The following is a 72,089-nucleotide window of genomic DNA, read 5'->3' as shown; positions in this document are numbered from 1 at the left end:
GCTCCAAGGGAGCACAGGCCAGCTTGCCCAGGAATTGGCTCCTCCCTAACGTCCCTCCCAGGGTCTCCCATGACAGCTGAGACCTTTCCTCTACTGAGAGTGTTGCAGATGGCCTCCAGTGCTCTGCAAGTCCTTGGCCCAAGGCCTGCAGCTGTGGGGGCCTCAACCAGGTCTGGGGTTGGGTGACCTTTGGAAAGAACTTCAAGGCTATTCTTTAGAATAGACTTGTCTACAGAAGACATAATAACCAGTGACCTTTTCCTGAGGACACTCTCAGAGTTGTCACTGGGAGAAGGCCTGCAGCATTGTGGCTAAAAACCTACCTCCCCTGTGAGCTTAAAATACCTCTTGACAATCCCCTGACAGAAGGCTCCCAGGCAGGAGCAATTTGTAAGAGCAGTCATCTCTCAGCAGTGACCTCTGGATAAATTCACAATGAGAACACAACATCTCTTTATAAGATGGGTCATCAGCAGACCCCATCTAGAGAACAGGGTGTTGTTTTTGTGCAGCATTGTGTTCTTTGTGGGAGCTCCCAATACATTGTTGAAATGTTAATAATGCATTTTCATTTCTTTGTCTCTGCCTCGGGCAACATTGCTCTGATGCTTTCAGGACTGGGGCATGTGAGCTAGGGTTAGGACCTTAATTATGACATGATATTAGGCATATTTAGAAAAGCCAGAGTTGTAAGAGGAAGGAATGTAATAACAGGGATTTAGAGATTAAAGCAATTTAGGAGAGAGAATACAAACAATAGTAATGGAAATGAAACTTGACATGGATCTTGATAAAATACTGCAGTGCGAAAATACAAGAATATGCAGAAGGGCTCCTCCATGTTCTAATGGGACCTGGCTGGAATAACCCAGAGGTTAGAGCGGGGCTTTTGCAGTCTGAATCCCTGGGTTTGAACCCCACCTCTGGCTCTTACTAGTTGTGTGCCCTTGGGCAGGTTCCTTAACTTATCTGACTCTATTTTCCACATCTGCAAAGAAGGGCCTAATAGGAGTACCCACTTCAGAGGGTGGGTGAGGTTTCCATGAGATAATATGTGTACATTTTTAACATTTTTCTGGCCCTTAGCACTTAGCAAAGGGTAGCAATTATCACCAGGAAAGTACAGCACATTTAGAATTATGGGTCAAGTCTTTCCACTGAAAAGCAGTATGTTTTGTAGAGAAGGAATCTGAGCAGTCTGACTTCAATGCGTGTTCTAGGCAGAGGGAGAAATGGGAGTGCAAGGTGTTACAAGTGTTTTTCAGATACAGAAAACAAAACAAAGCAAAACAAAAAAACACTAGGTAACTGGTGATTCCAGAAGACAGCAAAGAAACCAGATGTGGGATGGTTAGAAAGAAGGAGAGAAGGAAGGAAAGAGGAAGAGAGGATAGAAAGGAGTAAACTTGGAAAATATCTGTTTATAACAGCATGATGAAGAAAGGGTCACCCACCAGCAAGGAGCATAATTTTCTTCTGGTTGGAAGAAAACTATGTGTGTGCAGGAAGAGCCTGGTAGAGGGAAGGCCCAACCCCCTAAGGTTCTGGGGACACTGGTTTGCCTGTCTGATCAGCTGGGAATACTTCTTCCCACTCAGAGACCTGCTGGGAGTCACACAAATCCATGCTCCCCAAAACTAGGTCTGCTGAACTTGGTTTGGCTGCAGATTTTGAAGCAGCCCAGGAACTCAGCTTCAGCCCTTCACAGCAAAGTTTTGAAAGTGGTCCTTTCTGAACATGGACCCAGAGGGAGATACACCTATTTGTGTTCTCAGAAGTGGGCCCGCTGACCTCAGTTAGACTGCTGATCCTGACACTACCCTGCACTGGCTCCAGTGCCTTACAGCCTTGGTCTGGCAGCAATCTTATCTCCCAAGGAATCTGGAGGGAGTCACCCCTGTCCATGCCCCTGAAGTCAGGCCTGCCAGTTTTGATTCATCTGAGGATCTGGAACAGTAATGTGGCTCCAGCCTCTCTTAGCCATGGTCCAGGAATGGTCTTATTTGTCAAGGAACACACCGTCTGTGTCTCTGGAGGCAGCCTGAAAGACCTCAGCTCCAGCTGTGAACCCTGAAGCATCCAGGAACCAAGTGATTTGGTTCCAGCCCCTTTCATCTGTGGTCCAGGACTGATTCTGCCTGCCCAGGGATCTGCTGAGAATGCTCCAGGGGAATCCTGCAGGAGCCACACTCATTTGTGGACCTGGTAACAGGCCTGCCATCTGCAGACACTGAAACTGACTTTTGTCTCAGTGCCAAGGTCCTAGAAGCCACCCCATCCACCCAGATGCCAGACAGAATCCACACCTGCCTGAGCCCCTGGTAACAGACCCACCTACGACATACCTCACTGCACACCTGCCATTGGTCATGGAACTCAGCTTCAACTTTGTTCAACTGCAAGCCCAAAGGCAATTTCTTCAGCCTGGGGATCCAACAAGAGAAGGTCTTTACCTGCAAAATAGTCTATAAAGACTAAAAGAGGTGTTTGCTCCTAAAAGAGGTGAGTCATTTTGCTGTACACCTAAAACTAATACAACATTGTAAATCAACTACACTTCAATTAAAAAAAAAAACGAAAACAGACCCCAAAAAACTCCTTAGCACCCTCCATTATACGAGGACACTATGAGAAGTCTGCAGTCCAGAAGAGGGCCTTCGTTCAACCATATGGGGACCCAATCTCAGACTTCCTGCCTCCAAAACTGTGAGGAATAAATTTCTGCTATTCAGAAGCCACCCCATCTGTGGTATTTTGTTCTAGCAGTCAAAAAAAGACTAAGAAAGGAACCAAAAAAAAAAAAAAAGAAGAAGAAGAAGAAGAATTAAAAAGAATGAAGAAAGCATACAGAACCTGTAGGATACCATCAAGCAACAAGCACACATTACATGGGTTGAGCAAGAGAAGAGACAGATAAAGGGGCAGAGAGCTTATTTAAGGCAACAACAGCTGAAAAATTCCAAAATCTTAGGAGGGAAACATCTAGCTGGAAAAAAGCTCAAATGATCCCAAGTAAGATCAACCCAAAGAACATTACCCTAATACAATATAATCAGATTGTCAACAGTCAAAGACAAAGAAGGAATTTTGAAAGTAGCAAAAGAAAGAGACAAATTACTTACAAAGGAACTCTCATGAAGCTATCAACAGTCAAAGACAAAGAAGGAATTTTGAAAGTAGCAAAAGAAAGAGACAAATTACTTACAAAGGAACTCTCATGAAGCTATCAGAATATTTCTCAGCAGAAATCTTGAAGACCAGGAGAGAGGGGTATGATATATTCAAAATGCTGGGGAAAAAAAATAAAAAAAACATGACAACCAAGAATACCATATGCAGCAAAGCTGTCCTTTGAAGATTGAAGCGTAGATAAAGACATTCCCTAATAAAAGCTGAGGAAGTTCATCACCACTAGACCTGCCTTAAAGAAATGCTAATGAGAATTCTTCAAGTTGAAATGAAAGAATGTTAAGTAACCACATGAATACCCTTGTCTTTTAACATTTATATTAGATTTAAAAAATGATTTATATAACACCACTTATTAGAGTATTTTAAATTTGACTTTATATTTATAAAGTCAAATTTAAAATACTCTAATAGTTAAGTGGTGTTATATAAATCATTTTAAAATCTAATATAAACATTAAAAGACAAGAGTATTGAAATAATTAGAGCTATAATAATCTGTTAATGGGTACACAATATAAAAAGATATAAAATGTGCCATCAGTAGCCTAAAATGTGGCAGAGGGAGAAGTAAAACTATACGGTTTTTGTATGAGATTGCAATTAAGCTGTTAGCAGTTAAAAACAACTATATAAATATAAGATGTTTTATGTAAATCTTATAATAACCATTAAGCAAAAACCTATAGAAGATGCAAAAAAGATATAGAGAAAGAATCAAAGCATACCACTACAAAAAAAAAAAAAATCAACAAATCACAAAAAGACAGTAAAAAGAAAGAAAGGAACAATGGGACCATAAAACAGAAAACAAATAACAAAATGGTTATAGTAAGTCATTACCAATCAATAATTTTTTTTTGGGGGGGGAGTCTTTTCTAGGGCCGCACCTGTGGCATATGGATCCCCATGCTAGGGGTCTAATCGGAGCTGTAGCTGCCAGCCTACACCACAGCCATGGCAACATGGGATCCGAGACATGTCTGCAACCTACACCACTGCTCACAGCAATGCCAGATCCTTAACCCACTGAGTGAAGACAGGGATCAAACAGAAAACCTCATGGTTCCTTGTGGTATTTGTTACCCACTGAGCCATTATGGGAACGCCACCAATCAATAATTATTTTATTTAATTAATTTATTTATTACTTTATTTATTTGTCTTTCTGTCTTTTCTAGGGCTGCACCCGAGGCATGTGGAGGTTCCCAGGCTAGGGGTCTAATTGGAGCTGTAGCAGCCAGCTTATACCACAGCCACAGCAACGCCAGGCCCTAGCTACCTCTGTGATCTACACCAGAGCTCATGGCAATGCAGGATCCTTAACCCAGTGAGCGAGGCCAGGGATTGAACCCACAACCTCATGGTTCCTAGTGGGATTTGTTAACCACTGAGCCATGATGGGAACTCCTCAATAATTATTTTAAGTGTAAATGGATCAAATTCCTAATCAGAATACTAAGCATGGCTAAATGGATTTTAAAAAAGACATTGATGAAAGAAATTGAAGACAAAAATGAATGGAAAGAGATCCTGTGTTCATGATTGAAAGAATTAATGGTATTGGAGTTCCTGTTATGGCTCAGTGGAAACAAATCTAACTAGCATCCATAAGGATGCAGGTTCAATCCCTGGCCTTGCTCAGTTGGTTAAGGATCCAGTGTTGCCATGAGCCATGGTGTAGGTTGCAGATATGCCTTGGATCCCAAGTTGCTGTGGCTGTGGTATAGGCCTGCAGCTGCAGCTTCCATTTGACCCCTAGCCCGGGAATCTCCACATTCTGCAAGTGTGGCCCTAAAAAGACCAAAAAAAAAAAAAAAGAATCAATATTATTAAAAGATTAATACTACTCAAAACAGTGTAGAGATTCAATGTAATACCTATATAACTTTCAGTGCCATTTTTTCATAGAAATAGAAAAGAAAACCCATGAAATTCCTAGGGATCCACAAAAAAACCCAAATAGCCCAGCAATCCGGAGAAAGAAGAACAAAGCCAGAGGCATCACATTTCCTAGTTTTAAGCTATATTACAAAGCCGTAGAAATCAAACAGTATAGAATGGAAATAAAAACAGAAATATAGTTTGGCAGAACAGAATGGTGAGCACAGAATAAAATGGCACATGTATAGTCAATTAATCTTTAACAAAGGGACCAAAAATATGCAATGGGAAAAGGATAATTTCTCTGATAAATGTGTTAGGAAAACTGGATAGCCACATGTAAAAGAATGAAATCAGACCCTTATCTTACATCACTTACAAAAGTTAACAGAAAATCGATGAAAAATTTGAATATAAGACCTGAAACCATAAAACTCTTGGAAGAAAACATAGGAGAAAACTCCTTGACACTGATTTAAAAAATCTCAGGATTTTTTAATACGATGCTTAAAGCAGAAGAAACAAAAGCAAAAATGAACAAGAGGGAAATAAAAAGCTTCTGTACAGCAAAGGAAACAGAGTGAAAAAACAACCTACCAAATGGGAGAAAATATTTGCAATTTATATATCTGATAAGTTAATATTCAAAATACAGCAGGAACTCATACAACTCATTAGCCAAAAAACAATTTGATTAAAAAATGGGCAAAGGATCTGAATATAAATTTTTCCAAAGAAGACATACAAATGGCCAACAGGTATATGAAAATCTGCTCAACATCACTAATCATCAGGGAAATGCAAATGAAAACCACAATAGATATCACCTCATACCTGTTAGGATAGCTATTATCAACAAGACAAGAGGTAAATATTTACAAAGGGTGTGGAGAAAAGGGAATTTTTGTATACTGTTGATGGTAATGTAAATTGGTATAGCTATTACAGAAAATAGTACGAAGTTTTCTCAAAAAATTAAAAATAGATCTATCACATCATCCAGCAAGTCTACTTCTGGGTATATATTCAAAAATTAAAGTAGTATATGGATAGACTGCACTCCCATGTTCATTGCGGCAATATTCACAATAGCCAAGATACAGAAAAAACATAAGCATCCATGAGTAGGTGAATGGATTTTAAAAAATGTTGTCTATACATACAATAGAATATTATTCAGCCATAAAAAAGAAGCACATCATGGCTTTTGCAACATGGATGAACTTTGAGGACATTACACTAAGTGAAAGAAGATAGGCACAGAAAGGCAAATACTGTACAGTCTCACCTATATATGAAATCTTAAAAACTTGTACTCAAAACCAGAGAGAACAATAGTTGCCAGGGGCTGGTGGATAGAGAAATGGGAAGATATTAATTAAAGGGTACAAACTTCCAGTTATAAGATGAATAAGTTCTGGGGAATCTACACACAGCATAATGATTACAGTTAATCATACTGTAGTGTATACTTGAAGTTTGCCGAGAGAAGAGATCTTAAGTGCTATCAGAACAGGCACACAAGAGTTCCCATCGTGGCTCAGCAGTTAATGAATCTGACTATCATCCATGAGGACACAGGTTCAATTCCAAGCCTTGCTCAGTGGGTTAAGGATCTGGCATTGCCATGAGCTGTGGCATAGGTCACAGATGCGGCTCGGATCTGGCATTGTGTGGCTGTGGGTAGCATAGGTCACAGATATGGCTTGGATTTGATATTGCTGGCTGTGGGGTAGGCTGACAGCTACAGCACTGATTAGACCCCTAGCCTAGGAATCTCCATATGCAGTGGGTGCGTCCCTAAAAAGCAAAAACAAACAAACAAAAAATCCAGGCACACATACACACAAATGGAAGACATTCTTTTTCTTTACTAATATTCATTTAAAAAGAAAAAAAAATTGAAAAAATAATCCCCACTCCTTTTTTTTTTTTTTTTTCTGCATTGGTCTATTTGGTTTTATTTGTGGTGGTAATTGTGATTAACATCTGAAATGTCCTTGTTTCTTTGTGCACTCATTTCTGACATCCCCACCCCAACTATAATCTATATGAAAGCAGGGAACACGATTACTTGGGTCATTACTTTATCCTCATAGTTGATACAATGTCTTGCACATAGTAGGCTCTCAAAAAATATTTGCTAGATGAATGAATGTACACGTTAGCAGGAGTTAGCCATTTGAGTGTGCCATCTACACCAGAGGTAATGTATCTTTCTGATACACAATATCCCTCCCTGTTAGAATGGGGATAGGGTTTCACAAACTGCCATGTGAATTCGGTTGAGCAAAACAAAGGCAGACTGTGGATGGATGAGTTTCAAATCAACAGTTAAAGAAGCAATAATCAGGCTGGCATGTATTTCCAGGAACAGAGGCTTGAGATGAGTGTTTTGGGAAGAAATGACCAGCTATGAATTAGAGCCTCTGGGGATGGGTCATTAGACCCATATAGGAGGTGCCTGGTGTGGTTTGGGGTTCGTTTGGGTGAATAGGATGAAAAGACTGTTGAGTAGATCGTAGGTAGGTAAGATCCTCATAGAGTATCTATTCTCAGGGCGAATGCCAATAGGGAGGGAAGCTGCTCCCCAGCTGATCATAAAGAGGGGTGTCTGTGTATGGTATGAAATGTATCCTTTACTCACCGTGCATTATTCAGTGTTTCATCTGATCCAGATCAGCTTTCCTCCTGGGCTCCGATTTCATTATTCAAGAGTCGCTAAGCAGAGTCACAGCACTTGGCCTTTGCACTTACAACGGCAAGGTTCACTTTCTGAGCCTCTGCACAATCTGGAAACCACACAGAATCCTTGTAAACACAAATACCATATGGGCCATTTCCTTGGAAGGAAGAAGATGAATAACTGAGTGCAAGCGGGGATTCAAGTCTTTCGGAGAGCAAAGCAAAGGCTTCTCAATGGGAACCACCTGATCAGACAGAGCATAGCAGGGAGACAAAGCTGCAAAGCGACCAACTGCCCTGACTTCTATCTTCTACTCTGCCACCACCTCATTCTAGCCACAAGGCCAGAAACCTGGGGCCATGCCCCTTACTGTGTGGCCAGGGATTCCACCGAAGGCAGAAAATGCTGGCTATGGGTGCGGGGCCATTTAGTTCCAAGAGTCACTCATTTCCAAGAGAATACTTTTGATTTTCAAGCAAAATTACCTTCAACCTTTATATATATTTTTAAGCATCAGGAGGGCCGGAAGTTGTCTACTAGCTATCTTCTGAAAGTCCAAACTTTCTTTTTACAAGCCACTTTTCTTTCTTCTTTTTTTTCTTTTCCAGCTCACCTGTGGCACATAGAATTTCCCAGGCCAGGGATCTAATCCGAACAGCAGCTGTGACCTACAGTACAGCTGTGGCAATGCCGGATCCTTAATCCACCGTGCTATGCTGGGGATCGAACCTGCGCTGAGGCAGAGACAACACCAGATCCTGACCCCACTGTGCCACAGTGGGAACTCCACAAGTTCCTTTTCTAATAACAGTTGTTAACCTTGATTGGCTGTATATGTCATATTTTCTAAAAAGGACACAATGGGAAGAAATATATGCAGTAGTTGGGTTGAATATAAGACAAGATGACTTGGACTTATATTCAAGATCTATAATTACATGGCATTGAAACAAGAGAGACCTTTTCTTTGACGGATTGTGGTGATTTTAATATCACTAAGAAAAGGCAAATATATACTTGCCCATTCCTGCTTTTCTTTTGATTTTAGTGAAGTGAGATGAACATGAAGAATAAGATCAAAAGTGACCACAGCAAAGGTCAAAGTGAAGAGATAGTTTTAGGTTGAGGATAACACAGATCAACACTTTATAGTCATCCTTGTTCTCTTCATGGCTGTATGCAACAATTTCCCCATCTCAACTAAAAACAAGATTCGATTCACTTAAGATTAAATTGATGGAAAATAGTATAGCTATACTGATTCACTCAAGATTAAGCACCCTGGAAAGGAATCACTATAATCTGGAAATTGTAATAGTGCAAAGAAATAGAATGGAAATTGGGGTGCAATTTGGAAGGAAGATGCGGTCATCATGTAAACGGAGGACCGAGATGAATATTGAGGAAGAAAACACATCGTGCTTTTAAAGGGGTGCATGATCGCACGAGCCAAGCCAGTGAAATGCCCAGCTCCTTGCACTTACTACCCAAGCAATCTGCATCGCAAGAGAGGCGAAGTGTGAGCAGAGCAGCAGGACTATGCAGAATCTGTTCTCTGTTGGAGAGGCTTTGGCTGCTTTGGCAGGTGGATTGGCTTTGCATCACCGAGGAACACCAAGAACAGGAAGGAAAGTCTGCGATGAGCTGGGATTGATCCATCAGGTTACACATGGGACAGGACTCTTCCCCGAGTGTAAAACTGGGTCTGTTCTCCTTGCCAGGTGATGTTTAGATGCCACAAAGCAGTTTCCAGGAGAAGGGCTTCTTGAATTGTGGAGATGATTTGTTGGGGGGATAGAGTTGAGCCAGGATGGCTCAAGGGATCATGAGTAGAACAGAGCTTCAAGGGCGAAGGAAAGGATGTAAGACCAAGACAGCCCTTTGACCTGTTCACAAATGTCCAAAATATGGACTACGAAAGGAAAACGAGAGGGGAACATTGGCCCTGAATACCGGAACCTTGAAATATGGTCTCATCTGCTCCCAACAGCAATGCCATGGTATAATATGATTTTTGTCTCTTTCCTACAAAAAGGTGGTGAGATCCAGACAGATTGTGGTGGTGAATTTTATGTGTCACTTTCACTGGGCCAGGGTGGGGTCCCAGATATTTCATCAAACATTATACTGGGTTTATATGGGGGTTATTCTATGCAATTAACTTTTAAATCATTAGCTTAAATAAAGCAAGATGGCACTTCCTGTTGTGGGTGGGCTTCATCTAATCAGTTGAAGACCTGAATAGAGTAAAAGGGCAGATCCTTCCATGGCTAAAAGAGAATTCTTCCAACCTGATGGCTTTGGAGCTGTGACACAGGATTTTTCCTGCCTTCAGACTTGAACTGAAGATCCACACTTCCTGGGTCTTTTTTTTTTTTTTTTTTTTTTTAATGGTCACACCCATGGCATATGGAAGTTCCCAGGGCCGGGGATTGAATCTGAGCCACAGCTGTGACCTACACCACATCTGTGGCAACACAGGATCCTTAACACATTTCACTGGGCTGGGGATGGAACCCATGCCTCTGCAGTAACCTGAGCTGCTGCAATTGGATTCTTAACCCACTGCACCACAGTGGGAACTCTGGCTTCCTATGTCTTGAGCCTGCTGACCTTCACACTCAAACTACACCATCGACTCTCCTGGGTCTATAGCTTCTGACTCTCCCTGCAGATCTTGGGACTGGTCAGCCTACACACACACACACACACACACACACACACACACACACACACACACACACGCACACACACACGCACACACACACTATTGGTTCTGCTTTTCTGGAGAACCCTAACACACACAGGTTAAGGACACGCCCAAGTGATGCAGATAATGGGCAATAGAGCCAGAAAGCAAGCCTCTCTGACTCGCTTTAAGTTCATGTTAAAATGTAAAGAGTTGATAACAGATAAACATTAAGAGATGATAACAGATAAGCAGCTGAGAGCAGTTCTAGATGTATATGATGCTAGATTAGTATTAGGCAAAAGTGTAAGTTTCAGGACACTGAGATCAGAAATGGACAGACAAGAGCTTTGAAGGAGGCTGTAGCAATTCCTCAAATTTCTCCTGGGTTCACCCTCTCTTCTATGAGATGGGGAACGGTGCTGTTAACCACCACTTCTCAAGCGCCTCCTACAGTCAAATATTTTCTACGCTCCAATGTTTATTATAGCTTTGCAGGATAGATATGATTGCTCCAATCTTGCATGGAAGTTCACACAATTAGCAAGTGATGAAGGCAGGATTCAAACTCCAGAGCCCATGCTCTTCCTATGAGGTCCGACCTGTACGTCAGGGACCTGATCCTGAAGCGATCCCAGCACCGGTCACCATCCTTCACATCCAATTGATGCTGATACTCTTTGTAGGGTAACTTAGAGCCAGACATGTGTAATATGTGACAGAAATATCATATCATTTCCTAAACCAGATCCTGGATTAATTTCAGCTTATTATTTAAGTAATCAGTAGGTATGGAATCTGACTAGAGAAAGAAGAGAAAACCAAAAAAGGGAGGAAATTATATCAAGGCTGAGACAGTCATAGCAACTCATGCTAAACAGGTGTTTGCTAATAATAACTCTGTTCAGGTGAATTAGAAAAGTATAGGTTCTGAAAACATAATGTAAAACTTAGCCACTTATAAGTACTGAGCCCTAATAATCACGAAAGAACCATTGTCATGAAGCCAGCGAGTCAATAGTATGAAATCTTTCCTTTGTGTTGGGCTTTCTGATAAGAAATCAAAGGGTGACACTCTTGGGCATATATCCAGACAAAACTTTCCTTAAAAAAGACACATGCACCCACATTTTCATTGAAGCCCTATTCACAATGGCTAAGACATGGAAACAACCCAAATGTCCATCGATGGATGATTGGATCAGGAAGCTGTGGTATACACAAACACACACACACACACAAACACACACAGTGGAATACTACTCAGCCATAAAAAAGAATGAAATAATGCCATTTAAAGCAACATGGGTGGACCTAGAGACTCTCATAGTGAGTGAAGTAAGTCAGAAAGAGAAAGACAAATACCACATGATATCACTTATATCTGGAATCTAATATATGGCACTGTTGAACCTTTCCACAGAAAACAAAGTCATGGACTTGGAGAATAGACTTGTGGTTGCCAAGGAGGAGGGGGAGGGAGTGGGGTGGATTGGGAGCTTGGGGTTAATGGATGCAAACTATTGCCTTTGGAATGGACTGAGAACTATGTCTAGTCACTTATGATGGAGCATGATAATGTGAGAAAATAGAATGTGTACATGTATGTGTAACTGGGTCACTAATGCTGTACAGTACAAAAAAAAATTGCATTGGGGAAATTACTATTAAAAAAAAAAGAAATAAGGAGTGAGGGGCTGGAGTTGCAAGGGAGCAATGAGGTCCCTGGTGAGGAATACATCAAAAATAAAAATAAAAAGTAAGCTTCATGTATATCTAATTTCATGGACTCTTAGACAATATCAACTATGAGATTCAATATTATTTTATGTACCACAAAGAAAGAAAAATTGCTGATGAGTGTAATTGAGAGACACCATGCATTATAAGATATTCTGAATTCAGACACATTAAGATGCAAAAAAATATATGTTTTAGATTCAAGTAAATATCATACATAGCAAAGACAGGGAATGAGAGAGAGAGAGAGTCAGGGAGAGCGAGGGAACTCATTAATGTTCTCCCTCTCTCTCTCTCTCTCTCTCTCTTTTTTTTTTTTTTTTTTTTTTTTTTTTGCTTTTTAGGGCTGCACCTGTGGCATATGGAGGTTCCCAGGCTAGGGGTTGAATCAGATCTACAGCTGCTGGCCAACACCACAGCCACAGCAACACAGGATCCAAGCCACATCTGAGACTCCCAGCACAGCTCATGGCGATGCCGGATCCTTAACCTACTGAGCGAGGCCAGGGATCGAACCTGCAACCTCATGGTTCCTAGTCAGATTCTTTTCCACTGTACCACAATGGGAACTCCTCATTAATGTTCTCTTTCAAGCCCAAGAGTAAGAACAAGAATTTTTAAAATATTTTATTTTTATTTCCTTTTAAATTGAAGTATAGTTGATTTGCAATGTTGTATTACTGTGTACAGCAAGGTGATTCAGGTATATATGTATTTTTTCATATTATTGTCCACTATAGGTTATTTGGAAGTACTAAATAAAGTCCCCTGTGCTCTATAGTAGGTTCTTTTTTTTGCTTAGCTGTTTTTTATGTAGTAGTATGTATATGTTAATTCCGATTCCCAGTTTATCCCAACAAATATTTAGACAACAACCTTTGAATTCAAACTTGGTCCAGCTCTGATCTTTATGTGACAACACCAGAATCATTTGGACACAATTCTTTTTTCTTTTTCTGTAGAGCCACACCTGTGGCATATGGAAGTTCTCAGGGCAGGGGTCGAATCAGAGCTACAGCTGCCAGCCTACACCACAGCCACAGCAAAGCCGGGATCCTTAACCTACTGAGTGAGGCCAGGGATTGAACCCACATCCTCATGGATACTAGTAGGGTTCGTTACTGATGAGTCACTACGGGCATTCCCTGGACAAAATTCTTAAGTACTAGGAAAATATAGACACTATTTTTCACATGAAAATACTTTCTACTACGTGGCAAGAAAGGAATATGTTTCAAACACAAATTTGCTCAAAGTTTGTATTTGTTGAGATTCTCTGGTGGCCTAGTGGTTAAAGATCCAGCAGTTTTCACTGCAGTGGCATAGTTCATTCCCTGGCCCAGGAACTTTTGCATGCTATGGGCATGCCCCCCCCCCCAAAACAAAACAAAACAAAACAAAAAAGATGTTGTATTTGTTTGTTCCCACAAGATTTTGTAAAGAAAATTAAAACCAATTTTTATGTTGCTTTGATCTGTTTTCTTTCTTTTCTTTCCATTTTTTTTTTCCCTTCATGGTCAACTCACAGTTCAAAAGAAAAATTCTCCATCCATTAAAAAAAAAAAAACGTTTTTTTTACCGCTTCAGAAAATGTCTTTCTATAGGTCATTCTTGTTCACCACCATCATTCTAATCTTTCATCATACACTTGAGAGGCTGAAAATGTCAACATTATATGTCAAGAACTTCAAAGACATAGGTTTCTACGATTTGACACTGCAGCCCTGAGACAGCAGAATGGGCTTTATGAAGAAATATGCTGTATTACAGTTCTTGTGCTTTGGGCATCTGTAACTCAGAAGCCTTGACTTGCCTTCTGGGAATCAAGCACACTCTTCTTCCCTCAGACAACTTCTCCGGAACCTGGGAAATACCCTCCCACTAAAGAATCTGCCCTTTCTATTTACAAGCATTTCAACAAGAAAATATTCGAAAGGAGTTAAGTGAAGGAAAAGAAGACAAATGGCCATGACTTTTTCAATGGAAGGCATGGTTACTAAAAGTTCTCCATTTTGACAATTGCTCAAAACCTTGTAGGATGTATTTGCCAAAGGGAAGATCTTCCCCTTAGGGGTTCTCGGGGTCTGTGATACCCCACCCCCTGAGTGGGATCAGTCCTCTTTCCTGACTGGCTGGGCCCGCCAGCTGGTGTGAATGGTGTTTTCTCCCACCATCCTTGGGTGTCTCAGGACAATGGTTCTCGCTAATTTGGGGTCACTTCTATGGCAGTTGTTAGGTGATGTTCCCATGAAGGTGTCTTCTTTTGTAAAGCCCGGACTATTCATTCAGCAAATCACATATAAATATATCTACACTACAGCTCACGGCAATACTGGATCCTTCACCCACTGAGTGAGACCAGGGCTCACAACCACATCTTCATGGCTCCTCGTTGGAGCACACAGTGGGAACGCCTTGATTTTTTTAAGCCTACTACTCCAAAGTAATATGACATAGCAAACAAAATTGTACTATTGAAGAATATGTGAAAAATGGAGCTTGTTATTTCTAGTCTACACAGATCTCCAACATGTAACCATGAATGGAATATCGATGTTTCACCCGCATCCTACTTCTATGATACAGTTACGATAATTGTTGTATTTTTTACTAACATTTGTTTAGAGGAGTTGGCAAACTACAACCTGTGGATCAAATCTGGTCTATCATCTGTTTTTGGATAGCCTGCTAGCTAAGAGAGTGTCTCACATTTGTAAATTATTTGGGGGAAAAAGTCAGAGGAAGAATAATATTTCATGACTTATGAGAAAGATGAAATGTAAATTTCAGCGTTTAAAACTAAGTTTTATTGAAACACAGCCACACCTATTCATTCAACCTGTTGTCTATACCTGCTTTGATGTTACCAAGACAGAGTCCAGCAGTTGTGACAGGCTATAGACATACATTCAAAAGTAAAACATTCACCGTCAGGTCCTTTACAGAAAAATTTTGCTACTCTCTGGTTCACAGCATCCTTCTTACTTGCATACAATATGGATGTAGATGGCTTGAGTTTTGAAGGCAGCTTTGAGATGGAATCACATATGATAAAGGCATCTATTTTAGATGTACAATTTGATGAGTTTTGACAAATATGGCAGTCATGTAACTATCACCAAAATAGATACAGAACATTTCTATTACTTTAAATGTTGTCTCGTGGCTCTTTTGAGGTCAGTCTCTTTTTCAAGCCATGACCCTTGGAATCATACAGTATGTAGCCTTCTCAGATTGACTTCTTTCACTTAGTAATGCATATTTAAGGTTCTTCCACGTAATTTCATGGCTTGGTAGCTGATTTCTTTTTAGTATTAAATAATATTCAATTGCCTGGATGTAGCATAGTTGATCTGTCCATTCACTCACTGAAGGACATCTTGGTTTCTTGCAAGTTTTGGAAATGATGAGTAAAGTTATCATAAACATCTGTGTGCAGGTTTTATAGGACATAAGTTCTCACCTCCTTTGAGTAAATACCAAAGGTTGTGATTGCTGGATTGAACGGTAAGAGTATCTTTAGTTTAGTTTTGTAAGAAACTGGCAAACTGTCTTCCAAGATGACTGTAGTATTTTGAATTCCTATCAGAAATGTATATGATTTCCTATTACTCTACACTCTTGCCAGTATTTCATGTTATCAGTGTTCCAGATTTTGGTCATTCTAAGAGATGTGATAGCATCTCACTGATGTTTTCATTTGTATCTCCCTGTTGACATATGGTATGGAGCATCTTTTCATATGCATATTGCCATCTGTATATCTTTGGTGAGGTATCTGTTAGGGTCTCTGGCCCATTTTTTAATCGTGTTTATTTTCTTGTTATTGAATTTTAAGTGTTCTTTGTACATTTTGATGAGAGTCTTTTATCAGATATGTCTTTTGCAAATATTTTCTCCAAGTCTGTGGATTGTCTTCTCATGCTCATTATCTTTTACAGAGAAGCTTTTAATTTTAATTAGGTCCAGCTTATTAATTTTTCATGAATTTTGCCTTTGATGGTACATGTAAAAAGGCATTGCCATACCCAGGATCATCTAGATTTTCTCCTACCTGTGTTATCATCTAGGAATTTTATAATTTTGCATTCTACACTTAGGTCTGTGATCAGCTAGGGTTGATTTGTGTGAAGGTTGTAATGTCTGTTGTCTAGCTGTTTTTTTTTAACACATGAATGTCCAGTTGTTCCCACACCAGTTGTTGAAGAGACTATCTTTGCACCATTATGTTGCTTTTGCTCCTTTGTCAAAAATCAGTTGACTATATCTATGGAAAGCTATTTTTAGCTCTCTATTCTGTTCTATTTGTCTCTTCTTTTGTCAATACCATGCTATCTTGATTACTGTTGCTTTATAGTAAGTCTTAAAGTTGAGTAGCATAAGTCCTCCAAATTTGTTCTTCTCCTTCAATATCGTGTTGGCTATTCTAGGTCTCCTGCTTCTCCACATAAACATTAGAATCAGTTTGTCTATCAATATCTATTAAATAACCTTCTGAGGTTTTTATTGGAATTGCACTGAATCTTTAGATCAAGCTGGAAAGAACTGACATCTTGACAATATAGTCTTTTCCTATCCATGGACAAGAACTCTCTCTCCATGTATTTGGTTCTTAGATTTTGTTGATCACAGAGTTTTGTAATTTTTCTCATATAAGTCTCCAACTATTTTGTGAGATTTGTAAGTATTTGATTTTGGAGGGTGATAATGTAAATGACAAAAATTTTCAGGATAATTGGCACAACTTTCAAAAGAATCTTCTGAGATGGTCTTGATCATCCGATGGAAGCAAGATAGCAGCTGGTTCAGCCAATAGATTTGTGTTTGTGTAGGGTATCAGAAGTAGTGAGATTTTGTATAAACTTCCCAGCTATGTTGGCTCCATTAATGAAGTATCTTTCACCCTGATAAGCTCATCATTCTCTCATTATCTGTTATAAGAGACTGTATATGGGGGAGATTCAGTGAAGTTATGGAATGGAAGACTTGAGGCTACTTGGCCTTGAGATCTCATATTGCATAAGCAGCATCAAATGGCGCACAGGCCAGCATCCCCCCTTCAGATGAAGGTCATTATTTGCAGGAAAAAAGGAGATACCCATATCCCAAGGACCACAGGTATCCCATTTTACCAGAATGATTAAGTCAAACTTCTGGGGCCCTCTAAAAACCACCTGCCATATTTCAGGGATAGTTTTCTTCTACCTCCTTTTTTTTCTTTAAATAAAAGTTTTTCTAAAGGGCAGATGTTAGTTGGTTTGTACTTCCTTGTTTTCTAATCCAGGCTAAAGACAGGGATTGTGACTAAAATTCATTGGAGATTTTTTTTCAATAACTGACTTATGTGATAATTTTCTTTCTGTGTTTCTCTGAGTTATTTTGTATCAAAAACCAAATAGATGCCTTTTTTTACAGGGCAAAAAATGTGTTAATGTGCTTTTAATTTCAAATTTTGCTTGTTCATTGAGGACACTCAGCCTCCAGCAATTTGTCAATTATAATTCATGTTTTTCTACTGGAGCAGTGGTTCCCACAGAAGCTATTACTTGTGAATTTCTGCTCCAATAAGTTGTGACTCTCTGTATTCACCTGTTTCTTCATTTTGAGGGGCAATGATTTGCCTTTTGATCTCCTTCTCTGACAGAGAAGTCTAAGAAGAATTGTTGATTTTCCAGTTTGTCCAGTGTTTTACTTCTTTCTAGGACACATGGGTGACTTCTTAAAATTCCTTACATGCTGGACTGGAAACTGGGAGCCAATTACCTATTTTACTCATTATTTTTCCTTTCTAAATATCCATGTTCCCATCTGGTGTCACTTCTCTTTAGTCTGAATTTTTTTTCTTTAGAATGTATTGTGGTATAAATTTGCTTTCAGCAAGTTATCTCAGCGTTCTTTAATCTGAAAATGTTCTATTTTACCTTCATTTTTGAAGATTTTTTAAAGTTGGATATAGGCGTCTATGGTGACAGTTTTATTTTCTTTAAAGATTGTGTTCCTTTGTCTTCTGAGATGTTTTCTGTCTTGTATCATTTCTGATGAGAAATCAGCCATTGTTCATATCATTTTTCCTGGTATTTATGTCTTTATTGTTCTAGTTGCTTTAAAGATGTTCTCTTTATGTTTCATCAATTTTACCATCATGTATCTAGGAGGATTTTCCTCTGTATTTATCTTGCAAGGGGCTTGTTGAACATCTTGGATCCTTGGGTTGATATTTTCATCAAATTTGGAGAGTTTCAGTTGTTATTACTTTAAGTATTTTTTTTTTCTGCCTGCTGATCTCTTCCGGCCTTCATACTCCAATTACATATAGATTAGAAACTTGATATTATTCCATGGTTATTAATAATCTATTAATTTTTCTGTCTTTCTTTTTTTTCTTTTTTTTAATTTTCCCACTGTACAGCAAGGGGGTCAGGTTATCCTTACATGTATACATTACAATTACATTTTTCCCCCACCCTTTCTTCTGTTGCAACATGATTATCTAGACAAAGTCCTCAATGCTATTCAGCAGGATCTCCTTGTAAATCTATTCTAAGTTGTGTCTGATAAGCCCAAGCTCCCGATCCCTCCCACTCCCTCCCCCTCCCATCAGGCAGCCACAAGTCTCTTCTCCAAGTCCATGATTTTCTTTTCTGAGGAGATGTTCATTTGTGCTGGATATTAGATTCCAGTTATAAGTGATATCATATGGTATTTGTCTTTGTCTTTCTGGCTCATTTCACTCAGTATGAGATTCTCTAGTTCCATCCATGTTGCTGCAAATGGCATTATGTCGTTCTTCTTTATAGCTGAGTAGTATTCCATTGTGTATATATACCACCTCTTCCGAATCCAATCATCTGTCGATGGACATTTTGGTTGTTTCCATGTCTTGGCTATTGTGAATAGTGCTGCAATGAACATGCGGGTGCACGTGTCTCTTTTAAGTAGAGTTTTGTCCGGATAGATGCCCAAGAGTGGGATTGCTGGGTCATATGGAAGTTCTATGTATAGATTTCTAAGGTATCTCCAAACTGTTCTCCATAGTGGCTGTACCAGTTTACATTCCCACCAACAGTGCAGGAGGGTTCCCTTTTCTCCACAGCCCCTCCAGCACTTGTTATTTGTGGATTTATTAATGATGGCCATTCTGACTGGTGTAAGGTGGTATCTTGTGGTAGTTTTGATTTGCATTTCTCTTATAATCAGCGATGTTGAGCATTTTTTCATGTGTTTGCTGGCCATCTGTATATCTTCCTTGGAGAAATGTCTATTCAGGTCTTTTGCCCATTTTTCCATTGCGTTGTTGGCTTTTTTGCTGTTGGGTTGTATAAGTTGCTTATATATTCTAGAGATTAAGCCCTTGTCGGTTGCATCATTTTAAACTATTTTCTCCCATTCTGTAAGTTGTCTTTTTGTTTTCTTTTGGGTTTCCTTTGCTGTGCAAAAGCTTTTCAGTTTGATGAGGTCCCATGGGTTTATTTTTGCTCTAATTTCAATTGCTTTAGGAGACTGACCTGAGAAAATATTCATGATGTTGATGCCAGAGAGTGTTTTGCCTATGTTTTCTTCTAGGAGTTTGATGGTGTCCTGTCGTATCTTTAAGTCTTTCAGCCATTTGGAGTTTATTTTTGTGCATGGTGTGAGGGTGTGTTCTAGTTTCATTGCTTTGCATGCAGCTGTCCAGGTTTCCCAGCAATGCTTGCTGAATAGACTTTCTTTTTCCCATTTTATGTTCTTGCCTCCCTTGTCAAAGATTAATTGACCATAGGTGTCAGGGTTTATTTCTGGGTTCTCTATTCTGTTCCATTGGTCTGTCTGTCTGTTTTGATACCAGTACCACACTGTTTTGATGACTGTGGCTTTGTAGTATTTCTTGAAATCTGGGAGAGTTATGCCTCCTGATTGGTTTTTGTTTCTCAGGATTGCTTTGGTGATTCTGGGTCTTTTGTGGTTCCATATAAATGTTTGGATTGTTTGTTCTAGTTCTGTGAAAAATGTCATGGGTAATTTGATAGGGATTGCATTGAATCTGTAGATTGCTTTGGGTAGTATGGCCATTTTTACAATATTGATTTTCCCAATCCAGGAACATGGAATATCTTTCCATTTCTTTACATCTTCTTTGATTTCTTTGATTAAAGTTTTCTAGTTCTCGGCATATAGGTCCTTTACCTCCTTGGTCAGGTGTATTCTGAGGTATTTGATTTTGTGAGGTGCAATTTTAAAAGGTATCGTAGTTTTGTATTCCTTTTCTAATGTTTCATTGCTGGCATGCAGAAATGCAACTGACTTCTGAATGTTAGTCTTATATCCTGCTACTTTGCTGAATTTATGAATCAGTTCAAGTAGTTTTGGGGTTGAGTCCTTGGGGTTTTCTAGGTATAGTATCATGTCATCTGCATACAGTGACAGTTTGATCTCTTCTCTTCCTATATGGATGCCTTTTATTTCTTTTGTTTGTCTAATTGCTGTGGCTAGGACTTCCAAAACTATGTTGAAGAGCAGTGGTGAGAGTGGGCATCCCTGTCTTGTTCCAGATTTGCGTGAGAAGGCTTTCAGCTTTTCCCCATTGAGATTATATTTGCTGTGGGTTTATCATAAATGGCTTTGATTATATTCAGGAATGTTCCCTCTATACCCACTTTGGCGAGGGTCTTGATCATGAATGGATGTTGGACTTTGTCAAATGCTTTTTCTGCATCTATTGAGATGATCATATGATTTTTGACTTTTTTTTGTTAATGTGGTATATGATGCTGATTGATTTGCGTATGTTGAACCATCCTTGTGAACCTGGGATGAACCCAACCTGGTCATGGTGTATAATGTTTTTGGTATGTTGTTGGATTCGGTTGGCTAAGATTTTGTTGAGAATTTTTGCATCTATATTCATCAATGATATTGGCCGATAGTTTTCTTTTTTGGTGGTATCTCTGTCTGGTTTTGAAATTAGGGTGATGGTGGTATCATAGAATGTCTTTGGGAGTATTCCTTCTTCTTCAACCTTTTGAAAGAGTTTAAGGAGGATGGGCACCAATTCCTCTTTATATGTTTGATATAATTCACCTGTGAAGCCATCTGGTCCTGGACTTTTATTTGTAGGGAGTGATTTTATGACCTCTTCAATTTCATTTCTAGTGATTGGTCTGTTCAGTTGGTCTGTTTCTGCTTGATTCAGTTTTGACGGGCTGTAAGATTCTAGAAAATTGTCCATTTCTTCCAGATTGTCAAACTTGTTGCCATATAGTTGTTCATAGTATTCTTTTATGGTTTTTTGTATTACTGCTGTATCCGTTGTGATTTCTCCTTTTTCATTTATAATTTTGGTGATTTGGGTTCTTTCTCTCCTCTTTTTAGTGAGTTTGGCCAGGGGTTTGTCAATTTTGTTCACCTTTTCAAAGAACCAGCTCTTGGTTTTATTAATTTTCTCTATTGTTTTTTGAATCTCTATTTTATTGATTTCTTCTTTGATCTTTATAATTTCCTTCCTTCTGCTGACTTTAGGTCTTTTTTGTTCTTCTTTTTCTAATTCATTTAGGTGGAGGGTTAAGTTGTCCACTTGGGATCTTTCTTCTTTTTTGAGAAAGGCCTGTATCACTATAAATTTCCCTCTGAGCACTGCTTTTGCAGCATCCCATAGATTTTGAGAGGTTGTGTCTTCACTATCATTTGTTTCAAGGTAGTTTTTAATTTCCTTCTTGATTTCCTCATTGGCCCATTAGTTTTTTTAGTAGCATGTTGTTTAGTCTCCATGTAGTAGGTTTTTCCTCATTTCTTTTCCCATGGTTGATTTCTAATTTCATGGCATTGTGGTCATAGAAGATACTTGAGATAATTTCTATGCTCCTAAATTTGTTGAGGTTAGCTTTGTGTCCCAATATGCGGTCGATTCTTGAGAATGTTCCTTGTGCATTTGAGAAGAATGTGTATTCTGATTTTTTTTTGGATGTAGTGTCCTGAAGATATCAACTAAGTCTAACTTTTCTATTGTTTCCTTTAGGATCTCTGTTGCTTTATTGGTTTTCTAGAGGATCTGTCCATTGGTCTGAGTGGGGTATTAAAGTCTCCTACTATGATTGTATTCCCATCAATTTCTCCCTTTATGTCTGTTAATATTTGTTGTATGTATCTGGGTGCTCCTGTATTTGGGGCATATATGTTGATGATAGTAACATCCTCTCCTTGGATGGATCCCTTAATCATTAAAAAGTGTCCTTCTTTGTCTTTCTTTGTGTCTTTTGTTTTAAAGTCTATTTTGTCTGATATGAGTGTTGCGACTCCTGCTTTTCTGTCTTGTCTATTGGCACGAAATATTTTTTCCCCACCCTTTCACTTTCAATCTATATGTATCCTTTGTCCTAAGGTGAGTTTCTTGTAGGCAGCATATTGAAGGTTTTTGCCTTTTTATCCACTCAGCCATTCTGTGTCTTTTGATTGGGGCATTCAGTCCATTGACATTTAAGGTGATAATTGATAGATGATTATTTATTGCCATTTGAACCTCGTGTTCCAGTTGATTCTATGGTTCTCCATTCTTCCTTTCTTTTTTTTTTTTTTTTAGTTGGATGGTCTCCTGTTATTATCTGCTTGAGTGTATTATTTTTTTTTTCATTTTTTGCAAATGCAATATTTGCTTTTGGCTTGTGGTTTTCCTGTTTTTTAAGTATGCTAACCCCTTCCCATAATTGTGTGTTTTAGCCTGATGGTCCTGTAAGTTCAAACACTTCATTACTATATTAAAATTAAGAAGAGAAACATACAAACAAACAAAAAGGGTTATTTACTTCCTAACATCCCTTGCCCACATTTTATGGTTTTGATGACTCTTTTATTTTTTTCTTTTTAATTTTATTTTGTTTGAAGCATGTTCATGATTAAATCTGTATGCTGGCTTATTTGAGTGACTGCTCTCTGATTGCGGTTTCCTCAGTCCTAGTTCTTCCTCTTCTTCTTCTTCTTCTTTTTTTTTTCCCCTTTTCTTTTTTCTTCCCTTTCCTTCCTTTCTTTTTGGTTTAGAGAAGCCCTTTCAATATTTCCTTTAACCTGGGTTTTGTGTCGCTGTATTCTTTAAGTTTTTGTTTGTTGGAAAAAATTTTTATTTCCCCTTCTATTTTAAATGATATTCTTGCTGGATAGAGTATTCTAGGTTGCATATTTTTTCCTTTGAGCACTTTAAATATCTCTTGCCATTCCCTCCTGGCCTGTAGTGTTTCTGTAGAGCAATCAGCTGATATTCTTATGGGGGTTCCCTTGTAGGTAACATTCTGTTTTTCTCTTGCTGCCTTTAGGATCCTCTCTTTATCACTAACTTTTGCCATTTTTATTATGATGTGTCTTGGTGTGGGTCTGTTTGGGTTCAGTTTGTTTGGGGCCCTCTGTGCTTCTTGTATCTTGAACCCAGTATCCTTTAGATTTGGGAAGTTTCCATCGATAATTTCTTCAAATATATTTTCCATCCCCTTATCTTTTTTCTACTCCTTCTGGAATTCCTATTATGCGTAGATTAGCCCGCTTTATATTATCCCATAGGTCTCTTATATTGCTTTCCAGTTTTTTGATTCGGTTTTCTGTCTGTTGACCGGATTGAGTGATTTCCATTATTCTATCTTCCATAACACTGATTCGTTCTTCTGCATTATTCATTCTGGTTTTTACTGCCCTTAGTTCAGTTTGCATCTCTGCAAATGAATGTTCTAGTTTTCCTTGGCTCCTCATATTTTCTAGTTCCTTTCTGAGGGTATCTGCATTACTGTTCATATCTTCTCTTAATTCCTTCAGTATTTTCACTATTTCTCTTTTGAACTCCAGGTCTGTCTGACTGCAGAGATCTGTTTCATTGTTGACTGTTTTAGGTGAGTTCTCCTGTTGGTTTGACTGGGGGTGGTTTCTCAACTTCTTCATCTTGCTTGTTATTTTCTTTCTCCTGAGGGAGTTGTACTCTCTGTTATCGGGCAGTGTTTGCCTTGTCACTGCCGTGGAATATTTCCTGAGCGATGGTGTTGTTGGTCAATCTTTTTTGAGGTAGTATGGCTTTTCTGGAGTGTTGATGGGGCTAACAGTGTTTCTTTGAAGCAAAGGAGGACTTCCTGAGGGCAGACAGGACTGGGAGGTCCACACCACGATGGTAGCAGATTTCACTTGGTCATGCAGAGCTTGCTCTGGTGTTTTTAGGATGTGGGGTTCTTGCAGGGGCTTGGCGGTGTTGGGCAGCTGTTCCTCAGGAGTGCAGCACCCCCTGGGGGCTGGAGCAGCTATCTGGGTCACTGAGAACCTAAGAGGTTCTTTGCTAGGGCAGCCCAACTCAGAAGGACGGCCTGAGAATGTAAGCGGATCTTTTCACAGTCTGGCCAAGCTTGTTGCAGCTTTTCTGGGCTGAAGGGGGTCCTGCCTGGAGCTGGCAGTCCCATGCAGCAGATCCACTAGGGCACCCCCTGGGGGCTTGTGCGGGTAGCAGGGCCGTTGGAAACCCAAGAGGCTCCTCCCTGGGGCAGCCTGACTCAGAAAAACCGTCTGAGATCTTTTCCCGACTCGGCCAGGCCTGTTGCAGCTTTTCTGGGCTATAGGGGGTCCTGCCTGGAGCTGGCAGTCCTATGCAGCTGATCCTCTAGAGCTTGGCACCCCCTGGGGGCTTTGGAGGGTAGCAGTGCCGCTGGAAATCCAAGAGGCTCCTCCCCAGGGCAGCCTGACTCAGAAAAACCGTCCAAGAATTAGGCAGAACTATTCACGGCCTGGCTAGGCTTGTTCTAGCTTTTCTGGGCTGCAGGTCTTTTCTCGGGGGTTGGTGGTGTTTGGTGCTGCTCTGCGGAAGTGTAGCCCCTCCAAAGGGCAAGCAGGCCTGTGCAGGGACAGCCCCTGTGGTGGTAGGTTTCAGGCAATTGTTGAGGCCAGCCCTCCTGGATGGCAGGCAGCCCCAGGTTCGGTAGAGCGTAGGGGGTGGGGGGGGGAGGGAATGCACTGGGAAGCACAGCTTTCAGCTAGCTAGCGGGCCTGTAAGTTTGCTGTGGCATGGGGGGTATTCTATGGGGACCCACCCCTTCTTCTCTCCCCTCCCCAGCACGGGTGCAGACCAGGCTCTTCTCCCAGGTTCCCTCTGATGCGGCTTTCCACTTCCCCGCCCCTAGAGTATTGCTCCCTTCCTCTGCAACAGCTTTTTTTTTCTAGTCTCCCAGGCAGTCTCTGCCCCGTCAAATGGTTTCTAGACCTCCCAAGCAGTTTCCGCTCCGCCCTGCCCCCCCAGCCCGGGGACTAAGCTCTGGAGCCGAGGTCTCGGTGCCCAGCCCCCACCCAGGCGTCTCAATTTTTGGTGACTGCGCCCATAGTTCAGATGGTCCGTTCGGTTCTTGATCGGCTTTTCCGTACTCCAACTTACTGCTACACTCTTCTCTGCATCTGGAGATTCCTCCGGTTCGTTTGATCTTTCCCCCGTGTAGGTGACTTTCCAGGGTGCGGGATCCCTTTCTCCTCCGCAGTTCCCTTTCGGGAGCGCCTGTCCCGCTCGGATTCACCTTCTCTCACTCTCCTCTTTTCTCCCGTTCTGCCCAGTGATGTCATGAACTTCTTGCCATTACTGGAGTTTAGGTTCCTCTGCCAGCGATTGGTTGCTGTTCTGTGTGAGTCATTTATTCTGTAGATGTGCTTTTTTTTGTTGTGTTTGTGGGAGAGGGTGAGCGTGTCCCCCTACTCCTCCACCATCTTGTCCTCTCTGTCTTTCTTTTAATTTGAATCATTCTATTGCTCTTTCTTTCCATTCACTGATCCCTTTCCTCTGCAGTGTCTAAATGCTATTCATAAATCCTAAATGTCTTAGATATTATATTTTCCTTTTTTAATGTTTGAATTGTTATCCTGAAGTACTTCATCTCTTTACCTATTATATATAAATTTTTCAAAATTTCTTTAACATATTTAAAATAGTTGTTTAAGATCCTGGTCTGGTAATTTTGATAACTGGGTCATCTTTGGATCTGCTTTTGTTGACTCTTTCTACATCCTTGAAGCGTGAGTTCTCCCATGTCATTTTTTAAAATGTCAGTTCTCCCACGATGCAGTTTTACATTGGTGTGAAAAAAAAAATTCAACATGATCTGAAATGTTAATGAAGCATCTTTTTTTTTCTTTGTCTAAAAAACATAGGTGGCAATTTGAGGTTAAGTTAGAAGTAGTTAGCTACTTAGACTATAGAACAGAGGAGCGTGAAAAAACATTCTTAAAAGCCCTATCCATAATTTGTCTCTGATTCCTATCCTTTTCTCCTGTTTTACATATTTAATGAGCATGACATCAAAGACTTGGTGTTTGTCTCAAAATTGCCCCCCAGAAATCGTAAGTCCTGTACCCAAAAGTATGTTTGCTTTCTCTTATTAGACAATCCAGTGTGTATCCTTGGGGAAGGCCAGCCCCAAGGGACCACCCTCGGCCTGCACCCATGTCTCCAGAACTGGTTCCACAATTGGGTTTTGTTTTCCATGCATCAATAAAGTCGTAGAAAGGGTTGAAAGAGCACAAAATCTGAAGTCAGAGCCCTATATTCAAATCCCAGCTCCAAAACCCATTAGCTGGGTAACCTTAGGTAATTCTTATCCTTCCTTCTCTGAAAAAAAAAGGACATAATAGTACCTTCCTTGTATGGTGGCCATGGTAATTAGATAAGAGACCCTACCTAGTACCAGACAGCAAGTTTGCACACTTCCCCACCCTTTTCCCACTCAACTTCTATGCAAGTTATGGGAAAGAATGGTGAGGAGCATCAGCTACTGCCAGAAAGACATCAGTGAAAGAAAGGTCTTTGGGAGTGAATATTGTGTGTGTTTGCATTTTTATTCCCCTTGGCTCTTCATTGGTATGTAAAGAAAGAAGAAAATTATATTCTCCTACTCAGTCTGGACACTTTCAGCTGCATCCAATCTGTTTTGCAAAATTTCTCCAAGCAGAGAGCAGTTTCTTGCCCCTGCTTTTCTACAGAATCCTGCAAGCTCTGAGGTATACTCCCTGTGGAATTGCTTTCTGTGGTGATCTTCTGTACCCATGGAGGCTAGAGCCTGGGAAACACTCATGGAAAAAAACAATCAGGTTGACAATGCCAAGGATGTAACAGTGACTCAGGGTTTTCTCAGTTCAGTAGGAGCCACTTGCCACATTCAGCCTAAAGGAAAAGAGAGGCTATATGCGGAAGGTGACTTTGGAATCCGAAAGCAAAGGATTTCTGATATTTATACACACAAACTGCCCCCCCCACAAGTGGTTCACACGGAAATTCAAGGACAACACTGCTATTCTGAAAGTTATTTCAGGATTCCACACGTCTTGTTGACATTTGGATATAAACTTAAGCATCGGTGTGCTGGTAAGCTGGCTCTCTAGGTGGGGAGCAGGGGACCATGTTTGTGGCACCTGCTGGTTTCCATGGTGTATATACTGCCACTTGAGCTGATTACAAGCTAAGCTACCAACATGACATCACTGAGCATGGGGTTGGGAAGAGCCATGAATGACTGGATCTCTTGATTCAGTGCAAGCTGGCTTCAGCACCACCCGAAGCTTGGGGCTCCAATTTAGTGATAATAGCTACTGGCAGACTCAACCCCTGTTGAAAAGAGACATCATCGAGTTCTAGAATTCCCTGCCTCTTGCTCTATGGCCAGCATTTTGGTCATTGTTCCTCCCGCATTTTGAAACAGTTCAGTAAATCGCATTGCTGTGGACCCCAGACCCTTTGACTTCATGAAGATTGATGTCTTCATTAGATTTTGAAAAGGAATGCTTGGACATTTTATTACCTGGTGGCTAGTTCCTAGTACGTTCTGTTCCATGGCCCATCTCCCCCACCTCCTGTGACACATTCCTGAAAGGACTCCAGGAAAAAAATGTTACAGCCTTGGCAGATCAGAGTTTTCTGATTGTGCAATGTTCTTCCTGAGAAACCCTGTTCTTCAAAGCTAGTCATTCTGAAACCAGTGCAAGAAATGGGGGTACAGGCTGGCCACTGGGAGGGTAGCCCAGGAGACCAGAAGATGGAGAACTGAGACAGAATTAATCTATGGGAGATAGCATGCATTTCTATTTCAACAGTTTACTGGGTTTACAGAAGCCGTCAAAATTGCATCAGAGAGAAGGGACTGAAAAGGTGTTTACTTGTCCAAATGCTCCACTTTCATTTTACTTTCACCCCTTACAAAGGAACTTCACAAACATTATCTCATTTTCTCCTCATAGCAGGCTGATGAGATCATGATAATACTGTTAATATAATAAATAGAATAACATATTGCATGTATTAATATAATAGGTAATTTAATAAATATTATTAATAATCTTATGAATATGGTTATTTCCTGTTGACAGACAGAGACACTGAGATTCAGAAGGCAAATGACTTGTTTAGGGTCATGCAGATGTTAACAACAGTGGAGAAACTTGAACTCCGTGTGTCTGATGCCAGGCTAGAGCTTGCTCTATATCAGACTGAGTATAGGTGGCAATTGGAGATTTCTGTCAGCTCTGGTTATAGAATCACATGCTTGAGGTTGAATCACAACTGTCAGAACATTTAAACAAGTTTGAAGTTATGCTACTATCCGAGGAGTTATGCTCTTGGAGGTCAGAAGGTCTCTAAGGTGTAGTTTAGTAACAGCTCACTTATTCAAGGGCTGGCAGGGAAGGAGATAATCTGCAAAAATAAAATGTCTATATAATTGTTCATATAACTTAGACTTCCAAATTTTGCATGAAATCTTTTAAAAGTGTGTGGTATATCACCTTTTTTTTCCTTCTCTTTTTACAGTTGCATCAGTGGCACATGGAAGTTCCCAGGGTAGGGGTAGAGTTGGAGCTTCATCTGCTGGCCTACATCACAGCCATAGCAACGTGGATCCGAGCAGCTTCTGTGGCATGCACCACACCTCATGGCAATGCTGCATCCTTAACCTGCTGACTGAAGCCAGGGATTGAACCCTCATCCTCATGGATACTAATTGGGTTCATTACCACTGAGCCACAATGGGAACTCCCACCCTGTTTTCTTGAACAGACAATGCAAGACACAGCTTGTTAAACCTTTTCTTGCTGACTTAGGACATCATTGTAAATCTCAATTTTTTTTCAGATTTTAATTTGCAACCCTTTAGGGTGCCGCCCTACAAGTTTTTAGACTGCTATGTTTTTTGGAGTTCCTCTTTCTTATTTGCTTCTGATGGTTGCATTTACCTTTTGGTAAGGTGCACCCTCTTCTCTCTTGCCTTTTCTAATCTCTTAAGGAGGGAGCAACTGGTCCAGATAGACTCATTAGTGAATTAGGAAGATATAGATTTAAAATAAAGAATTGTATGATTCTTCTAGGAATAAGCACTTTCTATTATCTTTATTTTTTAGGAGTGTTGTAGGAGCTTTTGCTGTGCTGCTCAGATCCCTTTACCAGACCTGTTCACTTGTAGTCACCCACTAATTCAGGGGTATAAAATCCTAGCCCCTTTGCCTCAAAGTGGGATATTCTGTGAGGCCATCTTTTTCTCAGAACTTCCCAAAGGTTTGGGCTGGGGCTGGACCACTGCTGAATCTATCTCGCTCTACTTCTCCCAGGCTCTGTCCTGCTTCCTTCACTTGTCCAAACTGTCCTTGAGATGACTTTCACAAGACCCCCTTCTCAGACATCTCCCTATCCCTTTCCTCAACTCAACATTATGGGAGATGCACAGCCTAAAAATAAAAGAAAGAACATACACCGAGAATAAAAAGTATTTCTGCAGGAGACATATTAGAAATGTATTAATCTGTCAAACTTTGACTTAAAGCCTACCTTATGGGTCATTGTAGTAGGATCCTAAAATGCAGATATAGAGGACATGATTTCCCTTCACTTCATCCTTTTGAGAAACTCATGGCCTGATGAGGAAATTGATAAGTAAATAGGACAATTACCATGCAGTGTAATACATGATGTTACTGAAGTCAGAATTCATTTATTCATTCAAGAAATATTCCTTGGAGTTCCCATTGTGGCTCAGTGGTAATCAACCCGACTACCGACTAGTATTCATGAAGACGCAGGTTCAATCTGGCCTTGCTGAGTGGGTCAAGGATCCGGTGTTGCTGTGAGCTGTGGTGTAGGTTGCAGATGCAGCTCGGATCTGGCATTGCTGTGGCTGTGGCATAGGCCAGTAGATATAGCCTCAATTCAACCCCTAGCCTTGGAATCTCTATATGCCTCAGGTGCAGCTCTAAAAAGATTAAAAAAGAAGAAGAAATATTTCTCAAGCATTGACTATGTGCTGAACATTTGAAGTCTAAATAGCCCTGAACAAAAGACTGTAGAACCCATGGTCTAGAGACAATATGATAGTAGTTTTTACTTTGGAAATGATACCAGAGCTAGTTCTGGAAGAGTGATCATGGGTTTACCAGGTGAAGGTTAGGGAAGGTGTTCAAATCAAAGGGAAATGACGTGATAGGGTGTGGTGTTTGAGGACACTAGGGAGAAGGTTATTGTGGTAGGAGATGAGGAGAAGGCAAGGGTGGGCGTGAAGACTTTTATCTGCCAGGCTAAGACGTGCGGGTTTTATCCTGCAGGTAATGTGAAGCCAGGAGGACTTTATAAGCCTAGGAATGACACCAAGAACATTTCAGGAGGAACACAGCTGTCAACCACTGGGCAGGGAGAGGGGTGGGAGCTCACAGCTTCACAAGCAGATGCCTATATCAGGCTTTTGCCTGCAGCACCCAAGCTGCCAGTAGTACTGACATTCTCAACTATGACATCACAGCTCAGCTGTGGCACATGTGGCCTAACCTAGATCTTCATCTAGAAAATGAAGAATTCCTAAGTTTGCACTCTTGAAAATTTGCTCCATAGGAGTTCTCACTGTCACTCAGTGGTAACAAAGCTAACAGTATCCATGTGGATGAGGATTTGATCCTTGGCCTCGATCAGTAGGTTGAGGATCTGGCATTGCCATGAACTGTGGTGTAGGTCACAGATGTGGCTTGGAATCTGTATTTCTGTGGCTGTAGTGTAGGCTGGCAGTGGTAGCTCCGATTTGACCCACATATGCTGCGGGTGTGGCCCCAAAAAACCAAAAAAGTAGGAAGGAAGGGAAGGAAGGAAGGAAGGAACTTTGCCTTACATTCATCTCATGCAATCCTTCCCCAAACCAACGTGATTGGAAAGTATTACCTGCCACATCAGTAAACAGAGGGTGTTGTGGCCATGGAGCCACCACATTACAGCATCCCTGGCTGTGAGCCCTGAGGGAGCTCAGGATGAAAGCAGGAGAATTTACTCCATCTAGCAGTAAATTGCTGCAGCCACCCTGGACGGTGTACCCTGAGGAGACTCAGGATGAGAAAGACCAGGATACTGGCCCCAGAGAGCTGAGGTGCATATCAAAGGAATGATTTCAGTGAGCCCAGACTCTTGCATTTCCCCATACTTAGAAAAGTGCTAAATTCCTTAACTTGAGATATCTGGCTTTCTTTAATTAACAGTAACCTTTTGATGTTCCGACTACCTGGTCTTTGCTGCAAAACCTCCTATATATCCTGGCTCCCCCTTGCCTCTTGAGAGCAGTCTCTCAGGGTTATCTGAGGTGCTGTGTGCTGGGCTTAAGTCTTCAGTTTTGTCTTCCCCATAAAAATATAATTCTTAACATTTTAGGTTGTGTGTTCTTTAAGTTTTTGATGCAGATGCTGTGGGTACTAACTTATAACAGAAGAAGGAAGTAAAATTTAGGGAGCTTATTTGGCTTGCTCGGCATTCCACACTCGGTGAGTTGTACCCAGGATAATCTGCCCCACTTTGAAGTCCACCCTTATACCCTGTGCTACCTGACTTTCCCAGCCACAGCCCTTTGCTCCTTCTTCCACCATTTCTAATATTTTTTGGTCCTTAAAAGTCCATTTCCAGCTTCTTCCCATCACTTAACTGAGGGTATTGAGCATCTTCCATGTGTATTGCATCCTTGTCCTTCATGGAGCTGTCTCACACTGATTTCTATCTTTTTTATTTTTATTTATTAATTTTTAGGGATGCACCTGCAGCATGTGGACCTTCCCAGGCTAGGGGTTGAATCGGAGCTACACCCCAGCCACAGCAACACCAGATCCAAGCTGCATCCAAGACCTACACCACAAGGATCTCTGTCCTACTGAGTGAGGACAGGGATCAAACTTGCATCCTCACAGATACTAGTGGGATTCTTAACCTGCTGAGCTGCAAGGGGAACTCCTCTACCTTCTTTAAATACCTCTAGGTCTCTAAAATAGGGAGTGAATCTTATACGAATAGAATTGTACAGTTCTCTAAATATTGTTGGTGGATTTATTTTGTTTTTTTTCCAAAGATTTTAAACAATGGTCGGGTCAGGATCGGGTCTTCAAGTCTTCCCATTTTCCAATAGCACTCAGGGTTGGGTGGGTATGTCAGGAAGCCCCTCATTCTTAGCCCATCTAGTGGCTGTATTATAAGGAAGAAGAAATGCATGTGTGGATCTGATAAGATCTGAATGATATGTGGAGATGATGCCTCCTGAGTGATGATCGGCTGTGTTTACCATTTAAATCCACAGCAGCAAGCCAAGATAACTGCCACAGTCTGTGGACAGAAGTTCATGAAGAACCCTGCTTGACAGGTCAGGGTAAAGGTCTCTTTCTTTCAAAATATGTGAAGGGGCAGGAAACGTGTGCACCAGGTGTTTTGTGCTCATGGCTGCCTGGGAAAGATAATTCTGTCGGTCCGATAAGGACATTGTGCTCTACACATCAGGTTGTTTTTCCAGCAGTTATTTTCTGCCTATAAAAAAGAGCATCGCTGGCTCTCAACTTCTTTCTGCAAATCCCTTGGGTTACAAACAATAACAAAAGGTATCTAATATTTATACAAAACTGTCCTCAGAACAGCTCAAGGACCTGAACAAAGTTTGTTTTCATATATAAGAGTTTTTATATAATTCCCAAGGGGGAATGGAGCAGAGGTGACAATTGAGTTTGGAATGTTGTCATTCCCAACTAAAAAAACGGAAAAGCATGTACCCCCCTTCCCCCGCCCCTCTCCTCCCCTCCCTGCAGGACACACTGACGGTCATGACCAGGACAGGAAGTCCGTCTTCCCCACTTCCTGTCCAGGGCTCTGCACGCTGAGCCACACCACCTTGTCAGAAATCTGAAAGCCTGGAGGAGAAAACTGGCGGGGAATGCTTGGGAGAGAAAGCCCAGCCACACGACAAGACAGGGAGGCTGAAGTCTCATTGCCTTTAGGGACTGTTTTTATGGATCAGGATTCTGCAGCTCCTAGAGTGAGTGTCCCTCTTGTCCTTGGTAGAACTGGGGAGAATTTTCATCACCTTCATTAGTAGTTGTGGCTACATCAGAGTAGATTTCAGAGGTCTGGGTGGTTTGGGAAAGAGGAGCCTTCTGAGAACAGGGCATCCTGTCAATATTTATTGCACACTGGATACAAAGTGAGTAAGGTCACTTTGTATACAAACACTCTGCTCAATAGGTGCATGGTGTAGCAGGGAGGACAAATGTAGGATGAAAGGACCTGTAAATGCTGGATGAGTACAGCAAGGGAAGGCAGTTTTCTGTGATTTTGTGAATTGGAGTCAGGACTCCATGGAGGCTGGGAAGGGGGCATTTGGACTGAGGCTTGAAAAATAAAAAAAAAATCACTTGTGGAATCTTTTCAGCAGTCCCCCATCCCTAAATAATTGGGTTTGTTTTTTCTTTTCAAGGCCGTTCCTGCAGCATAAGGAAGTTCCCAGGTCAGGGGTTGAACTGGAGCTGCAGCTGCCAGCCTATACTGTAGCCACAGCAAAGCCAGATCCGAGCCCCATCTCTGACCTATGCTGCAGCTTGTGGCAACACCAGATTCTTAACCCACTGAGTTAAGAATGGAACTTGCATCCTCATGGACACTATGTTGGGTTCTAAACAACTGAGCCACAACGGGAACTCCTAAATAATTGGATTTAATGGATCTGAATGTCACCTGGGCATTAGCTCCCAAGGGATTTTACTGCACAAACAAGATAGGCAACCACAGAAGGAGCACAGGCTTTGGAATTAGACAGCCCCATTCTAATGCCCTATGACCTTGGACTAGGCCATTGTGGGGGCTGTGGGAGTGTCCCACAACCACACTATTTCTTCTCCCTTCTACTGGTGCCCGTGAAGAAACTGCTATGGGAAGGCCCCTCCCCTTTGACAAAAAGCCTGGACTAGGAGTCAGGAAATCTGGATTCTATCCCAGCTCTGCCCCTAAGGTACTGCATGAGTGCACTGGGTCACATAGGAGATAAAGCAAACTCTTGCGGTGAATATTTGCAAGACACCATGCTAAGTACTCAATGCATCTCCAGGCCTCAGTGTCCCTATCTGTTGAGGTTTCTAGATAAGTATTGTAGGTCATGACGTCTATTTAATAGGTCATGATGAGAACTGTTTTAAAAGAATGATGTAAAAACGTCATAGAAGAATGGAGTGGACTGCAGAGAATAGGGCAAGTATTGTGAAGTAAACTTTTGTTTCAATTGTATATATAGACATGTGCTTCCTGGGTCATAACGTAAAATACACATCATGTTTTGGGTTGTAAGTTTAAAATTTACAGTGAAAGCACTCACTGGCAGTACATATACTAAAACTGGAAAGAGGGAATTCCTGGGTGGCTCAGTGGGTTAAGGGTCTGGCATTGTCACTGTAGTGACTCCGGTCTGCAGTTTCAAAGCCTGGTTCTGCAACTTCCACAGGACATGGACATAGCCAAAAACTTTTTTAAAAAGAAAAAGAAAAACCTACTGGAAAGATATAGAGAAGATTAGTACTGTCCCCATGCAAGAATAACATGTGAACTCATGAAGCATTCTATATATTTTTTTAATGTTATATGCTTTTTTAAACCATAATTTAAAAATGAAAAAGAGTTTGAGAAACATGGGATTAGATGCTCTGTATACCTCTTCCTTCTGCTCTACAGCCCTCACTACTCTAGCCAATGGGAACTCATCTTTCTGTAACCTCCTTTTAGTTAGTACCATGTAATTCTAGTCTATCATTTACTTTCTGTAATAAGGAGGTAAGGCAGTGCAGTGGTTAAAAACACCCTATTGAGTTAGATAAATCTATGTTTGAATTTAATTTCTCCACTTCTTAGTTGAAGGACCTAGAAAATGTACCCAACCTCTCTCAGCCTGAGTTTCTTATGTGGGTGATCATACCCTAGACGCACCATGGTTAGAAGATTAAATATGATGCTGTAAGTAAGACTCTTAGCACGAATCACCTTGTTCACAGAAAGTGCTTGTTGTAGGATAGCAATTATCATCTGACTTCCTATGCCACCCAGATTGTACACAGACTGCAATTTAGCACTTGGCATATACAAGATCATAAATACCATATACATAGAAAAACAAGGATTCCAGCCTCAAACAGCCCCTAAAGCTGGAGAGCAGCCATGCTGTGGACATACCCCATTACCACCCGGATCACAGAGGCAGGGCACTCTGTCCTTGACCCACACGTCCCCTTGTCCCTTTCGCCCTTCTCCTCTGACATGATCAGCAGAATCTGGGAAGGCAAGACAGAAGGAGGCAGATCCTGGCTATAGTTTGCCTCAAGGAGCAAAACAATCATGACGTTTCAGTGCCATACAAGCCAAGACAGATGGAAACTCAAGATCAGCTCTTTCACAAGCATCTACCTGAGAAAAGTTTCTGATAGAAGCACCCAACAAAGCAAGGAGAAAGAGATGGTGGCCAGAAGGCTGAGAAAATGAGGGCAAGAGTCAGACATTACACCCGGAAAGAATGACCATCATCCAAAAGTCAACAAAGAAGCAATTCCCTAGGTCTTAATTGCCTCAGAAATCATCTGGGAACCAAAGCATTGTCTGGTAAATGACTCATTTCAGGAAATACCTACTAATCAATTACTGGGGCTTCTGTGTAATAGTTTCCCCAGATTTATAGGTGGTGATGGTGTGAATTGGGTCGTTGATTTTAGAATGAGATAAGCAGCCATAGTGGTAACCTAATCTACTTACTCCAACTAGGTACAAAGAAACAAGCTGCCTTTGGTGGAAGCCAGTCCATTATGCAGAGTGAAAAGAAACCCATTCATCATGAGAAAGCTTCACACCAAGCGAGTCTCCCTGGAGCATTCAGCTAAGCTGAGAAGATGTTGATGGAGAAGGGGATAATGACCCATAAATAGATGTATGGTGGGGTGGGGTGAGGGAGCCTGGTGAGATTGCACAGGGGAAATAATGGGCCTTAAAATGATAAAAATGATAGAAGTACAGTGTGACAAGGACTACACAAATACTATTACAAAGTAGACTACTTTGAAAGTAGCACTCGATGCTAACATGGTTTTACTCTTGGTTTGGAAGTGCCTGATGAAAAAGAAAAGAAAACGTATGTGAATAACGTAGCCCCACCTAAAAATATGTTGCTAACACAATGGTTTTTCAGGAAAGAAAAGGCAAGGATGCCTGGAAATAGCTGCATCTAATCAACCCCCATCCCAAGCGATCAACTGAAGTCCAGGAAATTCCATATGTAGCCAGAAGAATAGACATCCTGGAGCATTTTGCCACAGTTAAGATTAGCGGAAACAGACCCCCATCAGCACTAGTAACAAAGAAGAATTAAAGGTGAAGAAAGTGCCTTGGGTCCCTTCTGGGAAGGTGGTGGCCGTGGGGGCGAGAAGGATGGGAATTAGGACAGAGGCACTAGCCCTGGCTGTGCTGACAGCCTATTGTTCTGAAACCACCCCTTCAGCAGCAGCTCAGAGCAGTGTGTTTCTCCAGGGAAAATAATGAAGACAACAGTGGTGAGAGCTCAACACAGTCTTCTGACTTATCCTAGCAATCATTACGAATGTCTGTTAACATAGCAATGGGTTATGATTAGCACTCTGGGGGTCATGTTTAAGTACTCTTTCTCTATATTCCTTTGTATTTTCTTCTGAAAGATTTGAAGTTGAGCCTTTCACAATGAATTCCTCCTTCTCTCTGGAATTGAAAGACACAAAAAGTATAAACCAAAAAGGAAAAGATGAATACATTTCAGTTCATTAAAATTAATAACTTCCACTTGCCAAAAATATCATAAAAAGAGTAAAAAGATCAGCTACAAACTTAGAGAAAATCTTGATACCACATCTGACAAAGGATTAGGCTGAAGAATATATAAAGAATGGCTGCAACCCATTGAAAAATATCTGGAAAACATGATAAGGTAATGCACAAAAATAAATAGAAGACTATTCAAGATATTCAAAGAGGCTTAACATCCTTAGTAATCAGGGAAATGCACATTAAAATCATAATGAGCTATCATTTTACATTCACTAGATGAACAAGAAAATTATGAAGTCTGATAATAAATACTAAGAGTTGGTGAGGATGTAGAAAAGCTGAATCTTATGTACTACCGTTGGGCTGTAAAATAGTACAATTTCTTTGGAAAACAACTTGGCACTATCTAAAATAAGTAAAGATTACATTTCTATGGCCCAGCAGTTCCACTCCTAGGTATGTATCCTAGAGAAACTTTTGCACCTGTGCATGATGAGATGGGTATAAGACTGTTAACTGAAAGAAGCTCAATCCATATTGGCAAAAACACAACCAAAGCTCAGCAGCATTGTTTGGGGATAGCTACATTGTTGTCTACTATTTTTATTTTATTTTATTTTATTTTTGTATATAATGATTTTTATTTATTTTTTCTATCATAGCTGGTTTACAGTGTTCTGTCAATTTTCTACTGTACAGCATGGTGACCCACTCACACATATATGTATACATTCTTTTTTATCACATTATCATGCTCCATCATAAGTGACCAGACATAGTTCCCAGTGCTACACAGCAGGATTTCATTGCTAATCTATTCCAAAGACAATAGTCTATTAACCCCAAGCACCCCATCCATCCCACTCCCTCCCCATCCCCCTCTCTCTTGGCAACCACAAGTCTGTTCTCCATGTCCATGATTTTCTTTTCTGTGGAAAGGTTCATTTGTACCATATATTAGATTCATATCATATGGTATTTGTCTTTCTCTTTCTGACTTACTTCGCTCAGTATGAGAGTCTCTAGTTCCATCCAGGTTTCTGCAAATGGCTTATTTTGTTCTTTTTTATGGCTGAGAAGTATTCCATTGTGTATATATACCACATCTTCCGAATCCAGTCATCTGTTGATGGACCTTTGGGTTGTTTCCATGTCTTGGCTATTGTGAATAGTGCTATAATGAACATGTGGGTGCATGTGTTTTTTTTTAAGGAAATTTTTGTCTGGATATATGCCCAAGAGTGGGATTGCTGGGTAATATAGTAGTTCTATGTATAGTTTCCTAAGGTACCTCCATACTGTTTTCTCCATAGTGATTGTACAAGCTTACATTCCCACCAACAGTGCAGGAGGGTTCCCTTTTCTCCACACCCCCTCCAGCACTTGTTATTTGTGGGCTTACTAATGATGGCCATTCTGACTGGTGTGAGTTGATATCTCATGGTAGTTTTGACTTGCGTTGCTCTAATCATCAGGGATGTTGAGCATTTTTTCATGTGCTTGTTGGCCATCTGTATATCTTCCTTGGAGAACAGTCTATTCAGGTATTTTGCCCATTTTTCCATTGGGTTGTTGGCTTTTTTGCTGTTGAGTTGTGTAAGTTGTTTGTATATTTTAGAGATGAAGCCCATGTCAGTTGCATCATTTGAAACTAGTTTCTCCCATTCTATAAGCTGTCTTTTTGTTTTCTTTTTGGTTTCCTTTGCTGTGCAAAAGCTTGTCAGTTTGATTAGGTCCCTTTGGTTTATTTTTGCTTTTATTTCTTGTCTACTATTTTTAAAAAGCAAGAGATGATAGTGGTTATGTTGGAGGAGAAGACAGGAGTGTAGGAAATGGGGAGGAGGACACAGCTAGTTTCAGTTATATTGTTAGTGTTGAGAATCTTCTGTTGTCCAGTGGTGTCATATGGAGTATACATATTCCATTGTAGGCAAAGAATATTACATAATAAGTTGCTTTTAATTTGAAATGAAAGGAGTGAACAAAGAACAAAAGTCTCTAATGGTTCAGTGCCAAGAAACACATGGGATCTTGGTAACATCCATCTCACTAAAATAAGAGGAAAGGGTCACTTGAGAAGTGATGGATTGCTCTCTCTTGGGGAAGGGCTGCATAATTTGTGTGGTCCTGGAGGTCCTTGCAGAACATGGGGAGCTGACCTAGTGACCAGGACCTGTGACCAAGGTTATACCCTATTACTTAGGTTAGCAAGTGGCCTGGGTGGGCAAGTGGTGATCAGTTATGGAAAAGGCATGCCACTTAGCACATGAATGTTGTATGTGGCCAGATTTATTTTAGATGATTTTCCATGCAGAAAATGAGAGCTTTTTCTGGGGAAAGAACTTTTGGTCTAATTTTAGGGATACTTTACTTTCCACCTTGACTTCATGAATTTGACATTGAACCAAGGCTCTTTTTTCAACAGTTGGCAGTTTAAATTGTTATTTGGAAGACTCAGCATTCAGGTCTCAGCACTGTTGGGCTTTGTAACCCTAGCACTACTCATATAGCCACAACACTTTTTAATTGTTATTTCTATCTTTAACACATTTGGGTCTTACCTATTCTCCCCAAAGAAGTATAAAATTAACCAGGTCACGGGATTTTCTAAAGCCCTGTTTTATTCAACCTTGCTGCCCCAAACTTGGCACTATATAGGCTTAATAGATTTTTGTTTGAAACACTATAAAGGCATAGAAGTTGCAAAAATAGTAGAGAGGTCCCATGCATCCTTCACTCAGCTTCCCCCCAATGCTTACATCTTATATAATTATGGAATAACATCGAAACTAGGGAACTGACAATGGTGCAATATGTGCCTTTCAAGTCCATCCATGTTGCTGCAAATGGCAAAATTCTTCTTTTTCATAGCTGAGGAATAGTCCATTGTATGTGTGTATATATACATATACCACATCTTCTTTATCTGTTCATCCGTTGATGGACTTTTAAGTTGCTTCCATGTCTGGGCAATTGTAAATAATGTTGCTATAAATATTACAGTGCCTGTATCATTTTGAGTTAGTGATTTTGATGTCATATATATATATATATATATATATATATATGTATATTTTATATTTGTGTATACATTGCATTTTTTTATATATGTATTTACATATACACACACACACATTCCCAGGAGTGGAATTGCTGGGTCATATGGTAATATCACTCTAGGTTAATGACTATTTACTCTTTGCTTTAAAGAAAATTCCATTATATTCTTATTTTCATAGTGCATATTGGGAAATCAGACGTTAACCTAATTTGTTTCTTTGTTAGTAATCTGCCTTATGCTTTGGTTGCCTTTAAGATTTTCTTTCATTTTCATTTTCTTTTATTTTCTTTCCTTCCTTTTCTCCTTTCCTTCTCTGCCCTTCTTTCTTTCTTTCCTTCTTTTGTTATCCTGCCATATCACTACAATATATCTATCTTGCCTTGTGTTTTCTTTTTATTTATTCTGCAAAGGATTCATTGGGTTTCCTAAATATGAAGATTTCTGTCTTTGTAAATTCATGAAAATTCTTAATCAACCTCTCTTTGAATATTGATTTATTCTAGTTTTTCTACTGTATCTCTCTTGTACTCTGATTAGATGTGTGCTAGGTATCTTACTATAGCTGCCATATCTTCTTTTCCAAATACGTTTCATTCCAAATATTGGTTCATTTTTTAAAAGTATTTATAGCTTAAAGCTTACAGATATCTATTAATTTTATGAGTTAATTTATTGATATTAGTTTATTAATTATGTGTTCAAAATATTTTGACTGAGAGCATTTTAATCACAAAACCAGTTTATGTTACTGTAAATCCAGTTAAAATCTTGCTCAATGGAACCAACAACAGCAATAGCTGGAACCTAATCATGAATATATTTGGAACACATTTTTTTGAACTGTCTCATCATCTCCAGCATCAATTCCTGCTTCTAAGCTCAGGGATGGGAAATTTTCTATTAGAGCATAAAGTTTGCCTACCAATATCTTCACCATAGTGTTGAACCATAGAGTTGTGAAATATGTTTGTTTTTAGAATCTTTGTGTGACATTACTTTCAGCAACACTTATACAGAGTCACATTTATTCTTTTTGAACAACATGCGGCATGTCTGCAATGATGTCTGACTCACACTTACATAGAATCCCCACAATCCTGTATCTGTGTAGGAAGTGTTGAAAGACTGGAAGCTATAGCAGAGGTTGCCATGACAGATGAGATGGGCTGGCTTACTAGATAAATTTATTCCTCCTCTGATGTGGCAATTCTAGCTGCCAATCAATGTGTTTTCAATTATGAGAGTGATTTTTTTCAAATGTTCCCAACCAAGAGCTTCAGCAGCTCTTACAAAGTGTGTCAAAGCATATTGTTATCCCTCAAACAAATCTGATTTACTTTGAACTTGAAGGGAGTCAGAGTTTTTCTTTTTCCTCTGTGTGTGGACAAAATGTCACCAAACTGAAACTTTGCTAACTTAAGCTGTTCATGATAGGAGACTCCTCCAAGAGCAAGGACTATTCTTGGCCCCTTTTAATGTGAGGTCGTATAATACAGTATGTCTTCATGATTTATACATTTGATATTTTCAGTTGGTCCCCAAATTGTCCATCCAAGTGCAGTATTTTGATAAGCTGTGGCATGAAGATAATAAAAAACAACTTTGTGTAAATTGGCTTTGACTTTGTGCATCTCTCTAAGGATTACTCATGTTCAGTCTCTGCTTATTCCAATGTGCTATTTTGTGTTATATAAGCAAAAATTTCTATGGCTTTTGGAAAATATTTAGATAATTCTTTGGCATAATATATGAACCACTTTCTGGAGGTATAGTCATTGAAATGAGCACTCACATTTTTGTTTTCAAATTCCAGATCTAATTTGAATCTCTTTTTGGTGCCCTTGAAGTTCATGTCTTCCAGAGAATTAGCTGTTCCATTTTTCTTCTTATTTTCGTATCAAATTCTAGCATCAATCCAGAGACTGTGCATATTGACAATCCAGAGTTTTCAGAGGGCACTCTGAGTTCATTTTCCAAACATGTTACCCATGTTTCAGGAACATTCAGAGCAATTTGTATAGCGGCCTGTGCATTTCTCACTCTGTTGTCTCCAAATTATAGTGACAATCCATTGACTCCTCTCATCAAGAGCCTCTTGGTGCAACCCCAGAGCCACTCCCATTCCATGGGCCAAACCATATCATGCTTTGGATCTCCACTGCTACCATCTCTTTTCTTCTAACTTCTGTTTATTTTTTCAATCTCTTTCCTCCTCTTCCATACATCAAGTAACTTTCCAGTTCTTTCTTTCCTCCAATTCATTAGGACTCTCTTCTATTACATCCAATGCTATACCTATCCACAGAGTTTCTAGTTTCACTTGTTGTGTGTGGTTTTTTTTTTTTTTTTTGCCCCAAAATTATTTTGGATCTTTTTTTTTTCTTTTCTTTTTTTTAGGGCTGCACCCACAGCATATGCCAGTTTCCCAGGCTAGGGGTCAATTCAGAGCTGTAGCTGCTGGCCTATGCTACAGCCACAGCAATGACAGATCTGAGCTGTGTCTTCCACCTACACCACAGCTCAGGGCAATGCCAGATCCTTAATCCACTGAGTGAGGCCAGGGATTGAAACTGCATCCTCATGGATCCTACTTAGATTCATTTCTACTGCGCCACAACAGGAACTCCTCTTTTGGATCTTTTAAAAAAAAAATCCACCTGATCACATTTCATAGTTTCTGGAACATTGTTACACTTCAAATATTCTCTATTTTATTGAGTATCAAATCTACTTATTTTTTAACTGATAATTCCAATATCATCATTTTGGTGGCTTTAATCTTGTTATTTGTAATTTCTACTTATTCTCACTCAAATGACTTTTTTCTTCTTGTGTTTTATAATTTTTGTATTTCAGTGAGTTTATAATTACCTGAGGGAACTCTTTGAAGCCTTTATTTAGGAACATTTATCCAGGAAGTCATTATGAATCTTGAGTTATATTATATTAAATTCCAAAATTGGGTATTCTGGGACCATATAGGAAGTGTGTATCCTAGATTTTGTCTCTAAACTCTCATGAGGACAACCTGTGAATAGCAATTTTCAAGATAGACTCTACCAGTGTCAAGGTTGAGATAAGAAATTTTCTTTACTATTTTCCTTTATGGAATAGATTTTGTTTTTTTTTTTTTGTTTATCCTTGCATTAAAAGCATCAATTTCTGGGTCCTGAACTATTTAGGAACCTTTTTTCTCGTCACCTGGTTGAAGTCCCAGGAATTATATTCCGAACCCTGCTTGATGCCCATTAAAATAAAGACATGGAAGGCAAACTTATGTTTGCCATGGGGGAGTCTGGGGTTGGTAGATGCAGACTGTTACATTTAGCATAGATGGGTGATGAGGTCCTACTGTACAGCACAGGGAACTAGGTCCAGCCTCTTGGGTTAGAACATTATGGAAAATAGTATGAAAAAAAAGAATGTATATATCTGTGTGGCTGGGTCACTTTGCTGTACATCAGAAATTGAAGGAACATTGTACTTCAACTATACTTTAATAAAAACTGCAAAAAAGGGAAAAAAAGAAACCCTTCTTGGGAACTTGCCATAAATAAAACAAAGAGCATACATTTTCATATGTGAAGACACATAAACAATTATATTATATTGCAATAAGTTAAATGACAGGAGTTATGAGAACATTGGGAAGGGCATCACCACTGAGACTAGCCCATGCATAGTTTTGGGATGGAAAAAGGGGAAATGGTTGCTGACCAAAATGAGTAGCGAAATAGAGGAATGAACATCAAGGACAAATGAAGATGGGACAGTCTTCTTGAGATTTACTTCAGGAGCTGACTGTTCTTTCTTACTATAAGGAGGGAAATAAGAGCTCAAAATGATTGTCTTTAAGAAGGATATATTCCCTTCAGTTACTAGGATCAAAAGCTGTTGCAGTCCAGGATCAGCTCACTTTCTGGATAGGACAAATCAGTGATGGTTTGGTTATTTGGCTTGTGGTCTTTTCTAAATTGAAACATCACACAGGGAAAGACTTGTCTGGTATAATCATTTATAATTGCAGTTTCCTCTCCATTGCATAAGTCCTTATATCAGGAGCTCTAATCCAATTTTCTCAGATCTCTTCTCCCTACTGGCCAACAAAGATTCCATGCTGGGTGTTGCAAAATTAAGCTATAAACTTTTCTTCAACCAAAGGTTCAAATCTAAGCACAGATGTCAGAGTTAATCCCATTGCCCCCAGGCACTCTTAAACCCCCTTGCAAAGTAGATTTGTCTTGCTGTCTTTTTTTTTTTTTTTTCCAATGGTAAGGGATTTTCCTCTACTCAGCAACTTTCTTCACTTTGTTGGTTCCACCTAATTGGGTTTATCTTTGTCTGAACCAACATGATGGACAGACCTTTTGACAAGTGTTCTGTGTTTATTTCTAGGGCTTAAAATGTGGGTTATAGACACCATTAGAGACTAAATATCCACTGGGAATCTTTATCTCACTCTACCTGTTTGTTCTGAAAACAAAACTGTCATCAATGACCCTGGAAAACAGAGCTTGGAGCTTTAAGGATGTTGTAGCAGTTACATGATATTACTACTAAACTGAGTATGCCGGGTGGTGTTAATTGGGGTCATCTTCCAACATGCTTTTAAGGTCTGTGATTGCCACTCCTACAACTGAAGTTTCTCTCTCTCTCTCTCTTTTTTTTTTTTTTGCTTTTTAGGGCTGCACCCATGGCATATGGAGGTTCCCAGCTAGGGGTTGGATCAGAACTGCAGCTGTTGGCTAACACCACAGCCACAGCAACTTGGGATCCGAGCCACATCTGTGACCTACACCACCTTTCACAGCAACGCTGGATCCTTAACCCACTGAGTGAGACCAGGGATCAAACCTGTGTCCTCATGGATGCTAGTTGGATTCGTTAAGAGCTGAGCCACAGTGGGAACTCTCCTAAGTCTCTTAAAGGCTGCATACTTATTGATAGTCCAAACCGACCCCTGGTCTTTTAGACGAGTCACTTACCATCATAGTTGGACATTTAATTTGAGATTGAGGTCTCTCCTAACTCTTGTTGAGTGATCACTAGTGAGTCCCTTATATCCATAATTCTTGGCAGTATACTTTGGACAAGACAAAAAGACCTGTTTCAAATCCTGACTATAACCCTTTTTAAATGTGTGACCTTGGGCAATTCACTCAAACTCCATTAGTTTCTTCATCTGCAAAACTGGGACAATAATGTTCACTTCAAAAATTTGTTCTAAGGACTAAGTGAAAGAATGTATGCAAAATATTTATCATAGGACACGACAGGGTATGCACTTGATAAATAGTGGTTTTCATTCTGATTTCCTTACAGACAAGGGCATCATGTCCAGAGTTCTACTGGGAGTGTGTTGCTGACTTATTGCCAAGAAGAGAGAGACTGTAGATTTACATTCAAGGTTGTATGAAGAGCAAGAACAACTAGTTAAATTGGACATTGGTAGACGGATTTTGTACACTTACCTCTGCCCAGGCTTTGACAAATATTTTATAATACTGCAAGAAATGTGAAACCAAGGGGAGGACTGGCAGGAGGTGGGGTAGTTTGAAATGATGCAGTTGTTTTGTAGCCCTGGTCTTCCTGTTGCCACAGCCCAGGTCCATCATTCCTCACTGTGTACAGGTCTCTGCTGCCTGCAGCTCCTCCTTGCTTCTCACTCTATGATTCACAAGAGTGCTTTGTCCTGTGTGCCAGGAGTTGGGTTTTAAAGTACCAAAGGGAGCTGTGTTGGGTGGGGTGATGAGGAGGCAGGCTCAAGTGACTTATAAGAAGAGCCCAGCTATGTTAGTGTGCCAGATGCTGTGCTGGGAGCCTAGGAAACCATGCCCATGACCATCCCTGTCCTCAATTTGTCTACCACAATCTAGTGCATGAGACAGACAAGCCTACAGGCAATGCCACTGTAGAACAAGGACTGCCCCACAGGTTTCAGCTTAGGGTTCGAGAAGCCACAGTGAACCCTCCTGGAGCTCAGAGCTAGGGATGCCAACACTGAGAAATAAAGGTATAAATAAGGAGTCAGCCAAAATAGCAGACATGTGTGCACATGCATGGATGTGCCCCTGCGTGTTTAGTGGGATGTTGGGCGGGGCCAAGACTGTTAGGAAGAGACAGGAGAAGGAGCATTGGGAAAGAACTCCTGGTGTGGAGGTGAGAAGAGCAAGGCATATTTGAGCAACTGTTTGCCCAACTGCTGTTGGCATGCTTCTGGTGTCTGGTCAGCTGAAGAAGATTCCCTGGTGACCTGAATAGCCATGTGGGGGGTTCCTCTGCTCCAAGGACCCCACTGTGAGAGACAATCCCTCTCTCGACTGCTGCTCTTTGGTATTCCCTGTTTCTTGTCTCTTGATCTTCATCCCCTCCCTAAGGGTTTCTCCTGAAACGCTGGGCTTTGTCCAGGAGTTCTACTGCTGGGGGTACTTTCGGGGAACAAAACTTTGGGAGGTAGGATCCGAAATGCAGCCACCACCTTCCTCGCAAGGTGCACCTGTCCATTGGGCAGGGACGCATGCTGTCTCACTCTCTTGTCGTGTTGAACCCCCCTTTGGTCCTGACCCCTAATCCCCAGGGCCTCTTTGCTGGCTTCCCTCTAGGAGAAGTTTGTTCTTTCAACTCCTGTGCTCAGAAGGGAAAGTGTAGTGCTTTCTTCCTGCATCCCAGTTCTGCCTCTCAGCTCCTGACTGAAACTGTTTTATGGTCCCCTGAATCCTGAAAGCATCCATCAACCACTCTGCACAGAAATCTCTCTGAAACAATAGTCAACCTTCCTCCTCTTTTCTCTCCCCTTTTCTCTCACTGTCTCTGGCTCCTCTCTCTCTCTCTCTCTCTCTCTCTCTCTACCTGTCTCTCTCTGGCTACCTTCTCCTCTCTCTCTCTTTCTCTTCCCCCACTCCATTCTCCCTTCTATCTGGCTCTTTCTCTCTCACTCTCCATCTCTCTCTTTCCCCGCCTCTTATACTCACACCACCAGAACCAAAAAACCTCTCTTGACCATCTCACACTTCAGCTTTCAAAACTCTTAAAATGATCACTTCCCAGCGTCCCCCATGAAAAAGTTCTCTCAGCTGTTTCTGTGCAATCTCAAATTTGTATCTTTCTGGAAGTGTAACTAATATTTACTGAGAACCTAGTATATACTAGATGGTTTCTACATTTATGGACTCATTTAATCCTTGAAGAAATCATGGGAAGTAAACGTGATTCAATTCATTTTTTTTTAAATGAGAAAATTGGTAGTCAAAGATATAAAGTAATTCGCCTGATATCACCAGCTAGTGTGTACCAGAAATTTCAAATTGGGTCTGAATTAAAGGCCCTTGAGTTTCCTTTTGTATGTTATAATTTTTTTCTGATTATGAAATGTTTATGCAGAAACATTCAATAATACAGAAAAACAAAGATGCACCTTCCTATCTTCTTACATCTTAGCTCGCTATTAGCATTTTACGGTTTATGTCCCGACTTTATCTTATGCAGTTTAAATACATATTCATAGAACTGGCAGATATACATGCATGTGTATATTTTTCCAGCTTAACGAGATGTAATTGACGTAAAACACTGTGTAATTTTAAGGTGCAGATGTTATGATTTGATAGAAGTATTTATTGTGAAATGATTACCACAATAAGGCTAGTTAACACATCTATCATCTCACATAATTACATTTGTTTGTGATGAAATTATTTAATCTCTACCCTTTTTTTGCAATTTTCAAGGATATAATATAATGTTGTTAACTATAATCATGCTGTACATCAGATTCCCAGAAACTACTCATCCTGTAAGTGAAAACTCGAACTCTTTGACCAGTATCTCCCCATCTACCCCAACTCCCAGCCCCTAGTAACCACCATTCTAGTCTCCGTTTCTGTGAGTTGACTTTTTAAAATTCCACATACAAGCGATATCATAAAAAACTTGCCTTTCACTGTCTGACTTATTTCACTTTATATAATATGCACATATATATTTTACATATTTATACATAATTTTCTAAAGAAATTTATTTCAAGCTACAGTATACATATGAACACTTCTATCAGAAGTATATAAAACCACCCCACTGAACTGCTTCTAACAATAACTTTGTCACTTTTTTGTTGATAAACAATTTCCTCACTATTTAGATTTGTAACTTTTGGATTCCTACTAAATTAAATATTTTTCAAATGTTAACTGACCATTTATATTTCTTTCTTTTTTTTCTTTTTTCTTTTTTAGGGCTGCAGGTGCGGCATATGGAGTTTCCCAGGCTCAGGGTGGAATCGGAGCTATAGCTGCCAGCCTACACTGCAATCACAGCAATGCCAGATCTGAGCCATGTCTGAGACCTACACCAAAGCTCATGGCAAGGCGGGATCCTTAAGCCACTGACTGAGGCCAGGGATTGAACCCACATTGTCATGGATACTAGTCATGTTTGTTACAGCGGAGCCACAACAGGAATTCCGTCAAATCAAACTTTGCATGAGCAAGAAATAAACTTGTTAACAATGAAGATTTTGGAGTTATTTACTGATTTCATTTTCACCACATCATAGCTTATGCTACTCTAATACACAGTTGTTCAAAACACTAACATATAAAGAGCACTTGGATTAATGGCTAGAATATTAAGTGCTATAAAAGTGTTTTCCTTGTTTCCTCTTCTTCTTCTTAAAAGAACCATAATTTGGAGTCCCCTTCATGGCATAGCGGAAAAGAATCTGACTAGGAACCATGAGGTTTTGGGTTGGATCCCTGACCTCACTCAGTGGGTTAAGGATCTGGCATTGCCATGAATTGTGGTTTAGGTCACAGATTTGGCTTGGATCCCATGTTGCTGTGGCTGTGGTATAGGCTGGTGGCTACAGCTCCCATTCAACCCCTAGCCTGGGAAACTCCATATGCCACGGGTGCGACCCTAAAAAGACAAAAAAAGAAAGAAAGAAAGAAAGAAAGAAAGAAAGAAAGAAAGAAAGAAAGAAAGAAAGAAAGAAAGAAAGAAAGATAAAGAACAATAATTTTTAGCTTGGACAACTTCATTTTCCACTTACATCTTTATCACTCTACTTATTACTCTAATTATGATGAACCAGCCTCATGGGTGCATTTCTTGCACACACACACACACACACACACACACACACACACACACATCATGCTGCCTTAAGGGAGTGAATAGTCTACAAGTAGGGCTAGAAAGTGTGGAGTGAGGTGAGAAAGAGTTCTTTTCCATCTCAAAATACAGCCACTCAGGTGTGAAGTTCTGCTTAGAAAGAATCTCTGTCTTTGAGAAGGAGAAAGGAATCCGTGTGTCAGGCTCCCATCCCTCAGGTGGCTGGGGCTGCTCTCTTCCACGAGGGGAAGCATGGAAATGCTGCCATTTGGTTTTCTCAACACAGTTCCATTCAGCTAACAAGTAGTAGAAATTTCTCCTTGATTCTGCGGTAGGCTATTTTTGTTTTTCAGTGTTAATTATTTTCATCTGTTTTTCTGAGTCTCCATTGGTTCTTTATCAAACCATCAGTCTTGTTTTTGACCTCCACTGGCCTTCATTCAATAATGCTTCCTACACAGATTATAGTCTGTCCAAACATTCTCAATTTTCATTCCAAAGCTATTTGCTTTCATTAGTTGGAGGATGGAACACAGGAGAACAGACATGATTAAGAGAGTGGCTGAAGTTCAATATCCTCCATCCCCTATATTGTTGCTTATTCCAAGGAGAAATCCAGATTTTGTTTCTTCTTTGACATCTCAGGTATGCATAATCTAACTTTCTTATTTTTGGAAAACATAAAACTCTACTATTCAGTCTACACCCTGAGCCCCAGTACGTACCATCTGTCCATGCTGTTTTGGAGTTACAGATTTAAGGATGTGTAAATGGGACAGTTTGGGTGAAAAAATGAGTAGGGGACAAATCGTGAAGGGATCTAAGTCAAACAGGACTTTGCATTGTAGGGAATGGAGTAATTTGACACAATAGGCATGTAGCAAAGACGATCCTGGTAGGGAACATGGAAGGCAGTGGAGATGATGAGGAACAAAGTGAGTAGGAGTGGGGTGTAGCCCAAGAGTGTCTGATTTACCACCTCAGCAGGGAGCAGAGATAAAGATAGATGTTGCCAGGAAGGTAGAACTGATAGGACTCGGCATCTGGTTGAAGAAAACAGAGGTGGGGTGTTCCCAGGACTCTGACATGAGTCACTGTAAGTGCAGGGACCATATATTCATCAAAATTCCACCCACAAGAGGGAAAGAAATTTTTTGGAGAAGAAGAAAATTTCTTTTTTAGATGTGTAGTGTTTGGGGGCATTCTGTTGAGATGTCTGAAAAGCCCAGAACTCAGAGGTTTCCAGAGGAGAGAGGGTGGAGAAGCAGCTTGGGTAACTGGGGGAAATGGCTGAGGGATGACAGGGCCAGGTAGAGCCCCGTGGGGTTTGCATAGGCGGCAGGGCCTGAGGAAGAGCAGTGTTACTGAAGGGTAGCATTGGTCCACGTGTCCTTGACACCCTGGGGATTCTGGGAGATTCTACAGGAGAGAGAATCCTGGAGAGGAAGTAGCGTCCAGATGTTCAGCTGAGGGGACTTTGGGACCAGAAAAACATGACATGTTAATGTGATCTTATTAGCCTCTACATGCAGAATGGCTCATCCATTCATCCTTCAGAGGTTACCTTATTACTCAGTAACAGAAAGCCTCATACTTTGCTCTTCAAACCATTGTCTTGGTCTTTTTCCTCTTTTTTCCACACAGAGACCATTGCCCCCTTGGAGGCAGCAGCTTGTGGAAACAATGGGGACTCAAGAAATGTTCACTTCTAGATTTAAATTCGAGGGAGATGAGTTCCCATTGTGGCTCAGCAGATATGAACCCAGTTAGTATCCAGGAGGATGCCGGTTCAATCCCTGGCCTCGCTCAGTGGGTTAAGGATCTGGCATTGCTGTGAGCTGTGGTATAGTTTGCAGACATGGTTCAGATCTGGTGTGGCTTTGCTTCCCTGAGCCTCTGTTTCCTCTTTTATAAACTCATATATTGCTGAGAAGATTAAATAAGGTAATAAAAAAGGTTTGTCACAGCTGGCTTTCCTTCTATCTTTTTTTCTAATAGATGAATAGTACTTTTACATTTTAATGTCAGCATTTCATCCAAGGACTTTTATTTTTCAGTAAAGAGCACCTTTGTGCTACCTTCTGACAAAGGTTCTAGTAGCTTTCATTGAGATCCAAGAACCTGACCCTCATTTTACTGAAGGTTGATTTTAAGCTTCTTTTCAGATGTGTCTCTGATAAACTCTGACTAATTAGATAGAGCCCTCTTTCACTTTTAGGAAGTTCCAGAAAACCATTCTTCAACCCAAAACATGCTCCCACCTCCTTTTTAGGGGGCCCCAGGAAACTGCAGTCAGATCTTTGGGTAGTTCAATCTTGTCTGACACAACTTTGTTTTTCTGAGCGTCATGAATGGAGAAGCTTCTTCTGCTTCTCTGTCCACCCATAAAGGTCTCATCTGTCTCATTCGTCTCCTTGAGGTTTGGGATCTCGAATTTCTCTTTTATTTACCCACTGGGGTCATTGATTGAACTTCATAGCCTATGGATAATCCTTGGCCTGGAGAATTGTGTGGATTCCTCTAATCCTTTGTAAATGGTATAACCATTTTATTGGCATGTTCAAAACTACACCCCACACTATCCACAAATAGTGGTTCTTAAGAAATTTTTCCTGAGCTGAAATGGCATAAAGTGAAGAAGCAATTATCCTAAGACATGTCGTGCTAACAGATGCACCAAATCAATAGAGATAAAGCACAAATGCTCAGACACAATTCAAAGTGATGGTGGCTGGATAGAGGGGTGCTGAATGTAGTTCTTGGGGAAGGAGCTTGGTGGTACCACTTTCTCTGCCCAGGTACACATGGACTCTATAATGGCTCCTGCTGCAAAACCAACACTGAAAGCTCTTTTCAATTTTGTCTTTTTTGTGTGTGTAATAACAAAAATCTCTTTGAATTTTTTTTGGTTAGACAAAACAGGTTCTAATGTTAAGTCTTTCATGAAAGCTAAGTGGAGTAAAGCGACCTCTCGAAAAGCAGGGAGACCTGTACCTAATAAGAGGCAGGGCTCTGTCCATCCAAACACTTGTGATCATAGCTTGATTATGGGCTCAATGGGGAAAATAGTCTTCCAGAATTTCCTGAGATGAGTTTTAATGTATCTTATAATCTTCCATTCAGCTTCTCCAAGCTAGATTCTTAAGCTGGGTGGTTCCCTCCCTTTGTCATTGTTAGTCTAGGACCGAGGTCATTGACGATGACTCGGCCTTGGTTTACAGAAACTATCTTAAAGGTGAAGCTTATGCATTAAAGGATTTCCAAAGCAATATGGAGGGACCATTCTCTCTTGGCCAGCCATGTTGGTCTTTCAAGAAAATGAGCCACTACCACACCCTTTCTCATCTTGCCATTGTTTGCTAACTCTTTGTCTCTTTCAAAAATTACATGCTCAGTGTTTTATATCCTAAAGAGGCCCAGATCAGTGTATGGAGTACTTCATTTCATCTCAGCTACCTTCAGGAAAATGATCCAAGATGCTACCCTCCATGGCACCTTTTTTATAAGTCCTGTTGTTCTAAATTACTTTAAAGTTAGTAACTGGTGGAAGATTAATTTACTGCTTCTGTGAAAAGCATCTTAGCCTGCTGAGGGGCTTTTAAATATAATCATAGCTTCTTTTTTATCTCTAGAGTTACCCTTCTGTTTCCTCAAGTTACTTTAAGGATCATCTTTCAGAAGGTAAACACCCTGGCATATAAACCACTTCCGAGCCTGTTTATCCAGAGTGGAGGATGACGATGCTAACAGGCATGAAAAACAATTTCATGGGTATTAGGCTGCAGTTCTAGGCTTCCCCTTCAAGGACTCAGTGTCTCGGGCTGCAGTTGAAGAAGAGGACATTGATGCCAGTGCCTCTGGGGAAGACCAGAGGCTAGATTGAATATTGCTGAATCTGTTTTCTGAATAAATGTTTAGAAACATCTGTCAGTTTTCATCTTCTCACCTGCACACGTGATTAAACATCTATAAAATCACTGCAAAGTCAAATAACCACCATGATTAGGACCAGATGCAATTGTGCCCCTTGGAAAACAGAGTGAACTGAGGTGGGAAAGTTGTGTGTAGGGATGAGTAGGAGAGGGAGGGCAAATGGGACAACCAGAGATACATCTCAGAAGGCTGGGGAGATTCTTCTGGAGCCCCCCCCCCAGTCTCTGGACTAAGCCAGGGAGGTTCACTATGAGCCAAGAACTCATAAATACCTCTGGGCCAGTGAGTTAATCATTTAATGAATAAGGAAACTATGCACGGGCCTCCAGGTTATAGGTTAACGGGCAGGGTTTCAAAAACAATTTCATTAAGTAGACAAGAATAGATTACAACTAATATCTTGTGTTCCCATATTAAAGCAAGAAGTTGGTTCAAATGAATGAATGCATCCTGGATTCAATATTATTAAAAAGGGGGGGGGGGACGCTTCTGTATTGGCTCAGCAAAAACAAATCTGACTGGTATCCATGAGAATGTGGGTTCGATCCCTGGCCTTGCGCAGTGGGTTAAGGATCTGGCATTGCCATAAGCTGTGGTATAGGTGGCAGATGTGGTTCGGATCCTGTATTGCTGTGGCTGTGGCATAGGCCAGCAGCTGTAGCTCTGATTGGACCCCTAGCCTACAAACCTCCATTTGCCGCTGGTGCGACCCTAAAAAGCAAAAAAATAAAAAGTAAATAAATAAACACCTGGAAAGAAACCCAGGTGTTAAGTTTCTCTCCCCAAAATCAGATGGACTGAAAATGGATTGCTAATCACCACCACCATGCTAATAGCAAACATAGAGTGGAGACTTAGTCCAAGTATTTTACATATGAATGCATTTAATCCTCATAAAACGCTGTAAGAGAAGAACCGTAATGGTCTTTGTTTCATAGAGAAATAAAGTGAGGCCCAGAGAGGTTACATTACCTGCTCACGGTCATACAACCAGTGAGTAGCAGAGCCTGGATTTGAATCAGTGCATTCAGGCTCTAGACTCCACGCTGTGGATCCTCACTATACTACTCCCCTATGGTACTGTGCAACCAGCTCGAATAGCCTTGGGAAAAAATACTCTAAACCTACCAGATAGGGAGCATGTCATTCCATCTGGAGTGTTCAAGAAAGACTTTTTTTTTCCTTTTCAGGGCGGCACCTGTGGCATATGGAGTTTCCCGGGCTAGGGGTCAAATCAGAGCTGTAGCTGCCAGCCTACGCCACGGCCACAGCAATACAGGATCCAAACTACATCTGCGACCTACACCACAGCTCACAGCAACACTGTATCCTTAACCCACTGAGCAAGGCCAGAGATTGGATACTAGTTGGGTTCGTTAACCTATGAGACATGACGGGAGGTCCAAGAAAGACTTTTTAAAGGAGGCATGATATAAGTTGAAAAATGAGTTGAATTTTGGCAGGTGGGGAAGGAAAGAGGTTATGATGAATGGGGTAGGTCAGCATAAATGGGAGAGGAGAAGAGGAGGGTTTTTCAGATGACAGAAAAGAATGAGAAAGACTATGGAGGAAGAGAGGCTCAAGGCATTTGGGGAAATAATGGATAGACCAGTTTGGCTGGAGAAGACAAATGTCAGTGTTAACACAGGAGATAAACTTGGAAAAATACAGAGGATGGTAGGCTGAACTTGATTCCTTAAGGCAATGGGAAGCTATTGAAAACTTTTGAGCCAGTGCATGACATGAGAGACAACCTCCCTGGCTTACTCTAGACCAAAAATGGGCCTTAAGACAGAAATCAGGAGTGGTTGTGGTGTAGGCCAGCAGCTACAGCTCCCATTCAACCCCTATCCTGGGAACCTCCATATGCCGCAGCTACAGATCTAAAAGACAAACAAACAAACAAACAAAAGACTGAAACCCAACATGCCCAATGACTAAATTTAGTTAGAAGCTAAGCCCAAATATAGAGAATGTGGTTTCAAAGGTCTCAGATCTTAGTTGTGCAATTATGCTATTGTGTTTACTTTTCTTTTTCATATTAAAATACTATTGTTGGTCCTAATAGAATATTTATTATTAATACAAAAGTAGCCCTGTCCTCTAGAGCTAACAATCTAGTGGGAGAAGGCATAATGCACAAAATAAAATACGTAAAGATAATATGTGAATATTCTGAATACATTGAGAGTAGATCTTAAAATTTCTCATCACAAGAGAAAAAAACATTTTAATTACGGAAGGTGATAGATGTTAACTAGACTTTTAGTGTTGATCATTTTGTAATGTATACAGATATTGAAATATTATGTTTTATACCTGAAACTAATTAATGTTAGATGCTAATTATAGCTCATTTTTTTAAAGAAAAGAATGAATTATATAAATGCACACCTTAGTATATTAAATTTCCGGACAATGACACAGACTGTAAGAATCTTAGTAAGAATTCTTAGCAAGAATTTCCTTTTAATAGATCTTAAGAGAAAGCCCATTCTACTGACTATAGTAAAAGAAATAAAGATGTTATATGTAGAGATAGTATGTATGAATGTTAGATATTGATTAAAAGGAAAGGAGAGAGGAGTTCCTGTAGTGGCTCAGTGGAAATGAATCTGACTAGTATCCATGAAGATGCAGGTTTGATCCCTGGCCTCACTCAGTGGGTTAAGGATCTAGCATTGCTGTGAGCTGTGGTATAGGTCAACAGCTACAGCTCTGATTTGACCCCTAGCCTGGAAACCTCCATATATCCTGTGCCCCTAAAAAGACAAAAAAAAAAAAAAAAAAAAAAAAAGACATGGAAGGAGAGAAAATGAAGGTGGGGAACAGTGAGGGTATTGAATTTTGGACAGAGTTTCCAGGAAAAACTGTCTAAGAACATGAATTCTGAGTAAATATTTAAAGCAGTTGAGGAGGGAAGCCTGTGGATGTTTGGAAAAAGAGCTTTCCAGGAAGAGAGTAGAGCAGGTGTAAAGGTCCTGAGGTGGAAGCATGCCTGGATTATCCGAGGAAGAAAGTGGAGTGGCTGGAGTAGGGGAGTAAAGGAGTGACTAACTGGAGGTAAAGTGATAGAGGTGAGTGAAAGGTAGATGATGTGGGCCCACTTAGGGCATCAAGAGGACTTTAGCTTTTACTCTGAGACCACTGTGGTTTGGGAGCGGTGGATTGGCCCAGTTTAATGTTTTAGTGGAAGCAGTGTGGCTCTCATGCTCAGAATAGGCCATGAGGATGAGTGTGGGATAGGAGACAAGGGCAGAAGCAGGAAGACTGGCTAGGAGGAGAGCGGTAGCCGTGGAGAGGGTATGCCATCTTGAAAATATTTTAAGGTAAAACCTTAGAATTTTCTTTTTTCTTTTTCTTTTTCTTTTTTCTTTCTTTTCTTTTTTTTTTTTTTTTTTTGTCTATTTACAGTGGCACCTGAAGCCTATGGAAGTTCCCAGGCTAGGGGTCAGATTGGAGCTACAGCTGCCAGCCTACACCACAGCTACAGTAACTCAGGATCCGAGGCACGTCTTTGAACTACACCACAGCTCATGGCAACATTGGATCCTTAACCCACTGAGCAAGGTCAGAGATTGAACCTGCATCCTCATGTATATTAGTTGGGTTCATTACAACAGAGCCACAATGAGAACTCCCCTTAGAATTAATCTGATGGACAAGATGTGGAGTATAAAGGAAAGGGAGGAATCAAGAACAGCCTGGTGGATTCGCCTGAGTGACTAGATTATGGAAGGAGCTGTTTTCTTTGTGGTAGCAGTGGAAGGAGAGCCAGTGGGGGCTCGGCTCTAGATGGGATAAGCTGGTGAGTTATATTAAGCATTCAAGTAGAACTATCAGCTGGGAAGGTAGATAGAAGATCGGGGGCCAGAAAAGAGGTTTAGTCTAGACACACACACATTGGAGTCGAGCACATGGATGGTATTAAAGTCATAAACTGGAAGAGCTCCCCTAGGGAGTAGGCTTCAATTGGAAAGAGGAGTTCCAAGCACTGATCTCTGGGCACTGAACATTCAGGAGAGGATGATGCAAGTCCTGTTGTGGCTCAGCAGAAACAAACCTGACTAGGATCCCTGAGGATGTGGGTTCAATCCCTGGCCCTGCCCAGTGGGTTAAGGATTTGGCATTGCTGTGAGCTGTGGTGTAGGTCACAGATGTAGCTTGGATCTGGCATTGCTGTGGCTGTGGTGTAGGCCGGCAGCTGTAGCTCTGATTGGACCCCTAGCCTGGGAACCTCCATATGCTGCACCAGTGGCCAAAGAAAGAAGAAAGGGAAAGGGAAAGGGAAAGGGAAAGGGACAGGGAAGGGAAGGAAAGGAAAGGAAAGGAAAGGAAAGGAAAGGAAAGGAAAGGAAAGGAAAGGAAAGAGAGGGTGAGGATAACTAGGAAAGAAATCTGAGAAAGAAGCCAAGGGGGGTGGAAGGAAAACAATTGAGTGTGAAGTCCTAGAAGTGAAAGAAAAAAAGGGTTTCAAGGAGAAGAATTATCACCTGGATCAAATGCTGCTGATGGAGCAAGTCAGATGAGGCTGGAGAAAGAAGCCCTGGACTCAGCAACATGGAGCCCTGTGACAATGAGAAGAATAGCACAGGTCAAAAGTAGAGTGTGGCTGAGTGATTTGAGAGGCTGGATGTGTCCACTTTATTTTAGCAATGGCATTCTCTTATCTTGGCATCTTCTTAGGTGGGTACCTGGTGAAGAAAAGGTCCATTTTTAAAAAGTGCTTCTGGGGATCCCATTTTAGCTCAGCAGGTTAAGAACCTGACAGAGTGGGGAGTTCCTGTCATGGCTCAGTGGTTAACGAACCTGACAAGCATCCATGAGGACGTAGGTTCGATCCCTGGCCTTTCTCAGTGAGTTAAGGATCTGGTGTTGCTGTGAGCTGTGGTGTAGGTCACAGATGCGGCTCCAATCCAGTGTTGCTGTGGCTGTAGTGTAGGCCAGAGGCTACAGCTCCGATTCAACCCCTAGTCCGGGAACTTCCATATGCTGCAGGTGCAGCCCTAAAAAGACAAAAAAAAAAAAAAAAAAAAAAAAAAAAAAAAAAAAAAAAAAAGAACCTGACAGAGTGTTGGTGAGGATTCGAGATTGATTCCTGGCCTCACTCAGTGGGTTAAGGATCCCAGCAATTGTGATGTAGGTCCGCAGCTACAGCTTGCCTCCCACGTTGCTATGGATGTGATGTAGGCCGGCAGTTGAAGCTTCTCTCCAGCCCCTAGCCTGGGAACTTCCATATGCTGCACCTGTGGCCCTGAAAATAAAATAAAATAAAATAAAATAAAATAGTGCTTTTCAATCCCTGACTTTTGAACTTCTGCCTCAGGGCCAAAAAAATAAATAACTTGGGAGTTCCCGCTGTGGCTCAGCAGAAACAAATCTGACTAGTATCCACTAGGATGTGGGTTCAATCCCTGGCCTCGCTTAGTGGGTCAGGGATCCAGTGTTGCTGTGAGCTGTGGTGTAGGTTGCAGACTTGACTTGGAGCCCATGTTGCTGTGGCTGTGGTGTAGGATGGCAGCTGCAGCTCCGATGCAACCCCTAGCCTGGGAACGTTCATATGCCTTGGGTGCGGTCCTAAAAAGCAAAAAGTAAAAATAAATAAATAAATAAATGACCTAATTAAATTAAATAAAAAGTGCTTCTATGGAGTTCTGCCTTTGCATGGCTTTTATCACATGTTCACTTATGGATTCAAATTTTTTTTTTCTTGCTGTAAAACTCATGTTGACGGAAGCCTCCTTTGGGCAAAGGCATGGTGCTAGCTGGTGTGCTGGGTTGAGAAGGTTGAGGGAATTCAGAGGTGGCTCTAGTGCCCATCATGCTTGCTTTTTCTTCACTGTGGAAACACGTTTTACTGTGGTGTGGCTACAGCTGAGATGGCCACACCCCCAACCAAGAGTGGGCGGTGACCTAGGCTTGGCCAACCCGAATGCTGCCTCTTCTCTACCCTACCACAGTGATTGGCTCAAGGCCCAATCAGAAAAACTATCGTCACACCCAAAGCTCCACCCTCTAGCACCCGCATCCAATAGTTTACCTGGTTTGGGGAGGACTGGGCTGTGAGTGACTGGCCTGGGGAAATTTTCAAGCTTCCCCAAGTGGCCTCAAACTGGCAGTGTGCTTAAAGCTGGAGGCTGCATGCTCTTCAGAGGGCAGATGGCAGGCTCATCTGGCAAGTGGGACGTTCTGACTGAAGGGAGATCCCTGGCAGGAGGGCAAGTCACACAGGGAACCTCCCTTTCCGACTTGGCCCCCCAGAGCTGACTCGGTACTTCATAGGAGCGACCTCAAGAGCATCCTGGCTGTTTTGCATTATCAGCATCTATTACAAAGCCACATGATAAATGACGGCCTGTTTCCTCACTTCTGTTTTCGAGGGCACCACGAAAGGACATCACACTCAACAGCCATGCTGGGCCAGAACTCCCCCGCCCCCTCCTTCCCTCCCCCCGTCAGGACTAAGGTTCTCCCCAGAGCGTGATTGATCACAGGAATGGAAGGACTCCAGCTGAAGTTGGGGAGAGAGGAAGGATGGGCAGTGGGATTAAAGTGGAAGGAAAAGTTAAAAGAGTGAGATTTTTTATTTTTGCAATGTGGCCCTCTGCTAACCATTATTTCAAAGCTTCCTGAATGGAAACGAATCAGGAAACAGCACTGGGACTAATAAAATCATACTGGAGAACAGCTGGGGATAGCATCGGTAATCATTAATAAACCACTATTGTGTGAGACCTTCGGTCATACATAAACTTGGCTAATATCCTTCTTCTCCCAATATCCCTAAAGTTTATCTTTTTTTGAACAATGAGAATATAATTCAGAAAGCTAAGTGACTTGCCCAGGGTCATGCACACTGGATCAAGACGGGGAAAGAAGTTAAAATTATGTTCTTGGCATTTAGTTTCTTTACTCTTAAAGCATGGAGGTGTTTAGCTTTCCTGGCTGTGCCCTTCTGTCGCCCCATCTGCCTGGGGGGATTCAGCTCATTTTCAGTCTCAGTGAACAGGGCTAACAATGTTACTTTTGACATTAAGTCAGAAGATGAATGTCCTAGAACGAATCCCCATTGCTTTTTCTGGCGATTGACCTGGTTGACCTGGCCTGAGAATTGCCTTGAGCCAAAGCACTTTAGACCTTAAAGAATGTATTTTCTTTTCTTCTCCTCTCCTTCCTTTGTGGCAGAGACTTTTGTCCACCTGGTCCTCAGTTAGGTTTTTTTGTTTTGTTTTGTTTTTTAATGCACATTAATTTTAGATTCTCTTTCTGCTCATTAATTCATTCATCAACTAAATTTATAAAGCATCACTGTTTATTGAGCACCTACTCTGGGCTGGTGCCATGATAAGTTCTGGAAGGATGGTGGCTCAACCTAATTAGGGGGGTAGGAAATTTTTTCCCTGAGGAAGGATTAGCTGGACTTGAAGGATGAGTAGGCTTTAGCTAGGTGAAGACGGAACTGGAAGAGAATTCTGGGATAGCAGGTATGTACACCTGGGGCAGTGCACAGGTATTCAGTTAGCAAGGAGGACTTGGAAAGATAGAAAAGCATGAAAACTGTTAAGGAGTGATGACTTCCCCCACCCCAAACAATGGGAAACTGAAAGGGTTCTATTTTTATTTATTTATAAAATTCTTTTGCTTTTTAGGGCTGCACACGGAAGTTCCAGGCTAGGGGTCGAATCAGAGCTGCAGCTGCCAGCCTGCACCACAGCCACAGCAATGCTGGATCCAAGCAAAGTCTGTGACCTACACCATAGTTCATGGCAATGCTGTATCCTTAACCCCACTGAGCGAGGCCGGAGATGGAACCAGCATCCTCATAGTTCTTGGTCGAGGTCGTTACCGCTAAGCCACAATAGGAACTACAGAGGGTTTTAGATACACAAGCTTCTGGCTCCATAACTCCCTCTTGTCCTAGAACCCCAATGGCTATGGGAGAAAATCAAATGTTTCTTGATAAATACCTGAGTTCCCACACCCTGGCCACACCCATGCCTCTTTAACTCTGGGTGTGAATTGACACCAGGAGCTCCCGTAACAAAGAACAGCCTGCCTTGGGGGAGATAGGAGGGGCTGTCCTGAGAGATTCAGATCTCCCCTCGCAGAGATCTCATTTCAGAGTGGCCATGAACGGAGAAAGGTTAAGAGAACTCCAGTGACCAAGGCGTTCCAAAGAAGGGGATCAGGGGACAAGCACAGCTGGGAAGGAACAATCCTAAGATTTTGTGATCCCAGGCCAAATTCCACGAGTGCCTCAGAAGGCACCTGGCCACACTCATAACTGCATGCGGAATTAAAACACAACGACCTTCCTTGTCTCCTGCTGACTTGTTTTGGGTGTGCCCTTGAGATTCCAGTCCCGATTCTCCACTCAGGGAGTGGAATCTTGGAACATGCTCCTTTTTTTTAACCTTCAGCCTCGCCTTTTTGCCTATGCACACCCCAATTCCAAAAAACTGCCCTTCTTGAAACCGTTTTCATCATTACTCCTGCTGCTTCAAAGCTTTTCCCTCTGCTGCCCACAGAGAGGAGCTGTCATGTCTGGGGCCTCCCTGGCAGAGGAAGAGAGGGAAGCTGAGTCATTGTTCATTAAGCATCATGATCCTGCCTCAGGACCTTTGCACATTGGCCTGGACACTTTATTGAGATACTTGCCTCACCTTGAGTCTTAGCTTATTTTTTATTATATTTATTTATTTATTTATTTATTTATTTAGAGCTTCCCCTGTAGCATATGGAAGTTCCCAGGCTAGGGGTTGAATAGAAGCTGCAACTCCTGGCCTACACCACAGCCGCAGCAACGCCAGACCCGAGATGCATCTGTGACCCACATCACACTCACGGAAACACTGGATTCTTGACCCACTCAGCAAGGCCAGGGATCAAATCAGCATCCTCATGGACACTAGTTGGGTTCATTACCGCTGAGCCACAATGGGAACTCTGCTTATTTATTACCTTCTTACTAAGGTCCTCTTTATGGTATTTAATACCACGCATTTTCCCATCTTCCTTACGCTACTTTCTTTTCCTTGTTTCCATATACCTATCTAGAACACACCACGTCATTTTCTTATTTCCTATGCTTATTGCTTATTGTCTGTTTTATCCAACTGGAATCCAAGGTCACTGAGGGCATGGGTGTGTCCCAAGTTCACAGAGCATGCCTGCATGTGGTAGGTGCCCACTGAGTGTCCCCTGGTGGATGAATGCTCTCCAGCAGGATGATGCATTATTGTCTCCATTACTGCTGTTGTGCTACATGGCCAGTGGACCCTGATGTCATCACAGTGGCACATGGTATTAGGCATGGGTAACATCTCTGCTCCAGGATCCTCTGAGATAGTCTCAATGTTCAGTCAAGTCTCCTTAGACACAGAGGAGTGAAACAAAAGATAAGTAATTGATCTCTGATAGTCACTTCATATCAAGGAGAAAATGTTTGATGCCCCATGGGCACATGTATTAACAAATGCTTTGAAAATGGGAGTGGTGGGGAGTTCCTGTTGTGGCTCAGCGGAATGAACCCAACTAGTATCCATGTTGACGCAGGTTCAATGCCTGGCCCCACTCAGTGGGCTAAGGATCCAGTGTTGCTGTGAGCTGTGGTGTAGGTCGCAGATGTGTCTTGGATCCCACGTTGCTATGGCTGTGGTGTAGGCTGGCAGCTGCAGCCCTGATTCAACCCTAGTCTGGGAACTTCCACATGCTGCGAGTGCGGTCCTAGAAAATAAAAAGAAAAGAAAATGGGAGTGATGAGAGTGGAGGAGAGGCGAATTACAAAGCCCTGAGAACTGTTCCTTGCCCCGGACTCTCATGAAGTCAGGAGGTGGCAGGCCAGCAAACACTGACCACACTCCAATCAACAAGGTCAGCGAAGAATTTACATGCAGGAAGTCATCTATTTTTAATATTGCAATTGCTTTCCTGTTTTCCTTTATTCGGTATGTTACCACAGGAGCCCCATTCCAAGAGTTTTGTTTGAATGCTTTCCTCTCCTATTTTTCTTTTTTAAATTTGGATGCAGCCTGGTATTTTCAGAGAGCCAACGTTCTCCTATTATTTAAAGAAAACCAGGAGGCCGGGTCAACTGTCAGGCTGAACAATGCCGGGCTGATGCAAAGTGTGAGGGTCACAAAGGTGGAGATGCTAAATGGTTGGGCTGAAAGGGAGCTCTCTTCTGGGGACTGGTACAAAAGGGTGTGCCTGGAGCAGAGGAGGGCTGGAGGTATGCTGGGTGAGCCAGCCCAGCGAGGCAGGAGGTTTCTTGCCAAACTGGCAGGACTTGAAGTGAGTCCCTAGCAATCCACCCCCATCTCAGTCCTACCTCACCACACCCCCGTGGAGCGAAAGTGAGACATTCCTTTCATACCCAAAGCTGTCCAAGCCCCTCCTGGATGTATTTATCCAGCCAATTATCTGTTATTCAGCTGAGGTTGTGTAGACTTTGTCTTTTCCGAGATTGCAAAGTTTCCCAACTGTTTGATTAGAACGCTGTGCAATCAACCCTGTTTACTTTATCCTTTCATTAGCCCTTTGCAGTGCCATGATTGGCAAAGCCTGGATGGGAACAGAAGCAAAAGGTGTCAAGAGATTTTTTCCCCAAACACAGATTCTGTATTGTAACACAATGCTTTTTGAGCTACATCCTGGCTAAGGCTGTTTGCCGGGTTGCAAATCCTCAAGACTGTCTTCCCTTCTGTGTGGCTGAACTTGAGTTGCTGAACTGTGGGTTGTTCCTTGAGTTTTCTCCCTGGTCTCCCATCAGTCTCCCTGGCCCTGGTTCTGGGGCATTTCAGCTCCTTGGCAGCAGTCGCAAGGAGGGCACTTCCCTTGCTGAGCATCGGCCCTGGACTTCCTGCCTTGACCTTGCAGGTGTTTCCGTAATTTCTCCTGGAAATCTGGATGGTCCCGTGCGCCTGCAAGTCCTAGATTTTTGCCCCCCACCTCTTTCTACGCTTTGTTTGATGTCTCTGAGTCATAGTCACATATCCAGTTTAGGTTGCTTTTTTGCTGGTAACTGGTTCTACTTATTTTTCTGGTGACTTCAGCAAACTCATAAGGGAAATGCTTTTGTAGATCAGAAAAACTTGAAGTGCACTCCCCTTTCACAAAGATCAAGGTCAACACTGCAACTGAGACAGAAACCACCCCCAATTTTTCATATTATAAATGATTTTAAACATTAACCCATGAAGCCAAGTGGAGTTGTGCAGTGAGCAAGGCTAACCCCATATTAAAAAAGGGAACTTGTCAAGGTTAAATTGTTGATCAAAGCAGAAGCCCAGCAAAGAACTCTCACCACCAGTACCATCTCCAGAACTGGAGCGAAGTTTGAGGAAAATAGAGCATTCTGCCTTATGAGATTCAAGGAGCTATCCCTTTGTTTAAACCCTTGTCATTGTTGTCTAAGGCATCCCTGTGCTTTGAAAGAAAAATTGCATTATTTGAGTCAGAATTGGCTTATTAGTATCCCATACCTTGTTCAACAAACAATACAGGAAATACATATAATATAACATAGGCTTAAAATTGAATAACAGGGCCAGAGAAATACAAATTAGAACAAGAATGGAGATGAGGGAACCAAAAAGATCTTACAAAGCAATAAAAATTGAGCAGTAAATTTGCCTCAGAGCTGCCTGATGACCAAAGCAAAGAAAGAAACAGGGTTATTTACACAGATGTTATTATCCACGGGGGGGGGGGGGGGGGAATCCATTTCTTCCATTTCTTCAAGAAGCAGAGCATTTTGGAGTTCCCATTGTGGCTCAGGGGTAACGAAGCTGCCTAGTATCCATGAGGACACAGGTTTGATCCCCGGCCTCACTCAGTGGGTTAAGGATCTGGCATTGCTGTGAGCTGTGGTGCAGGTCGAAGATGTGGCTCAGATCCCAAGTTGCTGTGGCTGTGGTGTAGCCTGGCAGCTGTAGCTCCGTTTCAGCCCCCTAGCCCCATATGCCACAGGGGCGGCCCTAAAAAGCAATGCATTTTGCTTTTATTTTTGAAGGAATTGTCTCCTGGAAGGCCTCAGCAAATCAAGTAACATTTTCATAAGGCCATCTATTTCAGGATATGTCCATGAGGTGAAACCTTGGGTAGGCTGCAGAATCTCTCTGAATCGCAGTTTTTCATATCCATCCATTTTAGGGGGATCCATCACCCATGCCTGGGCAGAACTGTTGATTCATTTCAATAAATGTGTCTAAAGACTTCATGTGTGAAGCACTGTGCTAGGTGTTCTTGGAATATAAGATTAAAAAATATATATATATATGGACTTCGTCCCCTGGATCCATGGCCCAGTGAGAGGGATATATAAATACAAAAATAATTCTCACACAAGGTAACTTGTTATCCTAGCTATGACAGCATACCATAGACGGGGTGGCTTAAACAACAGATATTTATTTTTCAGAGTTCTGGAGGCTGAGAAGTCCAAGATCAAGGCACCCAGGGACCCAGTATCTGGTGAGAGCCTCCTTTTCTGTTTGCAGTTGGCTGTCTTCTTGTACCATCACCTGGTGGAGAGCAGAGGTGGAGCAAACTGTCCTGTCTCTTCTATAGAAGGGAACTAATCCCATTCCTCCCTCATGACCTACTCATCTCCCCAAATGCCCTTCCCTTCATGTCATCACATCGGGGGTTAGGATTTTGACATGTGGATTCTGGGGGACACAAATATTCAGTCCATAATAGTTGTGTTTAGGGTTGTTATAAAATGTGAAAAAATGAGTTGGGTGAATGCATTTTCCAAAGAAATTTCCAATGCCTCCCCCACCTGGTTTTTTTTCTTTTTTAGGGCCGAACCTATGGCATATGGAAGTTCCCAGGCTAAGGGTAAAATCGGAGCTGCAGCTGCCAGCCTACACCACAGCCACAGCAATGCAGGATCCAAGCTGCATCTGCTATCTACACCACAGCTCACAGCAAAGCCAGATCCTTAGCCCAGTGTGAGAGGCCAGGGATCGAACCTGCGTCCTCATGGATCCTAGTCAGGTTTGTTACCATGGAGCCATGATGGGAACTCTTCCAATGCCCTTTAGATACAATTGTGTTATGAGCCTGGGCCTGTACATATCTGAATCTGCTCAGGAGTAACAACAGCTACAGACCCTAGGATTTTCTCTGAGTGCCTGGGTAAGAAATGTGTCAACCTCTAAACTGACCTCTCTGGCCAAGGATGCAGCTTTCTCTGCAGGCTGCCTGTCCACCCTGATAGCCTAGATTGGGACCAGATTGAGTTCTGTTACCCAATTAAAGGATGCTCGGAAGCTCAAAACCACAAATGTCTACTACCTGGTTTTCCCTTTTTCAAACATACCCCCTATTTGCTATCCTGGATAATTTAGTTTCTTCTGAGATACCTGCATCCCAGAATCAGTTATTTTTTTCTGTTTGCAGGGGGAGAGGGTGCCTTCGCCACATATGGAAGTTCCCAGGAATTGAATCCCAGCCACAGCTGTGACCTATACCACAGCTGCAGCAACACTGGATTCTTAATCTGCTTCATCACAGCGTAAACTCTCAGAATCAGTTAGTTCTAACTGAACCTAGGGGAGACACAGCAAACCCACGTCCTTCACTTATTATCATTATTATTGGGAGAGAAAGAGTTAATTGTAAGGCAGCAACATTTCTGCTTCCTTTGCTGGCTAAACAGCTTCATTTATAAAATGCTCTCTATCGCCTGGCTGCTGTTACCAAGGGAGCCCAGTGGAAACTCTCCAGCATTTGTGTAATTCCTTAAACCCTGCAGTCCTATTATTCACCAAACCCTGCTTGGGTCACCTGACACCAGAAGAGCAAGCCTGGAAAACAAGACGTAGACACTAAGAGCCTCACTGTGAAGAGTTAATCAGCTCTTGAGATGAATGATGACGTAAGAAGGACCACTCTCACTTACATCCTGGTGGGACCTGGGGGCTGCGTCTTAGACATACATTCTTTTCCTTCTCCCTGACTGGATTGGACGTCCACTCTTATTCTGTTTCATAGTCCAAGGGGAGGACAGGCAGCTGGACGAAGCCTGTCAGGGGAGATATGCCTCTCCACAAAGACCACACTGAACTGTCCTGATGTCCTCTACCAGTCAGGATGGCACAGACGGTGAGAAATAAAGGATGGTACCCAAACAGCATTTTTCCCTCAAAGCCAGTCTACACTGCACGTGGGATGTGAACACTGCAGTGGCTGTGTTAGCCATTGCATGTATATACAGAACAGACTTACCTGCCTGATTCTGTTAGGTTACACATCATTTTGTCTGCATCTCCAAAAACCAGCTGAAAAAGGTCCCCAAAGAAAGTTAGTTCCCTTCACGGTGCAGCAAAAAATGAATCTAACTAGAATCCATGAAGATGCGGGTTTGATCCCTGGACTCGATCAGTGCACCAGGGATCCGGTGCTGCTGTGAGCTGTGGTGTAGGTCTCAGACATGACTCGGATCCCGAGTTGCTGTGGCTGTGGTATAGGCCAGCAGCTGTAGCTCTGATTTGACCCCCCCAGCCTGAGAACTTCTATATGCCACGGGTGTGGCCCCAAAGATGTCCCCTTTGAACCTCAAATTCAACATGTCTATGAGACTTTCATATGACCCAAACCTCAGGATTATCTTTGTTATCTCCATTTCCTGTTCTCTATCTAATTATATATCAGTCTATTTATCAACCTATCTTCCCCTCAACAAACATATCCTGAGCTCCTACGTCCTGTGCAAGGCCCTGGGTCTGCCATGGGGAGGAATAGCAGACATGGCCCATGCCTCATGAAAGCTCCCATCTGATAAAGGAGCCAGATGTTACTCAAATAATCAGAGACACAAGTAAGGGATTATTTTATCTTCCTCTCCACCATGGCCAAACACCTTGGCCAAAATTCATCATCTCATGTCTAGATCTCTGCATAAACCTCATGTTCTATTCCTCTACTCAGTGCAATATGAAGACTCCTCATTGCCAAAATGCCTTGGACCTATTTGCCTGGGAGCCTTAGTTTTGGACGGTCCCTCCTATTTGACCCACTCATCATTGCTATCTCTTCAATTCCTACCACTCTTTAAGACCCAGAAGATACAAGTGAACTTATTTACACAACAGAAATAGACTCACAGACATAGAAAAACAAACAATTCCCCAAAGGGGAAATTGGGGAGAGAGGTAAATTAGGAGTTCGAGATTAACATACACACACTACTGTATATAAAGGAGATAAACAACAGGGTCCAACTGTACAGCATAGGGAACTATATTCAATACCTTGTAATAATCTATAATGGAAAAGAACTTGAAAAAGAATATATATACTCATATATATATATGAATCACTTCACTGTATACCTGAAACTAATACAACATTGTAAATCACCTGTATTTCAATAAATGTTTTTTAAAAAGATCCAACAGAAGTGGGGTTCTATCTTTGAATCTGTCCTATTGTCTCCAGCCAGAATTGAACTCCCACCTCTCCCTTCAAGAAGCACTCCTTGTCCACATCATTTTGGTGGAATATCTTACATACAGTGGTCCTTTGTGTGCATCTTCTTTCCAGTTAGTTTGTAAGTGCCTGCAGGGCAAGGACTCCATGTGGTTGTCACTTGTCATTATTTTGGCTGTACCAGCCATCGGAAGTCCCCTTCCACATTTTGGGAATTGAGTCTTTGTTAAAGACCAGTACACTTCTTACTAAAGGAAACTGTGTTCCCAGCCTTCCTTGTAGTTATATATGTGACTCAAGTTCTTCCCAACAGAAGCCCCCAGTGGACAGCTAATGATGCAAAGCAGTGAGGACATCAAAGATGCTTTCTGATAGAGGTTGCAGTCCAGCAGGATCCAGTCCCAGGGGTAGCAGTGATGGCAGTGCTGATAATCTTCCAGTGCCCATGACAGCAGAGTCAGTGCTGACAATTTCCTTACTCAGTGGCATTTTAGGCTTTGATTCTATTGGCATAGCCACATCTCCTGAGGATCCTGTGAGCTACTCAATATCCTTTAATGAATCCTTTTCTGCTTAATTCAGCTGCCGTCTGTCTTAGCCTCCAAAGAAACTAACACAGAGCCTCAGTCATTATAAGGATTTTGTAAATATTTGTGAATGAATAAATGAATGAATCTATTCCTGCTAGTTGTAATAGCTTTTCTAAAGTTGTGTTTCATCATCCGTAAATGGGCTAAAAATTTCTATACCACCCAAAGAATGCTATAAGAATCAGCTAGTCACTTATCATGGAGCATGATAATGTGAGAAAATAGAATGTGTACATGTATGTATAACTGGGCCACCATGCTGTGCACTAGAAAAAAAATTGTATTGGGGAAATAACTATTAAAAATAATGATAATTAAAAGAATCAGATGAGATAATGTATGGACAGCAGCTAGCACATAGTATGTAAGCAATAAAGAGTAGTTATGGGGTAGAAATAGGGATCTGAAGATGATGATAACAATAGATCAATGAATACTCCCTGCTTGCCCAGGAGGAGAGAATTTTAGCAATTTCTATCTGTAAGGGATACATCTTAAATTTCTACACTTTCCTTTGTATTTCCATGAAATCTGCAGGTTGGGTGCCTGGGCTTACAAGTGCACTGAATGTAAGTCCATGTGAAAACACCTGTAAGTGTGGTACCATAAAGCAGGTGCATTTTTTGACATCACTGCATTACCTGAGAGACTCAGAAAAAGCCAGCGTTTGACACAGGAATTTGTCTTAGGAAACCAACTTTAAAGAACACCAAACTTTGAGCTAAAAGTAGACTTTTCCAAGGAACCAGAGTGCCCCTTGCAGGACAATGGGGGAACTTGAAGAATGTAAGAATGGTCAGGCAACTGTATTAATTGCAAGAAAGAGAAAGCAAGAGTCCAAGAATGGAGTTCCTATCACGGCTCAGTAGCTAATGAACCCAACTAGGATCCATGAGGATGCGGGTTCAATCCCTGGGCTCGCTCAGTGGGTTAAGAATCCGGTGTTGCCATGAGCTGTGGTGTAGGTCACAGACTCAGCTTGGATCTGGCGTTGCTATGGCTGTGGTGAAGGCTGGCAGCTGCCGCTCCTATTTGACCCCCTAGCCTGGGAATATCCATATGCTGCAGGTGATTCCCTCCAAAGACAAAAGACAAAAAAAAAAAAAAAGAAAGAAAGAAAGAACGTATGTGTATATGTAAGACTGGGTCACTTTGCTGTACAGTAGAAATTGACAGAACACAGTAAACCAACTATAATGGAAAAAATTTTAAAAATCATTAAATAATTAATTAATTAAAAAAAAAAGTTCAAGCCAGGAATAGCAAGTTGAGAAAAGCTTCTGGCTGACCAGTGAGAAAGCAGAAGCAGATGCAACCCAGCTCTGAAACCAGTGGCTGAAAACAAAGGTCAGTCTTGAAAAATGTGCACTATGGCCAAGACTTGTTGATCAAGTGTTTGCCTTTTGTATCTCTATCAACAGAGGTATAATCATCTGTAAATACATGATTACAACTCTCACATTTTCAAAACCAGGCTCAGTGTTTCTGACAGTTTGTTCATCATGGATTTTTTTTTTTTTTGCATTAAGTTTGACTTTAAAAAATATGATATTTAAAAAAATAAATTAAAAATACGGCTTTTGGTCGGGGGAGGGTTGCTGCACCCACAGCATGTAGAAGTTCCTGGACCAGGGATCAAACCCGTGCCACAGAAGTGACCTGAGCCACTGCAGTGACAGCAATGGATGCTTAACCCACTATGACACAAGGGAACTCCAAAAATACAGTATTTAAATATTACTTATTTTGATTGTTGAACTTTGGGGAGTCCCTCTAAATTTTCCTTCTCACTTGCCTCTCTTTGGTCCTGGCCTTGCTCAAACCAAATTGTAGTTGGCAAATATTCCTGCATGTGATCACATTCATTTTTCAGAGCAGCTGGGCAGGGAGCTGCATTTTATGGTGAAATAAACTGAGTCACAGGAAGATCTGGCCAAGTTTCATAAGCTAATTGAAAAATGTAGCCAGTTCAAGCTGAATGCAAACACCAGCTGTATTCTTACTGCCTAAACAAAACTGTAGTCTAGGATGATAAGACAAAAGACAGCATGGAACATCAGGTAATAATGGAATGAAGCATATAAAATTCATTCTAAGAAGTATTGTCATTGAAATTGAGATGACAGTACACTTAAAGCAGGATGACTGTAAGGTTCCAAGGAATTGCTTTCCAAGGAGTATTTGACACATGGCTCCCGGAGTTCCCATCATGGCTCAGAGGTTAAGAACCCAACTAGTATCCATGAGGAAGAGAGTTTGATCCCTGGCCTCGCTCAGTGGGGTAAGGATCCAGCATTGCTGTGAGCTGTGGTGTAGATCACAGACACTGCTTGGATCCTGCACTGCTGTGGCTGTGTATAGGCTGGCAGCAGCAGCTCCAATTTGATCCCTAGACTGAGAAACTCCATATACTGCAGGTGCGGCCCTAAAAAGACAAAAGACAGAAAAAGACTAGTAACTCCAGAAAAGTCACATTGAATAAAATGTTTCCATGATCTTCTCTACTCCAAAAAAACATTTTTCTCAACAAATACTTTAAGCCAAAAGCTCTATTTGGCATGCAAGCCAGTTCAAAACCCTGCTTGTGCTCTCCTGGTCCATCATAGCAACCTGCCTTAAGTATTCATTTCTTCCTTAGTTAAAACCAGGCATCGGTTTCCCTTGGCTACACATCGTCAAAGCCATTTTTAATTAAATTTCTGAGAAACTT

At 41.4% G+C, this 72,089-nt stretch overlaps 1 non-coding gene and 1 pseudogene across 1 annotated transcript; one reads left to right on the top strand and one right to left on the bottom strand.

The window, feature by feature from the left end:
- The first annotated feature begins 34,936 nt into the window (after nt 1-34,936).
- LOC146400446 (U6 spliceosomal RNA) lies at nt 34,937-35,040 on the top strand. Its single transcript, XR_014813931.1, has one exon. It is a non-coding gene; the product is annotated as a U6 spliceosomal RNA (small nuclear RNA).
- A 5,992-nt stretch (nt 35,041-41,032) lies between these two features.
- LOC146400445 (mitochondrial-processing peptidase subunit beta pseudogene) lies at nt 41,033-44,425 on the bottom strand (annotated as a pseudogene).
- Between the last annotated feature and the right edge of the window lie 27,664 nt (nt 44,426-72,089).

The sequence above is a fragment of the Sus scrofa genome, chromosome 8, assembly GCF_054392235.1.
Source record: "Sus scrofa isolate SSC_HxYL_T2T_F1_AM1 chromosome 8, Sscrofa_HxYL_maternal_Yorkshire_Landrace_v2.0, whole genome shotgun sequence".
Lineage (NCBI taxonomy): Eukaryota > Metazoa > Chordata > Mammalia > Artiodactyla > Suidae > Sus > Sus scrofa.
This window is presented reverse-complemented; position numbering and strand designations above follow the sequence as displayed.